Source organism: Hippopotamus amphibius, chromosome 3 (assembly GCF_030028045.1).
Source record: "Hippopotamus amphibius kiboko isolate mHipAmp2 chromosome 3, mHipAmp2.hap2, whole genome shotgun sequence".
Taxonomy (NCBI): Eukaryota; Metazoa; Chordata; class Mammalia; order Artiodactyla; family Hippopotamidae; genus Hippopotamus; species Hippopotamus amphibius.
The window spans coordinates 161,334,381-161,406,222 of record NC_080188.1 but is presented as its reverse complement, the minus strand read 5'-3'; the positions used below and the strand labels follow the sequence as shown (position 1 = coordinate 161,406,222).

The window sequence follows — 71,842 nt, the reverse complement described above, 5'->3', positions numbered from 1 at the left end:
AAGCAGCAACACTGGAAGCTAGAAGTTGAGGTTCTGAAGGCAAAGTCTGAGCAGCTAGCTGCAAAGCCACATGTATAGCAGCACCACTTGTTTGCTGATGTGTTGGGGTCATTTGCACATCAGTGAGACACCATCCTACTTCTCAAAAGGCATCACCTATTATTATATCCTTCCTGAAAATCTATTCAAAACACACATTAGACAATAAATACATTGCAGCATTTACATTCTGTGGAAACAAAGGGGAAGTTCTTTGAGGAGAGTGGTTAGTGTGGAATGAGGCCAGAGTTTTCATTGTTCTAGTTAGTGAAGGAAGATTTCCTGGAAGAGGTGATTTCAGGAAATCTGTGAATAGTGGGAGAAGATAGAGGTGGATTGGAGGATATTCTGGGCAAGTGGTATGGTCTTAAAAAGAATCCAAGACACAAGAGTAAGATGGATGAAAGTTGTGGTGAATAACTGCAAACAATGAAGGGCCAGTTTGGGAAGGAGGTTGATAGAACAGTCCAGGCGCTGCCTGCAAAAGTTGGACAGTGCCTGGAACATTTCTGCAAAGGTTGAGCATTTTCTGAGTCTGAGACGCGCTGTCACTCCACTGCTCAGGCCCCCACCCCGTCTGGTTTCCCAGTCACTTCTAGAGGGGTTCAGATCAAGGCACAGAAGCAAACGTGGCTCTCTGGTTCACAGGTAACAGGGTGCAGCAGTGCACAGCCTCAAAGCCACCATGTTTAAAAGTGGCTTCCCTGGAAAGAAACAAGGAAACCAGGAGCAGGCAACCTGGGAGAGCCCCAGTTACCTAGCGCTCCATGCCATGTTGAGTGAAGCAGTCCCTGTGAATTCAGCCAGAGCTCCTTGAAGAACATAACCCCCAGGGCTCGCCCCCGTCCGGGAACATACTGCGAGGGGGAAAGGAAGGTCCCCCAGACCTGCTCTTTGTGGCCCTTCCTTTTAGGATGAACGTTGGGGGAAGTGACCGGGAAATGGGCAGGAAGCCTGCATTATTTTTCCTGCTTGATCCACTCCCCCCACCAAGTAAACAGCAAATTCCTGGAACTGCCTTTACCGTTTGTGGCTCTTATTAGCAACCACACGCTTGAGTCAGAGAGCCAGTAATGCTTACTAAATAGCTGCTGTGTGTAGAATCTGAAGCCAGGCTCCATGAGAAGGTACCCGAAGTCAGAAGTGAGAGGAAGGCCCCAAAGGCATCTGTTCTAGCCCCCTGCTATCAGGAAGGGGAATAACCACGTCAACTAGTTGTTAGGAGAATAGTGCCTTGCTCACAGCCTCTTAGGAGTTTGCAGGGATACCTCAACACGTTGAGGAAAATGAGACTCAAATGCCAAAGAGAAAGACCCTTGATTGATTTACCCCAGAAAAGAGCAGGTTTAAGGTGCAGCAGTTCGGTTCGTTCTGTGGAAGATTCTCAGGCAGAGGAGAGAGGCCAACGCTTCTCTGCCTCCGATGGGGAGAGAACAAGAGGAAATGAGTTTGAAGAACAGCATGTGGAACCGAAAATAAACACGAAAAACTGCTGACCATCCGTGGTATTAAGTCCTGGAACACTGAGGGTGGGTAGAGACTCTTCATTAAAAAAAAAAAAAAAAAAATCTATCAGGTATAGTTTGCCTAAACAGGAACCAAAAGGGATCTAGAACAATCTTGCCAAAGTCTTTCTATGTTATCAGCAGTGGTCGTTGAGTAAGGGGATTACAGATGGTAACAATAAATTATTTTAACCAGTTATTAATGAAACATACAATAGTTTATTATTAGTTATCAATAAGTATTGCTATTGTTATTTCCTAATTTTCTATTGTAATTGTTTCATTTTTATAATAAGGCAAGAATCTTTTAAAAATTTTTTTCTGGTCTTCTGTGACAAACATTTATAGCTCACTTTTTAATAAAAACTGGAATTGCTTGGTGTATGAAATTGCACACACATGAGATATAACAATTACAGCTAATTTTATGTAGGTAAGTATGAAACTAGCCTGGAATTTCCTACCTTAAAAATAACATAGTATAGGAGCTTCCTAGGTAGTGCAGTGGTTAAGAATCTGCCTGCCAATGCAGAGGTCACGGGTTCAATCCCAACTCCAGGAAGATCCCACATGCCGCAGAGCAACTAAGCCTGTGTGCAAAAAAAAAAAAAAAACAAACATAGTGTATTATCTAGATTTGTATTTTTTTAATTTTTAAAAAATTTTTTAGTTCTTTTATATGATACATTCTACTGAAACTTCTACCTTGCCTGAAGAAATGAAAGTCTTTTTTTCTTCCAGTTTTATTGAGGTATAATTGACATACAGCACTGTATAAGTTTAAGGTGTAAGAAATAAATGTGTGAAACTCAGTGGAGTGTTGTCCACCTCCATGCGCAATAAAACAAGTCAGAATTTACAAATATACTTTCAACTGTCTTGCTATTGTAAGAATAGTTCATCTGGCATGTAAGTATTAATCACTTCATACCAGTAGTGTGAATAATTCATTCTTCCAATCTGTTGCATAGGTGATATTTCTGCTCAACAAATTGGAAGTTTGCCTTAATGTACCACTTTTGGTGAACTTGGTCATTGAGATGGAATTTTAACAATGTTCACTACATGAGCTAGCATAATAATAAAGGAGAAGCACTTTGCCTACAAGCCAAGACATAGATGTAAAGAACAGCAAGACAGTCCAGGTCTGAATCACTGATGCAAGGCTACCCCCTGGTTTCCCAGATGTGTGCATTTTGATACCAAGTTACCCACCATATGACAGATGTTACAGCACAACGGAAGAGGGCAATCACTTCCAGTTGGAATGATCAAGAAAGTCTCCAAAGAGGAGGCATTTGAGCCATACTTTAAACGTAAGTAGTATTTGGTTGAAAAAGAGCACTGCGGGCAGAGGGAATGGCATGGGCAAGGGTGTGCAGGCAGGGACCATCTTAGCTGGGGCATGCTGAGGCATCGACACGGCTGGATTTGTTAAATCCGAAGTATGCTATGAGCTTTAAATGTTAGGGTAAGGTTTGGGATAGTATTTGTCAGAAAGTGGGGAGTCATTGGAGGTTTTTGGTCTAAGTATGTGTGTAATTGCTTGTGCACTGTGCCAGGTGGAGATATACAAGGAGACTTACCCAGAGACATAGTCCTGGCTTCTCTGTTCAGATACATCAGCAGGGTTCACTACATATGTAAAAAAAAAAAACACACACACACACACACACAAGACAGAAATAAGAGGAAAAAGCAATAGGTCTTCATAATTGGTAAAGTCTCAACTACATGTTTTAAAAAGTGCAATTTAACAGAGGCACAGGTGTATGAGAGATCAAACATATGGATACCAAGGGGGAAGGAGGGGTGGGATGAACTGGGAGACTGGGATCGACACATAAACACTATCGCTGCTATGTACAAAATAGATAACTAATGAAAATCTACTGTGTAGCACAGGGAATTCCACTCACTGATCTGTGGTGACCTGCATGGAAAGGAAATCCAAAAAAGAGGGGATATATGTATACATATAGCTGATTCACTTTGTTGTACAGTAGAAACTAACACAACATTCTAAAGCCACTATACTCCAGTAAAAATTCATTTTTAAAAAAGTGCAATTTGGGAGAAAGGAAAATATTTAATGCAATCCCCAATCTTACTAGAACTGCAGATCAAGACCACAATGCAACAGCATTTTCCACCTTCTAGACAGGCAAAGATTTAGATTTCTCATGACTGATAGAACAACCAGACAAAAATCAACAAGGATATAGAACTCAACAACACCATCAACCAACATGGTCAAAGCAATATTTACAGAACACTCCACCCAACAACAGCAGAATTCACATTCATTTCAAGTGCCCATGAAACATATACCAAGTTAGACTATATTCTGGGTCTTAAAACAAACCTCAACAAATTAAAGAGAATTCGAACTATATACAGGGTATATTCTCTGACTATATTGGAATCAAACTAGAAAGCAATAGCAGAAAGATAACAGGAAAATCTTCAAACACTTGGACTAAACACTATTCTAAATAATTCACGAGTCCAATAGGAAATTGCAGGGGAAATTTTAAAAATACCTTGAACTAAATGGAAATGAAAATACAATTTATCAAAATTTGCTTGACGTAGTTAAAGTAGTGCCAAGAGGGAATTTTACAGCACTAAATGTCTCAAGCTTTCAGTTCAAGAACCTAGAAAAGAGCAAAATAAGTCCAAAGCAGGCAGAAAGAAGGAAATAATAGATAGCAATGAAATTAAAAACAGAAAAACAATAGAGAAAACCATAAAAACAAAAACAAAAAAATCTTTGAAAAGATCAACAAAGTTGACAAACCTCTAGTAAGACTGACAAAGAGAAAGAAAAAAAGAGAAAGCACAGGTGACCAATATCAGGAATGAAACAGGGGATATCACCTGAGAACCTCCAGACTCAAAAGAATAATAAAGGAATGTTATGAACAATTACATACACAAAGATTGACAACTTGGATGAAATGGATTCATTGCTTGAAAAATATAAACTACCACAACTCATCTAATATGCAATAGATAATTTTAATAGCCTTATAACTATTAAAGGAATTGGCTTCATAATTTAAAAACTTATAAAAAAGAAACCTCCAGATCCAGATGGTTTCACCACAGAATTCTGCTAAATGTTTAAGGCAGAATGTTTTTAAATTTCTTAAAAAATTTTTTTAATTTATTTTTTATTGAAGTATAGTTCATTTACAATGTGTTACTTTCAGCAAAGTGATTCAGTTAAATACATACATATATATTCATTTTACATATATGATAGTCTTTATACACACATATGATGTGTGTGTGTGTATATATATTCTTTTTAAGATTCTTTTCTCATATAGGTTATTACAAGATATTGAGCACAGTTCCCTGTGCTATAAACTAGGTCCTTGTTGGTTATCTATTTTACATGTAGTGGTGTGTATATGTTACTCCCAAATTCCTAATTTATCCCTCCCCCACCTTTCCCCTTTGGTAACCATAAGTTTATTTCCCATGTCTGTGAGTTTGTTTCTGTTTTGTAAATAAGTTCACTTGTATAATTTTTTTAGATTCCACATATAAGTGATATCATATGATATTTGTCTTTCTCTGTCTGACTTACTTCACTTAGTATGATAATCTCTAGGTCTATCCATGTTACTACAAATTGTATTAGTTCATTCTTTTTTATGGCTGAGTAGTATTCCATTGTATATATATGTATCACATCTTTTTTTTTTTTTTGCCATGCCATGCGGCTTGCAGGATCTTAGTTCCCCGACCAGGTACTGAAATGGGCCCTCAGCAGTGAAAGCTTGGAGTCCTAACCACTGGACCACCAGGGAATTCCATGTCTTTATCCATTCCTCTGTTCATGGACATTTAGCTTGCTTCCATGTCTTGGCTATTGTAAACAGTGTTGCAATGAACACTGGGGTGTGTATATCTTTTTGAACTAAGATTTTCTCTGGATGTATGTCCAGGATTAAGGCAGAATTACTACCAATTCTGTGTAATCTCTTCCATAAAATGGAAGAGGGGACATTTTCCATTTTATTTTATGAAGCTAGTATTACCCTGATACCAAAACCAGATAAAGTCTGTACAAAATAAAGAAAAATGCAGACCAATAGCCTTTATGAATATAGAAAAAAACAACAAAATAAGCAATACATAAAAATGAATTACACACCATGACAAAATAGAGTTTACTCCAGGGACACAAGGAACGTTCAATACTTGAAAATCAATCAGTGCAATCCACCATACTAACACACTGAAAAAGAAAAATCATGCAATTATCAGTTGATGCAGAAAAAGTGTTTGACAAAATTCAACAACAATTCATGATAAAAATCCCAGAAGAATTAGGAATAAAGGGGGACTTCCTCGATTTGATAAAGAGTGTCTACAAAAAAACTGCAGCTAACATTACAGTGAACATGGTGAAAGACCGAAAGCTTTCCCCTCTAGGATCTGGAATAAGACAAGAAGTTTTGCTCTCACAGCTCTTATTGACATAGTGCTGGAAATTCTAGTCAGTGCAGTAACGCAAGAAAAAAAAGCATACAGATCAGAAAGGAAGAAATGAAACTGCCCTTATTTGCAGATGACATGATTGTTTACATAGAAAATCCCAAGGAATCTACAAAAAATTCCTAAACTAATAGGTGAGTTCAGCAAGTTCATAGGACAGAAGATAAATTAGCAAAAATCAAATAAACACATGGACACTGAAATTAAAAATACTGTTTACAACCACTCAAGAAAAAAGAGAGAAACAGGTGTTAATCTAACAAAACACGGAAAGGACTTGTATGCTAAAAGCTATAACATGATGATGAAAGAAATAAAAGGTCTAAATAAATGGAGAGACATACTATGCTCAAGGATTGGAAGACTCAGGCTAGTAAAGACATCAGTTATCCCCAAATTTACATATAGGTTTAATGCAATTCCTGTCAAAATCCCAGCAAGATTTTTTTTTGTAGATATACACAAGGTTATTCTACAATTTGTATGGAAAGACAAAGAAACTAGAATAGCTAAAATAACCTTGAAAAAGGAGAAGAAAGTGAGAGGAATCAATCTATCAAAGTTCAAGATTTATTATATAGCTATAGTAATCAAGACTGTGGTATTGGCGGAGAGATACATGCATGCGTAAGTAGAACAGAATAGAGAACCCATAAATAGACTCATAGAAATATGTGCAGCTGAGTTTTAATAGTGATGCAAAAGCAGTTTGGTGGAAGACAGATAGCTTTTCCAACAAATGATGCTGGAGCAGCTGGACAGCCACAGATTTAAAACAAACAAACCCCCAAAAAACATCAACCTAAGACTCACACCTTACAGAAAAATTAACTTAACATGGATCACACACTTAAATATAAAATGTAAAACTATGCAACATTTAGGAAAAAATAAGAGAAAATCCTTAGGATCTAGGGGTAAAGAGTTCTTAGACTTGATACCAAAAGCATGATCCACAAAAAGAAAAATTGGTAAATTTGACTTCATAAAAATTAACAATTTTGTCCCGCAAAAGAACTTGTTAAAAAATGAAAAGACAAGCTTCAGAGCGAGAGAACACATTTGCAAATCACATATCTGACAAAGGACTAGTATCTGGTATATAAGTAGGGCTCTCAAAACTAACAGCAAAGTAACAAACAACCCAATTATAAAGTGCATAAAAGACATAAAGAGACAGTTCACCTAAGAATATACACAGATGGCAAATAAACACACGAAAAGATATACAACATCATTAGCCATTAGGGAAATGCAAATTAAAACCACAGTGAGATGTCACTACCGATCTACAAGAACAAATGAAAAACAGTGACAACAGCATGTGCTGGAGAACATGTCAAGAAATGGTATCACTCATACATTGCTAGTGGGAATTTAAAATGATTCAGCCACTCTGGAAAACATGTTGTCAGTTTCTTCAAAAACTAAACCTTCAACTGCTATATGACCCAGCAATCGCACTCCTGGGCATGTTCCCTGAGAAGTTAAGACATGTTCACACAAAACCCCGTATACAAATGTTTACAGCAGCTCTATTTGTAATAGCCACGAACTGGAAACAACCCAGGTGCCCGTCAATCTGTGAATGTTAAATAAACTGTGGTGCATCCATACCAGGGAATACTACTCAGCCACAACAGCAGCAAAAACGAACTATTATTGATCCAGGCAAGAACCTGGATGAATCCCCAGAGAATTATGCTGAGGGAAAAAAAGTGACTCTCAAAAGATTGTATACTGTCTGACTATGTTTATATAACACTTTTGAAATGAAAAAATTATAGACATGGAGATTTCTATACCAAAAGGTATCGGCAACACGGGTGACCCCTGTGGTGATGGAAATGTTCTGTATCAGTGTCAATATCTGGTTGCGTTATTGTACTGAAGTTTTGCAAGACTTTACCCCTGGGAGAAACTGGGTAAAGGGCACATGGGATTTTATCACAAGCAAATCTGCAAATATCTCAAAATTAAAAGTTTAAGAAAAAAAGCCACAAAATGATAAAATTTAGGATACTTAGGGTAGGGAGGGGGATGGAACAGGGATGAGCATAAAAGTAAGTGAAAGGAGGGTTTCCTAGGTGGCGCAGTGGTTGGGAATCCGCCTGCCAAAGCAGAGGACATGAGTTCAATCCCTGCTCCAGGAAGATCCTACATGCTGCAGAGCAACTAAACCCATGTGCCAAAAAAAAAAAAAAAAAAAAAAAGTAAATGAAAGGGATTAGAGATGTTTGCTATGTTATTAATAAATAAGTAATAAACAATTAAAAGAAATCTATTCATGAACCAATGATGACAGAGTGGAAGGAATCCAGAGTAAAGGTTATTCCAATTTTGTGTACCTGAGGCTCTACTAGAGGGAAATTATTAATAAACTAGCTCAGTTCCTTTTGAGAAGCAGTTGCTGGGCAGCTTTCTTACACACACCTAAGGCTCTTTCTGCCCTAAACAAGCCAAGTGCACAGGCAGTTGTTAAGAGAGAAAAGAGATTTCATGAAATAGCCCCAGGCACCCATCTAGAGTGTTTGGGGGAATACCAAAGGTGTTATCCTCTTTCTAATGAAGGCTACTGCCATGCTAGTGGAAAGTCATTCATAGTTTTTCATTCAGTGGCTATGTGAACAGTGTGTGCTGGACACAACAACAAGTTGGAAATGTCTCCAAGGAAATGACAAATGAGTTGCAGAAAGTGGTTGGTCCTATAGGAAAGGAGTGAAAGAAAATTTTTGAGTCACAAATGTCTTATTCATTGTTTTTAAGGGAACAGTGAACAATGTCTTCAGATACTAGGCTATTAGAATCCCCATGGTATGTCATAGTTTAGGGTTGCCCGAGTTACTAGCAGCACACAACTAGTTAAAACCCCATGTTACTATCAGTAGGTGCCTTTCTATATGAAACAAAAGTGGAGAAAAAAAGGAAAATTTGTTAATTTTTCTGTGAAGTATGCTAACATGATACTTCTGTAAGTCATTAAGCACATTCACATTTGCCTTGAGCGAGTGCTGGACCTTCTTTGATTCCTAATGCTACTTGCCCCAGTGGGAATGTTCATTATGTATTAATCAATTGAATGTTTAGTGAGTGCATGCTCTGCTGAGTTTGAATGCTAATTGCCATTTTTCTTGGTAAGCTGGGCAAGTTTCTTAAGCTCTCTGTGCTTCAATGCCTTCATTTCTAGTGCTGGTTATTCCTACAACTAGGCACTAGGCTGGGAAGTGGGGACAGAGGGATACTTTGCCCTCACGGCGTTTCTAATCTAGTAGAGGAAGACATTAGGCAACTAATATATGAATAAGAACTGGAAAGACCCACCAAATGGACGCTGGAATTGGAGATGATGATAATATTCAATTTATCTATAACGGTTGAGTCCCTTCTTTATAAAATGACAGTCCATTCATGTATTTATTATGTAAATAAATATTTTTTAAAAACTTCCAGACTTCCCTGGTGGTTCAGTGGTTAAGAATCTTCCTGCTAATGCAGGGAACACGGGATCCCTGTTCTGGGAAGATCCCATATGCTGAGAAGCAACTAAGCCCTTGTGCCACAACTACTGAACCCACGTGCCTAGAGCCCATGCTCTGCAACAAGGGAAGCCACTGCACTGAGAAGCCTGCACACCACAATGAAGAGTAGCCCCCGCTCGGCATAGCTAAAGAAAGCCTGTGTGCAGCAATGAAGACCCAACGCAGTCAAAAAAACATAAAACACCACTGTTATATATGAAGAGGCGATCAGAGTATGAAGCCAAAAAAAATATGAGATAAAAGCATTTGGAGTATTTAGGCATTAACAAAAAAATAAAAGGTATGCCATTTTCTGAATTTTTGTGACATTTGGGTTATTTTGTTAAGATTTATTTTCTCACTATAATTACATCTTGAGTTTAATATCCAAATTTGAATTATTTTTCTTAAAGAGAGTACCCCAAGTGGTGTCAGTTTCAGGCCTCACAAAACCTGGATCAGCCCTGATGTAGGGACTAAAGCCTTAGAGAGTGGGTGTGGGGCCCATGGAAAATGCCCCCATGCTCTCTGCTAGGCGACTGGCAGCTGTTGGCACCAGACTGTGGGCCAGGGCACACAGAGGAGCATGTTTGGGTGGATGATAAAGTATGGATCATGTGAGGCTGAGGTGTCTGTGGGGTATCCCAGCAGAAAGGCCCAGGAGGGAGGTCTTGGTGCAGAAGACAAATTGGAAAGACCCAGAATGAGAGGAGCCAGGCCAAGGATGGAGGGTGGAGCTCAGGGCAGCCGTGATTAGGAAGCAGGCAGAGCCACAGAGATGAGAGAGACAGAGAGACAGAGAAAGATAGATACACAGACAGACAGAGCAAGGATATAAAACCCAGTCCCTTAAATTTCCCAGCCTCTATTCCAGAACCTTCTTTGCCATCTGGGCCAAAGTCACTCACTGGCATCCCACCACAGTAACTTCTTTTCTTTTTCTGTCTCCATTTCCCCCCTTTTATCCTTTGGCTGTTTTCTTTTTTCCTCCCTCCTTTGTCAGGGCCAATTCTACATGTAGGAACAGGAGGATAATAAGCTAACAGAATGAGATTAAGGATTCTTTCCAAATCTCTTCCCCACTCTTAGGGCCATAGAGCCTAAAATTCCACCATTTGATATTTGTCCTTTGTGTAAAGGCATCTTCTGTACTTTTTCTTTTGAAAATGCAGGTACCTTTAATAGAGGTAATATGAACACCCAGGTTTGACTTGCGGACTTTGTCTTTTCCTGTCTGAGAGCTGGGAGAGAGAAAAGCCTAAGGGGTGGGAAGCTTGGATGGAGAAAACGTGGTGATAGGTTTTGGATCAGGCTGCAGAGCCCAGAGTGTTGGCCTGCAGCCTGCACTGGCTGCTCCTTGAGGAGTCCTGAGCACCAGGGAGGCAGCTTTGAGGAATGGATACAGAAGGAAAGTTGCTAAAAAACCACCCTGAACAGGTCCTCATCTTAAATTTATGTGTTCCTGTTTTTTAATTTTTTTCTCTTTCTTTTTTTATTTTTTTATTGGCACACAGGCTTAGTTGCTCCGCGGCATGTGGGATCTTCCTGGAGCTGGGATCAAACCCATGACCTCTGCATTGGCAGGCGAATTCTTAACCACTGCACCACCTAGGAAGCCCTCTCTTTCTTTTTTAATAGGAGTCCTAACAAGTGACCTGAGAAACCAGTTCAATTTGTGTGACCCTGAACTGCAGTCCATCTAAAAATGTTACCTAATTAACTAGTAGGATTTTCACACACCGCTGGCAGGACTGTTAATTGCAAGGCCATTTTGCAACATGTGTCAAATACCTTGAAAATAAGTGTATTCTTTTCGATTAGCAATTCTATTCCTAGGAATTAAACCTAAGGCGATAATCAGACAAGCCCAGAAATATGCAGATACCATGATTGCTATGGACTGAATTCTCTGTCCCCTCCCCAAATTCATATGTGAACCCCAGTGTGACTATAACAGGAGACAATATCTTTATGAGGTGGCTAGGTTAAATGAGGTCATAAGGATGGGGCCCTAGGTCCAGTGAGACAGTGGCCTTATAAGAAGAGGAAGACAGAGACATGTCTTTTCCTCTCCCTCTTCCTGCCATGTGAGGGCACAGTGAAAAGGCAACCGTCTATAAGCCAGGAAGAGTCTTTACCAGAAACCTATCTGGCTAGCACCTTGATCTTGGACTTTCCAGCCTCTAGAACTGTGGGAAATAAAATATGGTTGTTTAAGCCACTCAGGCTGTGGTATTTTGTTAGGGCAGCCAGTGCTGACTAATACAGCGATATTTATAGCAACGTTATTTACACAAATGGAAAAATTGAAAACAATAGAGTAATAGGCACATGCTTAGATCAGCTATGGAATACCTCTACAGTGGTATACTATGCATGTTTTAAATGATGAGGTAATGCACATTTGTTATCATGGAAAGAGGTTTATGATGTCCTTAAGTGAAAAAAGCAGGTTACAGTATGATTTCATGCATATACATACATATATGTGTATATACTTGCATTCAAAAATGTGGAAAAGCAATATATGTGTATTAGTCAGTGTTCTCCAGAGAAACAGAACCGGTAGGATCTATAGAGTAATGTATATATATGTGAGAGATTTATTATAGGAATTGGTTATCTGCCATCTGCAAGCTGGAGAACCAGGACAGCTAGTGGTGCAATTCAGTCATGGTCCCAAGGTCTGAGAACTGAAGGGTTGTTAGTGTAAGTCCTGGAGTCTGAAGGCCCCAAACCAGCAGCTCCAGTGCAAAAGAGTAGGAGAGGATAGATGTCTCAGCTCAAGAAGACAGAGGGAATTTGCCCTTCCTTTGCTGTTTTGTTCCATTGGACCTTCAACAGATTGGAAGATGCCGTCCCACATTGGTGAGGGTGGATTTTCTTTTACTCAGTCTACTGAATAAAATATAAACCTCTTCCAGAAGCATCCTCACAAACACACCCAGAAATAATTACCAGCTATTTGGGTGTCCTTTCCCCTAATCAAGTTGACACATAAAATTAACCACCACAATATGCCAAAATGTTAACAGAGTTATCTCTGGTGGGTGATCGGATAATGAGAAGTCTTTTTCTTCTATATGCTTTCCAATCGATTCTAGATTTTACTATCATGTATGACCAGAATCAAAAATATTAAAGATGATAAAGTTAGGTAGCTGCCTATTAGGCTCCAACTACCTGCCCACCTCTTCTACAATGTCACTGACTGTTGAACAACAAAGCTGGAATTAGGAAAGTAATTCTCTTATTCTAAAACAAAAATAAAAACAAGAATAGCCCCACAACAAATCACAAATTTAAAAAACTGACGAACACCAAAGATATCAGAAAAACTAACAAAAAATACCACATTTTTATTAATTACCTTCCTGATATACCTTTACAATACTTTTTTCTTACCTTTTAAGCTGCCCATTTTTTGTTCTCCTTTTTATAAGACAATGCTTCTGTAATATCATTTTCTATAGAGAGACCAGAAAGATTATTCAGTCTTTCCATGTGATGGATAAAAATTTGATAAAAAAATATTCAGATAATTTCTTTCAGCCTCACAACAAATTACTGGCAATGTCACGTAAGTTTTTAGAATTGTTGTCAGATTTGGAAAAACTTCTAAATTTTTCAATGTGTGAGTTGTAATATTTCAGGACATTTCATGTTTTCTTTTCCAATGATTCATCTTAAATATTCTTAGAACTGATGACATTCATTAACCAATTTGTTACCGATATCCTCATTGTACTGGTATATTTTCCTTATCAATGTCAACATTTCAGATGAAAGCAGCAAGAATTGTAGACATTTTTATTGTGTTTATATTATGTAATATACTCTACCTCACTGTTGGATTATTAGACAATCCAAGAGCCTGTTCATTGATTCCATTTGACATTATCTTTTCCTCTGAATGAATAACTGCTTCCAGTATAATCTGAAATGTGTTGTTATAATCTGCTTATTGATGTCAGAAAAATTTCTATTGATTTTAATTGCTTATCTTTTTTACATTTCACTAATTTCATGTATCTTTTTCTCTCAGTTCTTTAATACATAAATGAATTGATTTTTTAAAATTATTTATTTTTATTGATACACAGTTGATGGACAATATTATGTGAGTTTTGGTGTACAACATACTGATTCACCATTTAAATACATTAAAAAATGATCCTCATGATAAGTCCAGTAACCATCTGACACCACACAAAGTTATTATGGTATTATTGAATATATTCCTTATGCTGTAAGTTACCTCCCCGTGACTTATTCATTTTATAATTGGAAGTCTGTAATTCTTATTCCCTTCACTTAGTTCATCTAACTCCCCACCCTATACTTAAATGAATTTAAAGATAAGAAAGGTGTCCTTCCTATATGAAAAGATCAGAAGTCTATACTCTCTTTTATTGACAATATTCCAGGACACATTTCCAAATAGCAGTTAAAATGTCATATTCAAGCTTTATCAAATATATCACTCCCATTAACAAAGCAAAAAATCTCTTATGGTACATTTATTACTGTATAAGCCGTGTGGTTGATTTCATCCCTGGTAGCAGAGAATGCTATTTTGATTAGAATAAACAAGAGCTGAATCTTCTGCTTATCATTTTACATGTGTGATGATCTGAAGAATTTTCAGAGATTAGCTTCTGGACATTTCAGACCTTGGTTTTCTTCCACCACTGACATAAATTTGGTGCCTGGCAGTGCAGGAATGTTCATGTCGCAGCACAACATACCTTGTCAGGTGAGCTAGCACAGAGGGCAGTAGGAATATTCCCGGAAGCCTTACCCTTAGCAGTAATAAGACTTGACAGAAGTGACTGCAAACCACATCCCTGTGTCCCAATATATAAATATATCTCTGATTAAACCTTCTCCCAAACGCCCACCGCCACTTCAATACCACCAGACCTAAGGGGACGGAGGGGAAGTTGGGGTGGAAAAGAGACAGTGGCCTTAACCATTTGTGGTTGAAATATCCCAGTTTTGCAAATTTTATTACAACCTATCACCATGTGAACACGTTGCCAGGGCCCCTTCTGGGCCTTGAAAAGGGCCTGTCCATGTGAGGGCCCTTGAGTCTTATGCTCATTGACTTCCTGGTAAATTGGCTTCAGCCTCCCCTGCTCTCAACATCTTCTAAGCCCTCATCCCTGCTCTCCTGGATTGTGGCCATCACCTTTTCTTTCTTCCTTGCCCCTTTCAGTCTGTTCTTAACACAGTGCCCAAAGGGATCCTGTAAAAACTTAAGTCAGGCTATGTCACACCTCTGCTCAAAAGCTTCCAACATTTTCCCATCTCACTTTCAGTAAAAGCCAGTAGTCCAGGTGGCCCTTTGCCTTTCTGACCTCACCCCGCGGTATTCAGCCCTTCCTCACTCCACTCTGGTCTCCTACAGTTTCTGGAATGGCCACACATGGTCCCGTGGGGCTACTGAATTTGCTGTTCACGCAGCCCGGACAACTCTTCCCATCTCCTTCAGAAAAACCTTGCTTGATCTCCCCTTACTAGTCCCTGTTTCTTGCCCCTGCTTTCTATTTCTCCATAGACTGTATCACCATCCAAATACTGTGTTTTGCTTATTGTCTGTCTCCCTCCTCTAGAATGTGAGCTCCTTGAGATGCAGATCTTTGTTTTATCCACTGTTGTACCCACTGCCTGGAACAGTGCCTGACATGACTGACTTCTGGTAAACACAAGGGTGTCTGCCTTAAATGTCCCTTTCTCTAGCCCCACCAGTGGCCTGCAAGACCACCTTCTGAGAAAGAGCAGTGAAAGTAGTTACTGGAAGTCCTATTTCCCTAAAAGAGAAGAGCAAAAGTGACAGTGACAGCATTTTCTAGCATTTAAGCAAATTGTTTTTTATAAAGAACTGTTTCTTGTGAAGTGAATCACCAGAGAATTTGATCACTGACCTATAAACCTCCTGTACCTCCTCCCCTTGTTCCCAAAAATGTAATCCAAAGTCACTGAGGTAATAAAAGGAAATTGCCAAATCATATAATTTCTCTTCCCAGTTCAAAGGAAAAAATAGAAATAAAAGTAAAAGGAAGAAGAAGAAAAGGAGATACTTGAAATGTTTGTTCTTGTTTACCTTTTCTTCCTTTTTATTTTTCTTTCTCCTTCTGACTTCAAATAAAACGAACCAGAAAATGTCACAGAAAAGCAAGAAAACAGGCTGTTATTGGATCAACCTACTTGATCGGAGAGGTGTTGGCATTCTCATGTGACAAATGAGCTTAGGACCAGGGGAGATAATATCGCCTCTGTAAATATAAAATATATTTTAAGTTGTTAACATAATAAAACATTTTCCAAAAAGTAAAAAAAGACAAGTAAAAGTATTTATAACCCCACCACAACAACAGAAAAGCTAGAACTTTGGTATATTCCCTTCCAATTTTTTCTCATATGTATACACTTTTTCATTGTAGTAAAAAACATACAATATAAAATTTACCATCTTAGCCATTTTTTCTGTGTGTTATGCATGTATTTTTATATATATGTTATACTTGTACCTTTTGCATCCTGATTTTTTCCCTTACTTTACCTCATATCAAATAAATCTCCTATGTAGCAAATTTGTCTACATGCTTGTAATTTTAAAGATGCATAATATTCTATCCCATGGCTATGCCATAACTCTATTCAGCTGTTCACCTATAACTGGACATTTATGTTGCTTATAATTTTTCACTCATAAAATATTATTATGAACTTTCATAATAGTATTTTTCTCTTTAACATGTTCAATGATCTTCTTGTATGATTTTCTAGAAGTTTTCCAGGGAAAGCTGTCAAGTGTTGTCTTGCATGGTCCTTGAAAATTACAATAAAATTGCTTTCCAATGGTTTGTACCAATTTACAATGATCCCAGTTAAATATGAGAGTACCAATTTCACCACACTTTTACAACTTTTTTCTTTTGCTAATTTAATGGTTTAAAAGGTTTCTTATTTTGATATGTATTTTTTCCTATTTTTCTTCTCCTTGATTGTTTTCTCTGTTGGGAAATGCCAGTATCACTTGCTCAGTTTACCTCTGGGAGGTTGTCTCAATGTTTTTCTTACTCCTTTTTCATGGGATGTATATATAATAGAGATTTTAACCCTTGTCATATTTACTGTGAATATTTCCCCCCATCTGTTGGTTTAAAATTTCTGGTTATATTGTCATCTGAAGTAATTTAACATTGTTATACAGCTCAGATCTTTTAAATGTGGTTTCTCCTATCATCTGTCATCTTAGAAAATTCTCTCCACTTTGTCTTATCCCCAGGGCTTTGGTAAGGGATTTAATTCTGCTTTATCTTCCTGACTTTATTTTCTGTAACTAATTATTTCACTCATTCATTTTGATGTATGATATGTAGGTCAAATCTGCTCCTTAAATTCTTACTAGTTAACCAAGAGTCTTCTTTTAAACAGACTTGAAGAAACCCTTGAATAACTGAGACAGTAGGTCTATGCCTGTATGAAGAGTTCTTGTGCATGGGGCCAGTGTTCCAGGCTCCCTGGGAAAAGAGGAGGAAGGTACAGCCCTAAAGGACTTAGAATGTGGTGTGGTTGGGTGAGAACAGAAAAGGAGCATGAACCAGAATGAACTGTGGGAGTGCACCTGAATATCCTTGCATTTTCACCTTGCTCTTCCCTTCAAAACCAACATTGAGGAATGAATGCATTTCTAAAAATTAAAGACCTCTTGACCCAGGGGTTTTCCTATTTAGTTAGAATCCTGCTAAGTTTCCAAGAATAAGGGCTCTCAGTTGACCCACAGCAATACATTTACTGATCACTCGTGTACGGAGCTGTTCTTAGGCACATTGTGTGTGCCTGTGTGAGAGGCAGAATAATAGCCCCAGGGCAACCACGAGTTATGCTGAGTGAAGAAAAGGATAAAAGGGAGATAAGAAATCTAGGTAGATGTAGAGATTAGCTCAGCCATGCAGCGTTAATGGTATGGGGCGTGGCACTGTCACTATAAAGGACTATGCCCACCCTCTGTCCTCCCGCCGCCGCCGTGCACCTCCAGCCTCCTTTCAGTTGGTCGAAGCCCCTGCGCATAGACAAGAATCTCCACTTGCTTCCCTGCCCTCGGCCAGGCTGCATCTCAAAGCTTTTGCAAGGGTCTTAATCCTGCCGGAGAGCCACGTGCACTAGACTGGGGCTCAGAAGTGCCCGCCCCCGTCCCCCCCCTCCCCCAACTGCTGCCCACTAGCCTGGAGCCCGAAAGCTTAAGCGACCACACTCGGAAGGCACGTCTGACCTCCTGGTTCTGGTTCCCACCCGCCCACCCAGGTTCGCGGTTATTTTTCCTTCCCGGTGCTCACAGTGTGCAGACCACAAACCCATAACCACTTGTTTTTTCTTTTCTGGAACCATGTACAACACCGCTTGACTTTGCATCTTTTAACTGGCAGGCAGGCGGAGGGAGCGCGCCGTATCTCTGCCTCGTCCTGTTTGGCATGAAGAAGTCACGCATCTGAACCTGCTGGCAGAGCATCTGCCACTTTAATCTTGAGAAAGGAAAGGGATCTGGTTCATTTAACGACAGCACGGAGATTCCAGATCCCCGAACCTGTCGACAGTGACGTCCACCGTGCCAGCTTGGCTTTCGGGGAAGCCCAGCCACTGTTAATCTCCAGGACAACCTCTTCCTCGCCACCCCCCACTGAGGGAGTTCACCCTCGGGGCTGCCCCGCCTGGCTCCCTCCCGCAGCCCCGCGGCACTGGCGAAAAAAGAGAGTAGGTGCTCCCCTCAGAAAGGCCCTGGAGTGCCCGTGGCTCTCAGGGTGCGCAGTGGGACTCGGTAAAGCCGCTGTCCCCTTCCCTGGCCTGCGCCTCCCGGGCAGGGCGGCCGGGGGCCACGGAAGGAGTGAGAGTGGCGCCCGCGTGACTGATCGCCGCGGAGAAAGTCCCCCGAGACTGTGACCCCTGCGCTGGGGGAAGGCGGGGCCGATGCGCAGGAGGATGCCGCGATGGGACCGGGAAAAAACCACCAACCCCAAACCACCCACTTGTGTTTCTCAACCAGAGTCCTCCGAGAGCCGCCGACAGACCCCAAAAGTGGCGCCGCGCCTCCTCGACCCCCCACCTGCCCCAGCCTGGCTTCTTGTGGGTGGGCTTCGCGCTCCCTCCCGGGTTTCGGAGCCACCACGTGACTTCCACGAAGCGTGGGGCCCCAGCGGAAAGCCGCGACAGGGGTGGGATTTGGGACCCCGAGGTGCGGCGAGAGGGCGGGGAGAGGAGGAAACGAGGCGGGGGTGGGAGAACGCGGGGCGGGGCGGACTTGGGGACGGGAAGGACGGCGGGCTGGGACTGAGGGGTGGGGAAACCCGGGCTACGTGCAGCCGGCGCGGGAGCCGGGAGAGCGGGAAGCCCGAGGGGGCGGGGCAGAGGCGGCGGCCGGCAGGTGCGGGGGCGCGAGGATGCAGGTGGCGGGAGAGAGCCGGTAGGCAGCTCCCCGCGTGCAGGGCGCGCCGGGCCGCGCGGCCGCTCCTCCGCGAGGCTGCGCGGCGGGGCGGGCCGGGCCAGAGGAGCGCCCGGCATGTCGCAAGGGCTCCCCGCCGCCAGCAGCGTCCTGCAGAGGAGCGTCGCGGCGCCCGGGAACCAGGCGCAGCCGCAGGTAGTGGACGAGAGACTCCGGGAGGACCGCGGGGGAAGCGGGGGTGGGCGCGCCACGGGGCGCGAGGAGATGGGTGCTGGGGCTCCCGGGTGGTGACCGCTGAGTGCAGGGGTGAAGGACCTTGCGGGAGCCAGAAGCGAGCCGTGTGGGGGGCGCGGGGGCGGGCCAGGGACCCAGGCTTGCGCCCGTGCCCGGCCGCCCCCGCGCACGCAGGGTGCCCAGGGCGTCCGGGATGGTGACCGCGCTCCTGAGCCTGGGAGGAGGAGAGGCCAGAGGGCGCCGACGCCTGGTAGGGCTGGGCACTGTCCACGCTCCCCCGCACGTGGGGTCCGCGCTGCCCTGGGTGTCGCCATCCATGCGCTGCCGCCGCCGGCGGAGCGCGTGGTCCTTCCCCGCCGCTCCGAGCAGGGACCAAGGTGCGGAGAGGGGAAATTCCGCTCCAAGGGGCAGCTCGTGCTCAGGCACTCCCAACATCTGCCCTCCTCCGGCTGCCTCCCGAATGCCCTAGGCGTGCGAGGTGGGGGCCTGAAGTGGGGGGACACCAGCCTCAGAGCTGGTGGAAAGGCCTTGGCCGGCGCTGGGTCGTCTGCGCTGTCCACCACCATGTTTACAACCTCGTACTCTGAAAACTGACACAAAGTTGCCCGCAGGGACGGCAGTATGAGAACTTCCCACTCAGCTGCTTTAGGACTGAGTCTTTTCATGGTTATGTCCTTCTCAATTCGGTGCCTGGCACAGAATGTCGTCGGGTGACGCTAGAGAGTCACACATGTGAGTTTCGGCCTGCGCTTTGCCACACACGGGCTGAGTAGCCTTGGACAGTTTGCTTAACCTCTCTGAGCCTCAGTTTCCCCACGTGTAAAATCAATATAATAATATCAAATTCTCATGATTTTTATGAGGACTACTTAAGATGTGGTTAATAATACATGAATATCTTAACACTTTGCTCGCTTGTTTCCATCTTGATTAAATGTTTCTGCTGGTTGTCAGGTATGGCCATATGATAGGTGATAAATCCTGTTTGGAGTGTCCACTCCTACAGGGCAGGATGCAGACAGCTCCCTTGTGCCCTGTGAATTTCAGATGATGAACGGAGAGGCATGATTTGGTGACAAGCACTATGGGGGACTCAATAAAAAATAGCAACAGCCTTAACGGAGGTTATTGAGGGCATACCATGCACTGGGAGCTTTGGGATAAAAATCTCACTTTATCCTACGCAGCCGCAAGCATTGGGCTGTTAGGATGATCATTGCAGAGATTACTGACCACTTGTTCAGGGCATATGTCTGTAGTTCCCAAGAGTGTGCCTGGCACATGGCAGGTACTCAGTTAATACTTATTGAAAAAAATGAATGAATCGCACGATGAATGAGAAAATGGAAAAGTCAGAGAGTTTAAGCCATTTACCCAAGGCCGTATTGATAGTAAGAGACAAAACCAGGAGCTATGTATTTCTAAAGCTAACGTTCTGTCCGCTACGCTCCTTGTGTTCTGGTTATGTCTACCAAGATGTCTTTGCCTTTGAAAGACTACGTCTTGTGGCTGGTCCTTTAAGCACTGCCTCCAGACCACTTCTATTTGTTATGTTCTTCCTTCTTTTCCTTTCATAGCTTTATATTCTTGCATATGCTGAAAATTCTTTACCTGCTGTAACTTGGGGAGATGAGATGTGTCTTTCTTATTTGGAATATTAGACCAGATAAAATGACAACAGAAAACATCCATTATTTCCTGTTATCAATATTTGCTTTCCATTAATAGTAATACATGAGTAGCTTTCCAGTGTTTGTATCCCACTGATCTTTTGGTCTTTAAACTCTTTAAAGGTGGTATTTCCGTGATATCTTTTCACAGGGTTCTGGAAAGCAAGTACTGCCTCACTTCTCCATGTTTTCTATAACTGGATGAAGTGTTTTTACCATGGTAGGTACATTTTTCTGCCTGCCTGTTTCAGGATAACCCTTGAAGGATTTGACTAGGTTTGGTTACATCTCATGTATAGCTAAGAGCTTTCAAGACACATCATAAATTTGCTTTCTGATTCGCCCTGACCTGTGAAACGAGACGTCAGTCAAGCATTGTTCATAGGAGCTATTTGTCTGTGGCATTTGGTGTGTTCGGAGAGTTAGGTGGTTGCAATTAGTTATTAGCATAATCGTGACTTGCGCACAGTGTCAAAAGTACCTGTTTCTATGTGGTGGTGGAAGGTCTGGCCCACGGCAAGTCCCAGATAGCAGCCGCCTTCTGCCTTTCCCGTCCTCAGATGAACACCAGTGCCACACCTCTTCCAGGCACACACCCTGCGGGGGAGAGGTTTGAGAACGTTGGTTTGGCGTCCAGTAGACCTGAGTTCCACTTCCCGTTCACCCCCCTACTAGCTGTGATACCTGGAGCAAGTTCCTCAACCCCTCTGAGTTTCTTATTCCTCATCTTTTAGACGGTGGTCCCACCACACATTTCTCGGGGTGGTTTACACAGCCATAGCGCATGGTGAGTGCTCTTTGACACAGGGCCACCGTTACCCCACTGATGCAGCAGCCAAGCACTGCTGTGGCTGCAAATGAAACAGTGGCACTCCATGAGCAATGCCGGCTAAAGAGAGAGGGCAGAGAAGGTGAGGCAAGGGGCCTCAGCATCACACCTGACCAAACCTTTCCCCCCAGAGCCCTGAGGATGACGACAGGAAGGTCCGAAGGAGGGAAAAAAACCGAGTTGCTGCTCAGAGAAGTCGGAAGAAGCAGACCCAGAAGGCTGACAAACTTCACGAGGTGAGAGTGTGGTTGGGGCAGAGCCACGTGAGGGCCACGGCGAGGAGCCATCCTCCGCCCTTGCACTGTGGTGGCCCTGAGGTCACACCCTGGTCATCACCAGTTCGGCCACGTGCACATCTAATTCCGATGCGTCCCTCCAGCCCAGTTTTCTGAGTCTTCGCTCACTGGTGTCTTCATTTCTCCCTCATTGGTTGCATCTCACACTCAAGTTTCCTTCATTATAAAACAAAGAAACCTCCTTTTGATCCTGACTCCCTTTCAAGCTAGTGCCCCGTTTCTTTTCTTTCCCTCCTTTATTTGCCTGCTTATTAAAAAGCGACCTGCTGTCTCCATGTCCTCAGCTCCCATCTCTTCCCCAGTCCTCTGTGATATCGTTTCTGCTCTCCCAACACGCGCATGCGCGCACACGCACACACTCATGCACACTTCCTACAGAAGGTGCTCCGCTGAGGCCACTAGTGTCCTGGCACTGCCCGGTCCAGGAGCCTCTTTCTAGTCCCTTCATCCTTGACCTTGCTGGAGCCTCTGACACCACTGACCCTCGCCGTCTTGAAACCTTCTTTCAAGGTCTTTAGCTTCTAAAAGACCACATTTCCTATTTCTCCTGACCCTCTTAACTGCTTTTTTCTCAGTTGCTTTGTTCACTTTTCTACCTCTGTCTGTTTTCTTAAATGTTGGTGTTGACAAGACTTTCAGACTCTGCCCTTTTTTCTTCTCGCCCTGGAAGTTTTAATCTATTAATCTGCTCTGCCAGTGTCAGCTCCCGACGTCGCTTACGCTCAGGCAAGCGTTGGTTACTCCAGGACCTCTGTCCTGGCCCTATCCCTATATCTCCAGTGTCTGCTTAGATGCTTCCAAATGGGCCACTGCAGACTCCTCGGCTGCAGCATGGCCATAATAGCGTGTCTGTTGACCCTGAGACTTTCTCTTCTCACTGTCTTCAAATTGTAGTTAATGGAGCTAAGTAACCATCTGTCTCATCAGCCAAATCAGGAACCTGAGGTTTATCCTGAACGCTTCCATTTCCCTTGGTCCCTGTACATAATCCCACATAATCTCACAGCCAGGACACGGGAACCTCTTCACGTCAGGAACTGACATCGAAGGCATCCCAGGATCTGTCCAAGGAATTGATGGCAGTTCCGTGCTCTTGTCTTTGCACAGGGCTGGTGTGAATACTAAGAGTTTTAGTTCAGCTCTTTCCTGCCACGCTTTCTGGCCATAGACTGTCTCAGCAAGGCCCGTCTGGGGGTGTTGACAGCATAGGAGATGCTGAGGTGTTATGAGGGGGAAATGACAGCCTCTACAACCCCTTCACAATGAGCAGAGAACAGATGTAGGAGCACAGGATCCAGGGAGAGGTGACCCACTGATACAAATTCACAGAGGGCCATACATTGTAAATGTCAGAACGTCCCAGCCGGGATTAGTTCTGTAACATTTCCACAGAAGAACTAGGATGCCCTTTGCCTCCTTTCTTCCCTCCCCCTTGCTCCTGAAGCAAGCCTGGTTCAAGCTCCATGTAACCAAACAACCCCCAGAGGGGACTTGCAGCTGGGTCAGTGCAAGCCTCTGTGTTCAGAGCGCATGTGCCAGCCTGGTCCCAGGGCCCTTCCTCCCGAGCAGCTTCTAGTCGGAGCCAGTGCATCAATATCAGAACACACTAGAGGACACTTGGTTTTAAGTCCTGAGTGTAGAGGTGACTCAGTGACTTGGACAAGGTCTTTCATGGAGCAAGGTCAAGTAGAGTCATGCAACCAATATTTATCAAGAACCACGGCAGGCAAGGCATTGCCACTGGGTCACAAGGTGGGAAGTGAGATCTCATTCCTGTCCTTGGAAGACACAGGAGTCTCAAGGAAGGTATATTGGTTTCCTACGGCTGCTGTAACAAACTATGACACATTTGGCGGCTTAAAACAGCACAAATTTATTTTGTCTCACGGTTTTGGAGGCCAGGCATATGAAATGCATCTCACTGGGCTAAAATCAAGGTGACAGCAGGGCTGCAATCCTTCTGGAGGCTCTGCAGAGGAATCCATTTCTTGCCTTTTCCAGCTTCTAGAAGCTTCTGTATTCCTTGGCTCGTTGGTCTCCTTCCATTTTCAAAGCTGGCACTGGCCAGTGGAGTCTTTCTCATCCTGCATTACTCTGACACCGTTTCCATTGTTACATCTCCTTCTCTGGCTCCTCTTTCCCTTATTCTCTCGTGATTACTTTGGGCTCGCCTGCGTAATCCCAGATAATCTCCCTATTTTAAGATTCTTAACTTAATCACATCTGCAGAGTCCCTTTTTTCATGTAAGGTAACATTCACAGGTTCCAGAGATTGGATGTAAACATCTTTGTTGGGGCAGCAGGGTTGGGGGCGCGGGCATTATTTTGCCTACCACAGACAGTAACATACGTACTTTACTATGGTGTCAAAGAAAAGATGGGTCTCTCTCAATCGCTGTCATTGTTGGATTTGATAACCAAATGAACTAGGTGTCTGGGAAACTTAGGGGTAGTTTGCCACATTTACCCCTACCTGACCCCTCTTAGAACACTGGGTGGAGGACCTTTCATAGGGCTCTTAGCTGGTTCTGCTCTCTGTAAACATAACTTTGCCAGTTGCCCTTTCCAGAAATGGGGCCAATTAATCTGAAACCCGATCCCTCCACAGAAGAACACTCCCTTCTCCTCCTTCTCTGTGGAGCTACGAGGATGCATCAGGGTCAGGCAGCACGGGCAGTTCACTTCCGCAAGGCCAGCTTTGTTGGGAAACACCATGTCAAGGAGGCCAGGACAGCGGGTCCCATCCGCACACAAGCCCCCAAGCGGAAGTCCACACTTTTACCATCACTAGCCACGCACGTGTGTCATTGGTCACTGGTGCCAGTAGTCACCTTAATGACTAGTTTTTAAACTTTGAAAAACATCTACATATTGAGAGTGGAATGTCTGTTTAAAAAATGTGATGAATAATTTTACTGTGCTCCAATGAGTCACGGGCAGAGGACCTAGCACGCTGCTATGGGTCACAGCTGAAAGCCCCTCAGGCTCCTTGACTCCCAGGCCACATCTAGGTTGGAAAAAGTGAGAGCCAGACATAGTGCATGGAAACCATCTCCTCAGACTTGGAATGAGGCCAGCTCATTGGGAGACACCAAGGGGCATAGAAAACCGCCACCTGATAGCCACAATGGCATCCTACTCCCTCTGGAGATGAGCCCATCATAAGGGCTTTGAGTAAAGCCTTTATCCCATAAATTCCTCTATCCTATACTGTGGGCTAGCATTGCTAAATATCTCCAAGTAACTCGAGCTCTTGATTTGCCTTTCCTGAACACCATGAAGGGGAATATTTAGAGCTAGATGTGTTTAAAATTCCCACCTTCCTCTCCTGCCCACTCAATTCTTGAGCCTCTTTCACCTCCAACATCCAGAAAAACCTTCTCCAGTCCCGGCTGTTACAAGTCTCTCAGCTGCCTTCCTCCTTCCCAAGCTCTCCATCCCCTAAGCCGGGGGACTGTCCATCAGGGCAGGACCCTCTTGGAGGGCAGGGAGGGAGGTGAGCCCCAGCAGGTCAAGCCAGAGAGAGGCTGGGGTCACTCTTCAGAGTTGTCTGAGTTTCCCCCTGAGGGTGGTGGTTGCTGGAAGTCACTCTGCAGTGATGAGAAGCAGTTCCTCGTGCGTATCTGAACACCTCACTGTTCACTGTGACTTTTCAAGTCATCCCTTCAAGGCACTTACCCCTCTCATGGGGATTTTGACCCGTATTCATCTCTGAACATTAGGTACATGGCCTGGGCCCAGATTCACAAATGTGAACCCAAGAAAACAGTCCAGGTCTCTAAGCCCGGTTGAATGTGTTGCAAAAGTGGGTCAGCACTGGTTCAAGCCAGCCACCCAAAGGTGTAAGACTGAGAAAGAATTTTGAGTCAGAAAAGGAAGGCAGCGATGCCATCCTCAGGAGCCTTGAATGTCACAAACTGACAACTTTCTTGGGCAATACGGTTGTGGTATGCGTTGCCGTGGTGTTTTCAGATATTGCATATTCTAAGAGAATGCTTCATGTCAGTCCTCACTGGGTTTAGAAACTGATGATGACACTAATTTGTACAGCCCTTGCTGGTGACACAATTTTTCTGCTGGGAAGCTTAAGGCTTGGGAATAGACTTATTGTAAAATCCTGAGCTCTCATTGCTGCTGGTAAACACCATGGGGGAAATTTGGGCCCAGACACTGCCAAGCAAAAGCAGACTTGCTGTCATTGCCTGAGAGTTGCAGTTGACATTGAAGTCAGGGATCAGGTCCCAGGTCTGCATGACCTTGGAAGAGTCACCATACTTCTGAGTTTCAGCTGTCTCACTTGTGAAATGGGGTCTCTGTCCTCCTGATGGCCTTTTCCTTCCCCTCATTTCCTTCCCGCCTTAGTTATCATCTCTGGTCCCTGGTACCCACATTAGCTTCTTTACCAGTCTTTGCCTCAAAGGCATCCTAGACCCTGAATCGCCCCCCAGACAGCACCTCATTCCTCAATCAACCTCTGTTAGATACTCAGAGCAGAGTTTCTCAGTCTCAGCACTATTGGCATTTGGGGTCAGCTATTTCCTCCTTTGGTGGGGGGGTGTCCTGTGCCCCTTAGGACATTGAGCGGCATCCAAGGCCTTGACCCACTAGAGGCAGTTGTGCCCCCTTCCCATCTGTGATAACCCAGACTGTCTCCACCCGCTCCAGATGTCCCCTGGGGACTGCCAGAATTGCCCCAGTTGAGAACCGCTACCCTAGACAGCTTAATTTCTGAGGCAGAACTGGGATTTGCAGTGATTTCACCACCTCGCATTTCTAGTCTCCACTTTGTGACTGTGTCCTGCAGATACCCAGAGAAGGCAGTGCAGTGACCTCAAATCCTCCTGGGGCAGGAGATTCAAAAGTCACCAAGATTTGGGCTAAACTGATCATCTCTTTGGAGATAGCAAAGGGTCTGATGTTCTTGGCTTATTTGCCACATATATTAAATCTAGGTAACTTCTCCTCAGGTTGAAGTGGGTCTTACTCGTTCCCATTTGTACCCACTCAGTGTTCTCACCTCCTCTCCTTCCCCTCTCAGCTCCCCCTTTTATTTTTGTGGAACTGGTCTCACCTGAAGAAGATTTTGACTTCTTCTCTTTTTATTCCCTCAGCTCAATAAAAGCCCCCTGCAGATTTATGAGTAAAACGTAAATCCCAGAAGAGAAAGTCCCCGTGGAGAAGGCAGCCTAGAGGCCTGCTGGGTGCCCCCACGGTGGGCAGCTCTGTGGCCTTTCTGAGCTGGGGTTTGGGAAGAGCAGTGGACTTAGGCAGCATGGCCCCTGTGGCTTCCAGAGGGAAAGCTCGGAAGCTCAGAAGCATCTTGCCACAACAGTCAGCAGCTATACAAAGGCATTTGGAATATTCTGCCTTAGGAAGAATTCTGTTCTTTGGAATCTAGTTCAAATCTTAGGTTGTTGGAACCATTCAAATGTGTTTTCCATTTTACTTGGAGGTGAAGAGAATTTCCAGATTCAGGGTAGAGTGTGTGCGTGTGTGCGTGTGTGTGTGTGCATGTGCACATGTGTGCATGTGTGAACTGCCCAGAGCTATGGCCTCTCTCAGCCCTCTGCTGCAGGCAGGCTCCCCTGCCTAGGTCTCCATCCCCTCCTGCCATCCAGACCCTTCCTGCCCACAGAGGGCCTCTTGCTGCATTGGGAGACTGAATTCTGACTCTAGGACTAGAGCTGGTCAGAGGCCTATGGAGAGCATGGGGAGTTGGGGGTGATAGGCCTGAAGGAGAGCTGAAGGCAGAATGCAACTGGTGTACTAGGGGAGCCAGAGTGACCCAGGTCAGCCTGCAGGGAGGTGGGTGGGGCCTGCTGCCATGGAGAGTATTCCAGGCCATCCTGAGAGCCTGCCTGGGAAAGACAGGAGGCAGAGAGATAGCTCCAGTGGCCTCTACATGGAACCCCTCTGGGGCCATTGCTCTGAGAGGGAGGAAGGTGCCTAAAGGAGGAGGGAGGAAAGGAAGGGGTAAGAGGATACCAAGGGCGAGGGTTGAGGAGTCACTGAGCTCGTAGATGTCGGCACTGGGGCCCATCAGGCAGGGGGACAGGAGAAGGTAGCAGAGGCCCCTAGTTGCTATACATTTCTGATCTTTGGGGAGAGACCTTATTTAATATAAATAAGATTGACTATGATACGGACTGAGGAGAACACATAATGAGAGATGTGGTTCCATTAGGTGCTATAATCTGGGAAGCCTTCCTGGAGGTGGTGGGCTTGAGCTGGGCCCACACGCAAAAGGAATAAGGCAACCCAGTTGAGGAGAACAGCTTTAGCAAAGAGCTGAGAATTTGCATGTATCTTAATGGCCTCTAAGATCAGACTTTTAAAGTAATATTTCTTAAATATTACTGGTAAGATAATAAGGTTAGGTCCCCAGCTCAGAAATGCATGGTGTGCATGACAACAAAGCCTAACCATATGTATCAATCTAGAAATGATTGAGAACAACATTTCAACGAGATGCAAATAAGATTGTCAGCCTTGAGAACGTCTCTCTCTATTGGTATGCCGTAGGGCTCTGAAAGTGGCCGAGTGTTGTAGGACTTATTAATGAGTTGGATGAAGAAAAGAAGACCCGTTTCATCAAATAAGTGGACAGCTTAGAGCTGTGTGGTATCACTAATCCAGGAGCTGACACAATCAATATTCAAAAAGATTTTGCTAGGCTGGCAGATGCGCAAGCAAGCAGGGTGAAATTCAGTAGAAGCAGATGTAAAGCCCACCCTTAAGCCAAAAGATCAATTGTCATTCAAGTACGAACAGAGAAGCAGCAGATGTAAACAAAGCTTGCACTTCTCTGTAAGCTCAGAGAGAATCCCCAGAGCAAGGTGGCTGTGCACTCAGGTCCCACTCAGAGCAGACTGCCTCCACGCATTTGCCCTCTGTGTGGCCAGACCACCCCCAGAATCATGCACTGTGTTTTGGGGACATTTTCTCAGAGCTCCTGGCAAATTGGAACGTGTGTCAGGAATGGCCTCCAGGAGGGCAGAGGAACCAGAAGTCCTAAAACCCAAGGAACTCAGGGGACCTGAGGCAGTTGGGCTCAGAGAATACCTAAGGGGAAGTGGTATGGGGCCGTCTCCTAACATTTCAAGAACCGTGATGTTGAAAAAGCATTGCATTTACCCTATGTGGTTCCATAGGTGGAACCAAGCCCAGTGGGTGGGTGTGAAGGAGAGAATGATTTTGGGTAGCACACAGGGGAGCTTTCTAATAGAGCAGCTCAGAAATAGCAGGAACTGCCCTTTGAAGGAGAGAGTGCCCAGCACAAACTGGATGTCAGAGCTAGAGTTACATAGAGAAGGTTTCTACACTGTGTGGGTTGGGGTAAGGGCTCTCTGATCTCTCCCCGTTCTAAGCCTCTGTAAACTCTGATATGGTGGAAACTTAACAAGTGAGTGTTGGAGCAAAGCCAAGGCAAGGGGTACTTGCATTCATTTACTCAGCATTCAACAAACGTTTGTTATGTTGCAGGCATTGTTCCAGGTGCTGAGGCTGTAACAGTGGACCCAACAGAGACTATCAGAAAGCAGATCAGCAGCTGGGGGGAGGGGCCGCCGACTGCAGAGGGAGATCAGGGAACTTTTCAGAGTGATGGGAGTGTTCTGCGTCTTGGTCGATGTAGTTGTTTACATTTGTCAAAACTCATCCAATTTTACACTTCAGGTGGTGCGTTTTATTTTATGTAAATTACACCTCAATAAAGATGATTCCAAAAAACAAAGCCCATCCCTCATGAACCTTTCATCCTGGTGGCAGGGGAAAGACATGAAGCAAATGAACAAGCAAATCCGAGTGGTGAAGGTGGGCATGGTTCATGAGAATGCTTTCGTTAGCTTTCTGATGGAAGGAGGTGAGCATCCTGGCTGCGGTTAGATCTGCCTGAAGAACAGACGAAGGGCACGTGGTTTCAGAACCGATTTTGCACCTTTTCTGTCTTCCCAGGAATATGAGTGCCTCGAACAAGAAAACACAGTGCTGCGGAGAGAGATCGGGAAGCTGACGGAGGAGCTGAAGCACCTGAGCGAGGCGCTGAAGGAACACGAGAAGATGTGCCCACTGCTGCTGTGCCCCATGAACTTTGTGCCCGTGCCTCGGCCGGACCCCGTGGCTGGCTGCCTGCCCCGGTGAAGCCCAAAGGTGGTCCTCCTCTGCCCAGAGAGGATCGTTGGTCTTTTTCACATCTAGGAGGAGGCTTCCCTCCACATCTGTGTTCCAGGGGACCTGTGTCTAGGTCGCCTCTTTGGAGCTCCAGGCTGTGTCTCCAGCGGCGGATCCAAGCAGGGAGGCCACTGTCAGGAGTCACCGGGCATCCACTTTGGCAGCTAGTGGATTGATTCTGCTGTTGTGCAGAATCATTTCCTCTAGCATATGGATAATAAAGATGTTATCTTCTTTCTTTTCGCCAAGTTCTTGGAATTTAAAGACACAGTACCTTTCCTCTTCCTGAAGAGGTCATCTCCTGTCTCCTCAGGTGATTTTGCAGCTCCCAGGTCTAGGTTCCCCTCCTGGTCATCTTCCCCATGGTCACATCCATGCTAGATGGGGAGGTATCTTTGGGGTGGGACTCCCCTGCCACCCAAGCTGGATGGTGCAGGGGCGTGCTGGGTGTGACTTGTGCTTGTCTTGTGCTCTGCGTGGCCCTCCGTCCCTGTCAACTTTCCCACCCAGGCTGGACCATTAGGGAAGATTTTCTGCTCCAGGCTGGTTTTCCCATGTGCTCTGTACACTCTCAGGTCACCTCCCATTCCTAGTAGCCATAGGACCAGGGGACATATTTACTTTATAGAAGTCTGAATCACACTCAAATGGAGAAGATCTGTCCCCTAATTAAACAAACAAATATTTGGGTAGATGAGGAGAGCTATTTCCTTTCAAAGGTCTCATTCAACTCTATTCTTTCAGGAAAATCAGAACCAGGCCAAGTTGAAGGTGGCCCCAGCGAGAAAAGCAAAATGGGAGAGCACATCCCATCCCCTACCAATTTTCTTTCTTCCTGGAAAGAGTTGTGGAAGGTGAAACCAGCTGATCATAAAGGGAACAAGAAATGGGAATAGAAGGGAAAGTGCTTTGTTGTAAATCTAAATGGTTAAAAAAGAAAAAAGAAAGAAAAGAAATAGAAAGCAGCCCTTCCCAGGGGTGAAGAACTTGCTGACCTCATGCCAGGATTCATATGGGCTACTCCCCACCAGCCTCCTCTTTTTTTTCATCTTTTCTCTCTTTCTTCCCCTGCTTCCCAGAGGCTGGCCTGGTGTCGTCTAACTCACACAGGCTGATGGTGGGAAGATTTCCCTGGTTGGAGACACTGGAAGGCTGCTGTTGGATACCAGGGCCTGTGCCTGCTGGCAGGACCAGGCCAAAGCTTCCTGAAGACAGCTGGTTCAGGGGGATGGTGGAATTATTCAGCCCCGCAGCTTGTGGGATCTTAGTTCTGTGACCAGGGATTGACTCCAGGCCCTTGGCAGTGAAAGCGCAGGGTCCTAACCACTGGGCAGCCAGGGAATTCCCAGCACAAGAGACTTTAAAATCAACCAGCCTCATCCCTTCACTTTGTAGATGAGGGGTGTGGCCAGAGGGCTTGCTCACGGTCCCCCATGGGTGCGAAGCAGAAGCAGGTTGTGACCGCAGGGGGTCTGACCGCTGATCCGCTGGGGCTGGCAGAGGCAGGCTGCCGCCGTGCCACGAGGCAGTGAGCACAGCCAGGGTCCTGCTCAACCAGTGGCCCAGTGTGGCATGACCTTCTGTCGGCACCTCACCAGGCTGCCAGGGCTGCATGGTCCAGGCAAGTGGCCCATCCATGAAGCATGGCCTCAGAGCCAGGGTCCCAGGGCCTATGTAGCGGAGAGCGTGGGCTTGTGAAGTGTGCGACTTGTACCCACAGGCATTTTGCTGCTGCTGTCTGTCAACTCCAGCGCTTTCCTGCAGGGAGCATTTCACACTCTGGCTGGGCTCACCTGGCCCCTCCCAAGCTCCGGCTTTGGACTCCCCTAGCGTCCTGACTGCTGATCTGCTCTGACCCCTGTAGTCACTGCTGTCCAGCAGGCTGCTCACCCACTCCATGCTGACCCCAGGGGGTCCATGCCTGCCAGCCCCACTGGCCAGCGGGCCCCGGCTCCGCGTAACAATCCAGGGACCAGTCTCTTTCCATGTACTTGCTCTGGGCCCCCAGTGCATTGGAGTACGCCTAGATCCTCTACCCCAACTGAGAGGCTTGAGGAAGAGTCCATGGAGAACGATGGGGCAGGACCGTATCTTGGAGGTGCGAGTGCATCCTTTCCCACCCACAGTCCATGACCTCAAATGCACGGCCTCACCCAGCCACCAGGGAGGTCAGGAAATGAAATTCAGCCCAGGAACTGGAGGAATGGGCTTAGATGAATATCTGTCAGTCTCTGCCACAAGATAGCCTAGCTTTTCGTCCCACCACCTCACTGAAACTGCCTCCCTGGGAGGTCCTCAGCAGACTCTTTTTTGCTATATTTAGTGGGCGTGTCTCAGGCTTTATCGTCCTTTACTTCCTAACAACCTGTGACGCTGGCTTCTGTGTTGCTCCCACCCTCTCCACTTGCTTCTCAGTGTGAAAGGGGCTCCTCTTCTTGGGGCCTCAGTTACCACCTGTCCCTATGATGACGACTCCCACATTGGTACTCAGAGCCCGGCTCTCTCTCCGGAGGGCAGACCTGTGTATTCAGCTGTCCATCGTGTGTCTCTGAAAGGACATCTCATGAACGTTTCCTACTCAACAAGTTCAAAGTTGTACTCATGATTTCATCATCTTCCCTTCAAACCTGCTTCTCAATCTGTTTTTACCTGTTTTTTGTTTTTTTTTTTTAAATAAATGTATTTATTTATTTATTGGCTGTGCTGTGTCTTCGTTGCTGCACACGGGCTTTCTCTAGTTGTGACAAGCAGGGGCTACTCTTCATTTCAGTGCACGGTTCCTCATTGCAGTGTCTTCTCTTGTTGTGGAGCACGGGCTCTAGGTGTGTGGGCTTCAGTAGTTGCGGCACATGGGCTCAATAGTTGTGGCTCACGGGCTCTAGAGCACAGGCTCAATATTTGCGGTGCACAGGCTTAGTTGCTCCGTGGCATGTGGGATGTTCCTGGAGCGGGGATTGAACCCATGTCCCCTGCACTGGCAGGCGGATTCTTAACCACTGCACCACCTAGGAAGTCCCTGTTTTTACCTGTTTAAAAAAGAGCTCCATCATCCATTTGGTCAGAAACCTATACATCATATTTGATTCCTCCAAATGCTTCAGTTGTGTCTCCTAGATATCGCCCCATCCAGCCACTTGGCTCCCATGTGCGAGCTGCCTTATCCACTATCAAGATCTTTATTCAAATTATCTGCTGCACACAGGGTTTGCTCCCTAAGCTGCGTGTTCATTGAAGCTGAGCTCACATTTAGGGAGGGTTAGGCCCCCACTTTTGATGTCAACAGTAAATTTGGAGTTAGGAAACCTAAGCTAGGGTAGCCCAGGGCAGTGAGTCATGGTGATGGGGCCAAGTCCCCTTCAAGATAACTGGAGATGTGACGAGAGTTCTGAAAACCAAATGTTCATGAACCTTTTTGCTAAGGACATCTTTATCAAGATCCCAGTAACAACACTGAGGGCTGTCTCAGCTCCCTAACTCCTACCCTGAAAAAGTATAAATTCTGTATAAATCGGAGAAATGATCATTTTATTTCAGGAGGGACAAGGAAAGTAGACCAGTTCTGGAGACTAGATTTGATTGGGTGTGTTCACACTGCTGTTGTGTGCCAGATGTTGGGCCCGGCATCTGAGTTAAGCCTGAGAGTGGTTGTTTGTTGGGCTGGGAGGAAGGGAGGCAGGCTGAGAAAGGCTCCTTCAGAATAGAAAGTGACAGAGAGGGAGGAAGTCCTTCCTTCACACCCATCCACCACACCACTTCCTGTCCGCAATCTTGCCTCGTATTGCACCACCTCAGCCTTGAAGCCTGGGGTTTCCATCACTACATTAGGCCCCAGTTTTGGCCTCAGACCTTGGTTGAGGATGACGACTGTAACGGACAGGAAAGTTAGAGACCCAAAAGCCCCTCTCTTCTTTCCCATCAATGCTAGGGTTCCCACAGTCTGGGCCTGCTCATAGGGCTGTGGGTTCTGCCGTAGCAGAAGCTAAAAGCAAAGGGGCAGCCCCAAATCTCACTGACGTGTCTTCCTTCTTGGATGTCCAGGAAGTTCTGGCAGAGTCAGCGGTGCCACAGCAGGAAGGCTTGTAACCGAAAGCCAGGGAAGCTGAAAGAAGGAAGAATGGAGAGGAGGAAGGAGAGAGGAAGGAAGGGAAGCAGAAGGAGAGAAGGAAGTGGGAGGGAGAAAGGGAAGAGGGTGATGGGGATCCTTGAGCTCTGAACCCAAACCATCCCTGCTCCCGGGGAAGTTATGCTGAAGCCCCAGGAGCGTTTGCTATTGGAAGCTCTCCTAACAATGTCACACGTCTCAAGGTGTGAGAGTGGAGCTAGCCAAGGCCAGTCTCTGGAAACCCCTGTGTGCTTGGAGTCAAGGGAAATTTCCAGGATTGCCCATTTGGCAACTGACCACCTTGATGAAATTGTTCCTCCCCAAATATTTGGGGCAAAGGAGATCCATGCGGTTACTACTGTCGCCGTGGACATCATCCCCATCAGCATGACACACACTGAAAGTCTGCAGTTAGCAGATGCAGGTGTGCTTGGCGTGGCGTGCTTGGCGTGGTGTGCTTGAACTTGTGCCCCAATCTGGGGCTGTGTTCAGGGCAGACTCTGTCCCTGGAGACAACTCACCTGCTGTTTTGGGTGTTCTAGCATGACCTTTTCTGGTATGGTATTCTTAAGAAGATCAGAAATGTCATTGCAGATCAGATCAAAGGCCACTAGCCCAGAATTCCAACCACAACACTGAGGGAAAGCATGAGGGAGAGTCCAGTGTTTGCATGCTAAGACACCATCCTGAAAGGCCCGAGGTGTACTTGGAACTTCCCTGATTTCCCTTAATAACCCGCTGCTTATCTATCCATTCATTCATCAAGGGTCTTGAACTGGTTTGAGTTCTCCGTCACCTTGTACGGGGTGGCACTTCTGCTCTGCTCTGAATCCACCCCCTGCACTTCCAAATTCCAGAGGAACTCATTCTTGGATGGCGCTGGGGCCTGGAAAGCAAGACTGTTTCCTAAGCTTCCCGGGTTTACCAAGCTTCCTTACAATCTTTCCTCTAGGCTGGCAGCAAGGCCCAAAACTACCTTCCAAAATGTCCCAAACCCACGGAAGGCTCAATTTATCAGGCAGTACTTTTTGAAATTGAGAAAGTAGAAGAGTTCAAGAACCACAAGTGGTGGCCAGCATCCTGAGGCTAGAGAGTGGAAAGAACCAATGAATGTTCTCCGCAGCAGTTCTTAAGCTGTTGCAGCACATTTGCAAATTATTAATTAATCATTATGAAATGTTATTAGTAATTACTTACTTATTTTAATTCATCTTAATTAATTATTGCAGTAAACCTGTACATTTACTAATAAAAATAAATTATATCGATAACATAATTTATTATTGTACTACATTAATACATTTATTTATGAAGTAACAATAAAATACTTACTTTAAAGTAATAAGATAATGAATTATTAATAATTAGTTATTATTACAAATTTACTGATTAGCTATTGGTCAAACACTCTGTAGCTAAGTACCCACTGTGTGTGTGGGGAGGGGAGCAGGACCAGCAAGGGAAAGACTCCCCCCACCCCACAACACCTTAAAGGGAGCCTTGTACAGTTTCTGAAATCTTACCACCATATCTGTCTCATGTTGAGCAGAGGAAATCTAATGATTTTTACCATCTTGTCGGAACAGGGAATACTCCTCCTTAGAATGTAAGCAATTATAGGACATAAATTGTGTTTGTTCTATTTTTATTGATTTACAATGTTGTGTTAGTCTCAGGTGTACAGCAAAGTGAATCAGTTATACATATACATATAACCACTCTTTTTTTAAAGATTATTTTCCCATATAGGTCATTACAGAGTATTGAGTATAGATCTCTGTGCTATATAGCAGGTTCTTAGGGAATTGTGTTTTATCTATCCATATACCCTAACATGCTGATAGCCTAATATCCATAGAGCTTAACCGTGCTAACAAGGTACCTAGCACATGTGCTTAGCACTAAAAATTCCTGTTTGGGGGAATGGTGGATGAACGGCTACTCCTTTCCTAGTCTTCACCCCAATTAAGGCCTCACCCTCATTGCAACCCAAAATAGAACTTACTATTACTCTATGTGTGATATGATTTTCTCATTGTTATTTCCCCATTTAAGAGTGTGGACCTAAGCTACTTTTCTTGTTCCTGTAATTCAACATCTGGGTCAGCTTGCTTGCTGTAATTAGGGATTCCCATAAATCAGCAGTGAAGTTGCTTTGTAAAGGCCTTGTAACAGTATGGTTGAAAGGTACAGTACGCTAGTTGACAAGGATGGGGGTGGGGCAGAAACACACACAGGGAACAAATCTCTTTAGGTGTCATCTTCAATTTTATTCAAATGTTGTAAATACAGTTGCTATATTTTATTTGTCCTACAATCATTACTATCTAAACCTTTCATATTGATTTAGGATGACTTAACTTCTCACCTGTGCACAGAGGAGTTGGATAGATAAATTACCAGTGGCCCTCAACTAGAGAGAAAAAAGAAAGAAATTTAACAGGTTGCAGGGAAAAAATTCGGGAGAAAAATATACAGGCATACCTGGGAGATAGTCTGGGTTCAGTTCCAGACCACTGCACTAGAATGATTATAGCAATAATGCAAGTCACACGAATTATTTGGTTTCCCAGCACATATAGAAGTTATGTTTACACTATACTGTAGTCTATTAAGTATGTAGCATTATGTCTAAAACACAATGTACATACCTTAATTAAAAAATACTTTATTGCTAAAAAGTGCTAACTATCATCTGAGTCTTCAATGAGTCCTCATCTTTTTGCCAGTGGAGTGCTTTGCTGCTGGTGGATGGTGCTGGCTGCTGACTGATCTGATCAGGGTGGCAGTTGCTGAAGGTTGGGGTGGCTGTGGCAGTTTCTTAAAAGAAGAGAGCAAGGAAGTTTGTCGCATCAAGTGACTCTTCCTTGCACAAGCAATTTCTTTGGGGCGTTCAGTGACGTTCAATAGTATCTCTGCATACAGTAGAGCTTCTTTCAGACTTGGAGTCAATCCTCTCAAACCTTGCTACTACCACTGAAGCAAACTTGGGTCTGCTCACCCGATGTGCAGTAAAGCCAATCTACTGACACCAGGCTGTGGTGAAGGAAAGTACAGAGCTTATTGTAGGGCTAAGCAAGGAGAATGAGCCCCTCGTGCTCAAAAGACTCAAACTCCTCAAAGGCTTCCAGGGAAGGGATTTTAAGGGCAAGATGAGGGAGAGGGTCACGGGGTATATGACCGCCTGTGTACATCCTTCTCATTGGTTGGTGGTGAGGTAACAGGGTGATGTTTCTGGAATCTCGACTATCAACCTTCTGGTTCTAAGTCGCCTTGGGTCTACGTCCTGGTGGTCAGCATGCAGTTAACTTTTTTTTTTAAACAAATATTTATTTATTTATTTATTTATTTGCGTTGGGTCTTGGTTGTGGCTCATAGGCTCCTTGGTTGCAGCATGTGGCCTCCTTAGCTGTGGTATGTGAACTCTTAGTTGTGGCATGCATGTGGGATCTAGTTTCCTGACCAGGGATCGAACCCGGGCCCCCTGCATTGGGAGTGCAGAGCCTTAACCACCGCGCTTCCAGGGAAGTCCCTGCAGTTAATTTTTTCCACCTGGTGGGGGTTTTAGTACCTGCAAAACAACTTAAGGACATGGCTCAGAATCTTATCTATAGACCTTGAGGAGGAACTAAAGGTCCTTCACTTTGTTTTATGGCTAAACTATTATTATTTTGTCTCGCTCGACTGCTTCCTTTGTTTCTGCATTTTCTCACTTCTCTGATTAAATTTGTTCTTTGGAAGTCGGGGAAGGCCTACAAGATATGGGTGACACAGGGGAGGGGTGGGGTCTGTCCCTGGGAAGGCCCCGCAAGGTCCTGATCAGTTTTATCACTGCTTTATCAACTAAGTTTATGTAATATCACAAATCCTATGTTGTTATTTCAACAATCTTCACACTATCTTCACCAAGAGTAGATTCCATCTCAAGAAACCACTTTCTTTGCTCACCCATAAGAAGCAACTCCTCATCTGTTAAAATTTTATCATAAGATTGCAGCAATTCAGTCACATCTTCAGGCTCCACTTCTAATTCTATTTCTTTTGCTATTTCTACCATATCTGCAATTACTTCTTCCAGTGAAGTCTTGAACACCTCAAAGTCATCCATGAGGGTTGGAATCAACCTCTTCCATACTACTGTTAACATTCATATTTTTACCTCATTCCATGAATCATGAATGTTAATGGCATCTAGAATGGTGAATGGTGAAACCTTTCCAGAAGGTTTTCAATTTACTTTGCCCAGATCCATCAGAGGACTCCCTATTTACGGCAGCTATGGCCTCATGAAATATATTTCTTAAATACTGATAAGACTTGAAAGTTGAAATTACTCCTTGGTCCACGGGCTAAAGAATGAATGTTGTGTTAGCAGTCATGAAAACAATATTAATCTCATTGTACATCTCCATCAGAACTCTTGGGAGACTAGGTGCATTGTCTATGAGCAGTAATATTTCTGAGGTCTTTTTTTTTCCTGAGCAGTAGGTCTCCGTATTCAGTAAGTCGTATTGTAAACAGATGTGTTATCATCTGGGCTTTGTTGGTTCATTTATAGAGTGTAGGTAGAGTAGATTTAGCATGATTCTTAAGGGCTCTAGGATTTTCAGAATCGTTAATGAACTTTAGCATCCACATCATGTCACTAGTTGCATCAGCCCCTAACAGGAGAGTCAGCCTGTCCTTCGAGGATTTGAAGGCAGGCATTGACTTCTCCTCTCCAGCTATGAAAGTCCTAGATGGCATCGTCTTCCAACAGAAGGCTGTTTCGTCTACACTGAAAATCTGTCATTTAGTGTGTAGCCGCCTTCACTGATTACCTTAGCTAGACTTCTGGATAACTTGCTGCAGCTTCTACATCAGCACTTGCTGCATCACCTTGCACTTTTATGTCATGGAGACAACTTAATTCCTGAAACCTCATGAACCAGTCTCTACTAGCTTCAAACTTTTCTTCTGCAGCTTCCTCACTTCTCTTGACCTTCATAGGATTGAAGAGAGTTAGGGCCTTGCTCTGGATTTGTCTTTGTCTGCAGGGAATGTTGTGGCTGGTTTGATCTTCTACCCAGACCACTGAAACTTTCTCCATATCAGCATAAAGCTGTTTCGCTTTCTTGTCATTTGTGTGTTCACTGAAGTAGCACTTTTAATTTCCTTCAAGAATGTTTCCTTCACATCCACAACTTGGCTGTTTGATGCATGGTATATAGTTTTTGGCCCATCTTGGCTTTTGACATGCCTTCCTCACTAAGCTTAATCACATCTAGCTTTTGATTTAAAGTGAGAGATGTGTGATCTGTGACTCTACTTTTCACTTGATCACTTAGAGGCCATTGTAGGGTTACTAATTGACCTAATTTCAATATTGTTGTGTGAGGAATGGTTTGTCAGTGGAGCAGAACACATATGACATTTATTGATGAAGTTTGCCATTTGATATGGGCACTTTCCATGGAACTCCAAAACAATTACAATAGCAACATCAAAGATCAAAGATCACTAATCACAGATCATCATAACAAATATAATAACAATGAAATTTTGAAATATTGCAAGAATTACTACCAAAATGTGGCAGAGATATGGAGCGAGCAAATCTTTTGGAAAAATGGCACCCACAGACTTGCCCAATGCAAGATTGCCACAAACCTTCAATTTGTAAGAAATATCTGTGAAGCTCAATAAAGCAAAGAGCAGTAAAATGAAGTACGCCTGTACATTATCGAGAAGACACCCTTCAGGTTATCTAATTACAGTATTTCAGTGTCTTTGAGATATTTTACAACTCTATAAATTGCAGTTAATTGATAGCAGTGCAAAATAATTCCTACCTATAGACATGCAAATTATGTCAAAAGACTATCAATTCACTTTCCTCCCTTCCTCTCCCTCCAAAAATCAGTTTGTCTCCATTTGTGCAATCATTTCAATATTCCAAATCTATACATATGACTGTCTTTTGGATTCTCTTCTGAACTGGTTATAACTGCTCAGCTTCCCCATTGATTAATGATCTTTAATCTTTAATAAGTAAAAATTTTAACACATATCCATTTCATATCTGAATAAGAGCCATGATTTTGCCTTTTTTCTTTTTTTAGATTTATTTTTAAACAAGGTCAAATGATCCTAGTATTGTTGTTTGGAAGATGTTCGCCCCACGTAAATAAAGACAGTATATTTACATTGAGAGTCATCTCCAAGGAGCAAAGTCTCTGGGGCCATTTCTCCTGTTCTGCTGTCTTGGGCTGCGTTATCGTGAATCAAGCCCTCATATTTGCTGTTCCTCCTCTTTGTTTTTTCTCCAGTTCCTAAGCATCTTTTACACCACAGGCTAAAGGTCATTTTTCCCAGAAGCCTTCTGCATCCCCAATACATTTGATTAGATGCTCTTACTCTGTGCTTTCCTTGACAGTTTGGTGACTCATAGCATAATCCCATTCTTTATTATAGCTCATTTAAATACATAAACATGCAAATGAACGGATCCTGATGTGAAAGATTCTGCAGCATCGTATAGCCTCTTGTTCTGGTGCCTGACTTCAGTGAGAAAACTTCTTGAGTATAAACAGAATCTTTGTGGAAATATTTCTCTTTTTTCATTTTCAACAGACACATTGCCCTTTAAAATTTATTTTGTATTGAAATACCTTTGTGCTTCAAAATTCTTACTCACACCTGTTTCAGTTTTTCCTTTTCATATTTACCTCTTTGTCTTTCTTTTTTCCTCCTCTAGCCTCTTTCTTGAACTACAGAGCCCACAAAACTAATAGCATAGGATCAAACCTGTATTTGCAAATAAACGCTTTGAAGGCAACGAGATCCTGACACATTGCACCTCGGGCTGTTTTCCAGGGACACTCATGGGCACAACCAAGGAGTGGGCATCTCCCTGAGGCCACCCTTGGAGTGACCCTGAGGTCAGAATGCACAGTCTTCACACCTCCATAAGAAAACGATGCCAAGCGCTTGTCTGAGTCATCTGACTCCTGTAGAAAGCTAGGAAAGTAAAAGCATGAGAGGCACTCTGGGTCCCAGAGCAGACTGAGCAAATCTGTGTGCTTATCCAGACTACTTCTTTACATTAATAAGGAGAAAGATGATGATGCATTTCAGAAATACCTGGACCCCCTTTCAAACCAGGATTTCAGAAAAGCTCTGCGGTGTACTTCCATGTCACCCCAGGGCCGTGCAATGTGGTTGGTGGTCACTGAAGTTTCTTTGCCTTCCAGCTTATTGGTGAGAAAATATGGAATCCTGTGTCTTTAAGAACTGAAACTGTCTAGAAACAGGATTTGATACCCAGTAGGAGAGAGAAGACTTCCCTTTTGCTGTTCAAGTTTCATCTTCAGTTATCAGGAACTGAGCGGGGGGCACCAGGACCGGAGCTGCAGCAGCATAGGCCTATGAAGCTGCTGCTCTCTGGAAATGAATACACTCTTCTTTCTTTTTGAATGTACCTCATTACAGTGAAAGAAAGTCCCTCGTTGACTCTGCATGTCCCAGGGTTTCACTGGAAGAGAGGAGCACCAAGCGCCGTCCCAGATGCTGGCCAGTCCCAGGATTCCCTGGGGCTGCCCTTTGTGAGCCTGGCACACTATCTGCACGGGTGGAGCCCTGGAGGCAGGGACTGTGGGGTGGAGCCCAGTCTGTGCTGGTGAGAGAGCCAGCGACCCTATGTCGGAAGGCTACGAGGGTCCCGTGGTCCAACCTATGCATTTTACAGCCGAAGCCGCTGAAGTCCCAGATGCCAGCCATGTGCCCTTCAGGATGGTTGGTGTGCAGCACGGCCAGGACTGTCAGGAATCCATGTATCTTGATATCCTGGGGTGTGATTTTTCCTACCATTCCACAGAATTACCAATGCCCACTGTCTCGCATGGGCTGTGTTGGAGGATGTTGTTGTGCTGGTGTATCTCGCCTCCTGATACACACAGCCATTTTTCACCCTACTCTGCTTCACTATGTGTCCACAATGCTGACTCCTATATACTCCAGCCCCTGATCCCCTGTTGGCTGGTTTCTAATTGAATTAGCCAATGGGAGGCACCAGTAGGAGATTGGAGGGTAAAAAGTGGAAGAGGTCGGCTGGGATGTTTCTTGGCTGTCCCTTCCTGATTTGGAACCTCAGATCTGTCACATTCCTCTGTGACAGTTGCTATTCCTGGCTCAACAGCCCCCTCCTCCACTGGGTCCCATCCTTTCCTTCTGCCCTTTCAGGCCTAGATGTGGTAACAGTTCTCCACTGTTGATATCCCTTGGGTGCCTCAACATCTTAAGGTTCCCTTAATCCTGCCCACATCCCTCTAAATCATCCCTTCATTAAAAGCTCTTCCATAGAGTGGACTCCTGGAACCTGATTGATATGTTGGTCAAATTTGTTCCAGCATTCTAAACCAGGGGCCAGTTGGCTAGCAACTAACAAATCCACACTAAAGAACACCATTATCACCACCAAAAACGTGGAGAAAATTGCTTTGTAGTTCCTCAGAGCCCTAAGTCTCAGCATCTGTCTGACTAATTAATGCCCAGAGAACACCATTTTTGCCAGCAGGGTCTGCCCTGTGGAGGAAAAACTAAAGGGCTGGCTGGAGTGACTCCATCTCTAGCTCTCAGCCTGCTGGACACACTTAGTGAGACTGAATTCCTGAGCTTTTGCGGTACATGTAGATATAATTCTTCTCTCAAACTCTCTCATCCTCCACTCCTGTATATAAACATACTCTGCTTTTCATTTCCCAAGTCCTGGAAAATGAAACCATCATCCTCTCAGCTTCCTGAGCTGGAGAATGCAAAGTTAACTGGACTTCTTCCACCAAGTCTAGTTGGTCTCCAAATCTATCTTCCATCTGTTCTTGCTTCTCTATCCCCATGGGTGTCACTTTGTTTGGACCAGTAGTTCTCAAGCAGGATCAACTGGAGAGCTTTTTTCAAAATGCAAATGCTTTAACCCCCCTTCCCCCTGTCTCCTAAGGGGATGTGAAATTGTTGACCAGGATAGGATGTATTTCGCTACTACCCAGTCCCTGGGTTCACTGAGTTCCATTGGTTTTGACCTTCATATATCTTCTGCCTTGGTCTGCCTGTCTCTAGCCTTTCCACACCAACAGAACTATCTGCCTAAAAGCCAAGTCCGACCACTTTTTCCTTTTGTTTGAAAATCTTCAGAGGCTACAATGATAAAAATGAACCTGTGGATCCAAAGAAAGCCTTTCACCACCTGGTTCTAACCTATCCTTCTAGTTTCATATCTGAAAGTACAGAGAATAAAGGAAATGGTAGGAGGAGGCAAGAAAAGATAGACACAGAAGACCACATTAAATATTTAGGGGTTCTGGCTGCTAAGGTCAGGAAAAGAACCTCAGATCCAGAGCTGTCTTCCAAGCCTAGAATCCGTGAGGTCTCACCAAAGATCTCCATGAGATTTCTCTCCCGGACATTCCATATGCAACCCCCTTACCTGACTAAATGGGATGAGCTTTAGTTCTTTAAGCTCAGCAAAGCCTAAGTAAATCAATGCCCTCATGATTGTCTCCACCTGGTAAGTCCTCAGCCATCTTCTGACTCCCAGTTCAAATGGTACCTTCTTTGAGGAGTCTCCCTTGAGTTACCTAATCAGAGCTATACTTCCTTCCTCTATGCTGTAGTAGAACCTCGTATGTGTCTCTGTTATAGCATTGATCTTGTTTTGTTCAATTTCAGCTTCATTGTATTATTTTAAAATTTTCATATAAATTTGGAATTATCTTGTCAATGTCTAGAAATTACAGTTGTTTTCAAGTAGGGTTGCATTAAATTTATAAATCAATTTGATAAACTTGAATCTTCCAAACCATGCAGGTGATATTATCTAGTCTTTTATTTAAATATTTTAAATTTCTCTCAGCTTATACAATGTATTGTAAAGATTCACTGTAGATGTCTTGCACATCTTTCATTAAATTTATCCCCAAATATTTGATGCTTTCTGATGTTATTGTTAATTGGATTTGTAAGATTATAATTTTCCAGTTGTTTGTTCTGATTTATTGTTTTTTTGTGTGCTGATCTTGTATCCTTTCACCTTGCTAAATTCACTTACTAATTCTACTTGAGGTGTTTTTTTGTTTGTTTTTGTTTTTTAAGATTTCTTGGAATTTTCGATGCAGACAATTATGCTGCTTGTAAAGAAACTTTTACTTTTTCCTTTCCAAACTGCGTGCCTGTTATTTCATTTTCTTGCTTTACGCATTAGCTAAGGGCTCCAGCCTAGTATTTAATAGATGTGTTAAGAGCAGTTATCTTTTCATTGTTCCCTCTCTTAGGGGAAATCATTTAGTCTTTCACCATTAAGTATGGTGTTAGCTGTAGTTTTATTTCAGAATTGCCCCATGTCAAGTTTAAGAAGTTCACTTCTATTCTTAGTTTTCTGGGTGTTTTTATTGTGAAGGATTATTGAATTTTTTCAAATGCTTTTTCTGCATCTATTGAGCTGATTACTTGATTTTTAATCCTTCATTCTGTTAGTGTGGTCAAGTACTACACCATTTTTGTTTTTGTTTGTTTATTTGGTTGCACCAGGTCTTAGTTGTGGCAGGAAGTCTCCTTAGTTGCAGCTTTTAGGCTTCTTAGTTGCAGCTTGCCAGCTCCTTAGTTGCAGCATACATGTAGGATCTAGTTCCCTGACCAGGGATTGAACCCAGGCTCCCTGCTTTGGGAGCTGAGAGTCTTATCCACTGTGCCACCAGGGAAGTCCTCTGATTGTTTTTTGAATGCTGAGTTGACTGCTCATTCCTAGGAAAACCCCATTTGGTCATGGTACATTATTTTTATGTATTGCTGGATTCAACTGGCCAACATTTTGTCAAGAATTTTTGTATCTATGTTTATGAGAGATATTGGTCTATGATGTTTTTCTTGAACTGTTTTTGCCAGATTTTGGTATAAAAGCTTATTTTTTAATTAAAATTTATTTTTTAATCAAACATATATGTAATTTAAAAACATCTGATAGTGCTAGAAGGCTTATGGGGTAAGTAGCACTAGTTTCAACTACAAATAACAGAAAACGCCCAAATATTTGTGCTTAAACAAGATATACATATGTTTTTTCATTTAAAAGCAGTCTGAGAGGAAGGGAGTCAAGCTGATATGGCAGCTCCACTGTGTCATCAGAGATCCAGGCTCATTTTCTTTTCCTGGTTATCCTTAGGGTTACTTCATATTCCAAGATGGCTGCTGGAGCCCCATGTATCACGTCCATATGCCAGGCCATCAGCAAGAGAAAGGGGAAGAAAAGAAAAGGTTGTCTGCCTCTCACTTTTACAGGGCCTTCCAGAAGTCCCACATGACCCTTCTAATTATGTTTCTTTGGCCATCATTTTATCTTATGACCACATCTAGCTGCAAGGAAGGCAGGGAGATGTAATATTTTAGCTAGGCACATTGCCCAGAATTTAACAAGGAAGAAGAAGAGGATGGATACAAATATTAAGCTGAGCCAAAAAGGCCAGGATACAAAAAAAGTACACATTGTATGATTCCATTTATACGAAACTCTGGAAAAGCCAAATCTAGTTTCTAGTGACATTACTGATTGCAGGCCAGGATTGAATGGGATGGGGTAAAATGAAAATCTGAGGAATGATGGAAATGTTCTATAACTTGATTACATGGGTATATAAATTTGTCAAAATTCATCCAAATGTACACTTAAAATGAGAGCGTTTTTGTAGGTAAACTATACCTCAATAAAGTTAATTTTTGTAAGTATGGAAAGTCCCAGCAACCACAACAAAACTGCTCTTAAACTTTGTTCATGTCTGTCAAGTCTTCATTCATTTGCTTACCTTTACATGATTGAAATCAGAATGTGCATAATGACTTTGAATCTTGCTTTTTTAAAATAATATTCTTTTTATTTTATCTTTATTTGGTTGTGCTAGGTCTTAGTTGCGGCAGATGGGCTCCTTAGCTGTGGCTTGTGGGCTCGTTAGTTGTGGCATGAGAACTTTTAGTTGCAGCATGTATGTGGGATCTAGTTCTCTGACCAGGGATTGAACCTGGGCCCCCTGCATTGGGAGCATGGAGTCTTAACCACTTCACCACCAGGGAAGTCCCTGAATCTTGCTTTTTTCACTTAACATTACATCATAAAATTTTCCATATTGCTTCATTAATTTTCATAATCACCATTTTAAATGACTCTATAACCCTTTGGGAATTGAAAATGTAATATATACTTACAGTAAAAAAAAAAAATTCAGAAACACTCTACATAGTAAAAGATAAGTCTTCCCCCCAACTCTGACCTTTAAGTCCCCTTACTTAGAAGCAGTGGACAGGGACTTCCCTGGTGGTGCAGTGGTTAAGAATCCAGCTGCCAGTACAGGGGGCACAGGTTCGAGTCCTAGTCCAGGAAGATACCACATGCTGCAGAGCAACTAAGCTCGTGCACCACAACTACAGAGCCTTTGCTCTAGAGCCTTCAAGCCACAACTATTGAGCCCACGTGCCACAACTACTGAAACCCAAATGCCTAGAGCCCATGCTCTGCAACAAAAGAAGCCACCGCACTGAGAAGCCTGTGCACCACAACTAAAAGTAGCCTCCACTCACCACAACTAGAGAAAGCCCGTGTACAGCAATGAAGACACAACACAGCCCCAATAAATTAATTAATCAATTAATTAATTAATTGTAAAAAAAGAAAAAAAAAAGCAATGGACAATCCAGTTTCCAGTATGTACATCCAGAAATATTCCATGCACATAAAAACACTGATGTGAATATCCTTCCCTCTCCTTTTAGACATAAATAAGAGAATTTGAGATACTTGCCTTTTCCCATAACACAGCTTGGATATCATCTCACGTTCACACATTGAAACAGGCCTCGTTCTTTTTAACCACTGCATGTGTTCTATAAGGTACTGAGCCAATATTGATAAATATTTAGGGTTTTCCCAGTTGTTGTTTTTTTTTCTATTTCACATAGCACAAGATATAATGTTGAAGTGTTGACTCAGCTACCAAGTTACAGTGGATGCTACATTCCAAAGGAAGTGCTAGCCTGTATGCAAAATTTACCACAAAAGTAGCTGAAAGCTGGTTACATGATCATTGAAACCTCTCAGCTACACTGAGGATATAAAAGCATGGAGAGGGAAGAGCTTGTGAAGGGATTTGGGGGGGCTTCCTCCACCTCCTAAGGTCAAGAATACTTTATTCAACAGGTAACTTAAAGGGCTCAGTATATGTCCCCGCAGAATGAGGTCTGATTTCAGCTTGGGAAACGCTGAGGAGAAGAGAAATACTGGAATGCTGGCTTAAGTATATAAAGTGGTGTGGCTCCTGCCTGTGCTAATCCTGTGGGCTCAGGATTTCTCCAGAGAAAATTACACGTTTTCCCGTTCAGCAGTTAGCACTGTCAGTGTCAGTCCCCATTCTCCACTTTCCATCTTTTTCTGGTCTGTCAACTGGAGGCTCAAAAGGCCAGCTTTTATCTCCTTGACCAAAGATCACAGCTTGTTTCTCTCATATTCTCAGCACAAGTCAGGAGCAGACAGATCAGGACCTCCGGAGCAGGTCTGGGTCCAGTTCTCGGCCTGGCTCCTTGCCTTTTACCCTTCTTTGGCCCCCAGCCCACTTAGCCTGTGGGCTGGGCTGAAATAGAGACCCCATGGGTCACTGTGCTGAGCCTGAAGGGCTTCTCTCTTCCTTCCTACCACCTGCATCAAGACAGGTGCTTCCTCTCACCCCACTGCTGCCCTCCCAGGAGAGCCTGCTTTCTGGGCTTCTTCCCCCTCATTGCTCCTCCTGATCTAGAGGCCAGCTGCCGAGGTCATGACATGCACACACTCCCTACATGATCTGTCCTTGCAGTCCCTGGGTTGTTCTCTCTGCTCCTCCCACCCTCAACTAAGCCCAGGGCTGGCTGTCCCCAGAACAAGGCACAAGCTCAGAGAGTATCAGCCCCTGTTAGCATCCTTGGGAGCAAAGCACAATTCTGCAAGGAAAGTCACTGCCTGTGAAAATAATGTCCAGTAAGGTGCTTTGCAAACTTTAATGTGCATTGGAAGCACCTGAGGATCTTGCTGAACCACAGACCCCGACCCAGGAGACCTGGATGCTGGAAATCTGTATTTCTAGCAAGCTCCTACGTGTTACCAGTGCTGCTGGTCTGTGGTGTCAACTGTGGCAAAGACTTAGTACATTCCAAAGCCAAAGTGATTTTTAGAAAATCATTCTTTGGGGTCATCTCATTAGGTAAGGAGAGCAGTCAGAATTAAAAATAAATTATTTAAATATTGTAAAACATGAGTGCTTTTATTTCTTTCACGGATATGTATTGATATTGATATTATCACAGAGTGGCGTGACAGAGGGCTAAAAAAGAGGGTCCTGGGAATCTGCTGCAACAAAGAGGGAAGCATTGAGATTCGTAAGTCTGTTTTCCTGCTACATGTGACCGCGACTTTGAAAATCAGCTTGAAAATGCCTGATTCTCACCCATAGGCCAGGGTGCAACAACTGATTCTTTATCCATTTTTTTTCTTGGCCATTTTTAGGGAGTTTTCTAGCCTTCCTTGAGTGTGTTCATATATATGCATTGAATAAACGAAAAAAATAATTGGATTAGTTTGCTAAGAAGTTAGTTTCTTCATTGTATGAAAGTAAACTCTGGTCCCTGTCACTGTATTGTCACAAAGTCTGTGCACTGTTCAGGTTAACGATGCTTTCCCAAACCTAAGCCAGGCTCACACCCGTTTCCTCCCATTGCCCCTGCCCGCCCAGGGATTACTCAGGATTACATGAATGTGCTTTCCTGAGCAAGGCTGGGCAATCGCTGTTGCTGCCCTGCGATGACAGCCAGAAACAGCTCTTCTGTTGTCACCTCTCCCCACCTACGCTGGGTAGGGGTGGGGGTACAGGAGGATTGGCAGGGAAGCTAAGAGGCTGCTTTGAGAGGCTGCAGAGTAAACTGCTGCATGGTTTCTCTCTGAGTCATCAAGGCAGGGATGAGCTTGGAGGAGTGGAGTTTTCCTGCCAGAATTTGGATATCTCTGGGTATAAGCTGATGCAATTGGCTCTGCGGACTGGCAACCATCCCCGTGGCTACTGCCTCATTTGCATTGTGATTTACATGGCTGGGTCTTAGACACTCATGGGAAGGCATTTTTCTGAAAGGGTTAGGCAGATACAGGCTTTATGCATATTTATGCAAGTGAAGAGTTCTTTGGAGCGATGAAGGCTCAGGGAACCAGATTTTTGGCTGTTTCTGCATTTGTGCATTTCTATCAGCGGTGCCAGCTGCTCATACTGTCATAGCCATGAAGCTGGAGCATCTCACTAGGGTCCACCTTATGAAGAGCTTCATGTGGGGCCCTTGGCGTTGGAGAGGAGAAGACATAAAGAGAACTGGTAAACACAGCTCCAGTTTTGAGGAACTGACAGTCTGAGGCAGGAAGAGAAGCAAAGAAATATCCTGAGAAGTCATGAAGGAACTTCTATGCAAACGGGTTTAGGAAGCGCAAGGGCACAGGGTGGTGACCACGGAGAGAGTGGAGATGCTGCAGCCCCAGGGGGCGGGAGGAAGCAGAGGGGAATTAGCTGTGTTCTCTAGGGAGTTACTTAACCTCTCTAGGCTTTAATTCCCACCCCTCCTCTCCCTCACAGTGAAACAGTAATACCTACCCGCTCAGTTGCTTTGAAGATTAAATAACATAATGACTATGAAATGCCCAGAGCAGCATCTGCTCTCCATGGCATGTCACAATAATTATTATTGTCAATAGGATGGAACTGTGGACCAACCATGATGCTGTCATGCATATTTAGTCTTCCACTGTGAGGAAGACCTGCCCTGAGCTCCCTCATTCCCTCAAACCACGGATTTTCCTTGGAATCTACAGCACCAATGAATGGCTGGACAGAGTGGCAAGGTGCCATCTGTGGCCACCAGACAGGACAGACGAGAATGAGGCTGAGAGGTCCACTTGTGTGTAAACCTCAGAAATGCAACCTCAGGGACAGAGAGCATAATTTGCTTCCCGCCCCCAGCCAGCTGGCTGGAACAGGCTGGCCGACTGATGGGCTGCATGATGAGTAGTTAGGAGCATAGGGCCAAACTGGGTTCAAAACTCAGCACCGTTGCCACTCATATGCCCTTGGGAAAGTGACCTTAACCTTGCTGCACCTCTGTTTCTTGATCTGTCAAATGGAGATAATAATAGTACCTACCTCGAAGTGTTGTCATGAGAATTAGAGGGGTTAACATATACAAAGGGGTTGAAACAGTGTCTGGCATGGAGTCAACATGATATGTTCGTTATTCTCACTTAGCAGAGATCCTTGGGTATAAAATTCTGGGTTTTGTCCCTCTCTGATAGTATTTTGGGAGGTGGCTGGCGTGTGTCGGGTAGTGTGAGGGGGGATTGTGGCCGGAGGACTGAGGACACCCAGGTGGGCAGGCAGAGCCCTCCCCTCGCCCTGATCTGTGGGTCTTCAGGGAAGGGGAGGATAAGGATGGTTGCCAGGAGAGAGGAGGATGTTCTTGTCCAAGGTCATAAAGGTCCTCTAAAGGACTCTCATGAATTTTCCAGCAATATCCGTGAGGAGCTTGGGGCCCTGCCCAAGGCATCATCTTCTGCTTTTGCAGGTGGAGAATGGCTGTGTCTATGTGACCCTTCTGCAGTACCATGCCCACCAGCTGCAGCCTGTGCTTCCCAACCTGCCAGCAGCCCCTCAGCCCGGGCACAGGTGCCTAAACCTTACCATGGTGACATCTGACTTTTCTGACCATTATTTTTCCTTCTTTCCTTTTCTTTATTAACTTAAACAAACAAACAAAACCCTTGCTGTGTCATAGCTAGTTTTGTAAGTCACTTTAGGTTGCTCTCAGAATAGGCAGAGAATAAATAAATAAATTAGTTCCTGGAGTTCTCGTTTACCTTTCTTGAAGTTTTTACAGCAGTGATTTTCAAACATTTTTTTCAGATAAATCTTTTTTTTTTTTTTTTAATGTGGACCGTTTTTAAAGTCTTCACTGAATTTTTTACAATATTCCTTCTGTTTCATGTTTTGGATTTTTGGCCGCCAGGCATGTGGAACCTTAGCTTCCCGACCAGGGATAAAACCCGCACCCCCTGCATTGAGAGGCAAAGCCTCAACCACTGGACCTCCAGGGAAGTCTCAAGAAATCCTTTTTTAAAAATGAAATGTGTCATAGAGGCTCTACATACATATATTATATATACCTCGGGTATTGCAGGTTTGGTTCCAGATCACCACAATAAAGTGAATACTGTAATGAACCGAGTCTCACGATTTTTTGGGTTTCCCAGTGTATATAAAAGTTATGTTTACACTATACTGCAGTCTATTAAGCCAAAGCATTATGTTTAAAAAATTGTATTAAAAATTTATTGAAAATAAAAATTTATTAAAAATATTGTTAAAAAGTGCCAAAGTAATTACGATAGTAACATCAAAGATCACTGATCACAGATCACTATAACAAATATAATAATGACAAAAAAAGTCTGAAATATTGAGAATTAGCAAAATGTGACACGGAGACATGAAGTGCAAATGCTATTGGAGAAATGGCACCAATAGACTTGCTCGATGCAGGGTTTGCCACAAACCTTCAATTTGTAAGAAACACAATATCTGCAAAGCACAATAAAGTGAAGTGCAATTAAAAAGTAAAATGACATAGGGGCTTCCTAGGTGGCGCAATGGTTGGGAATCTGCCTGTCAATGTCCAGGATATGGGTGCGAGCCCTGCTCCAGGAAGATCGCACATGCCACGGAGCAACTAAGCCTGTGCGCCACAACTACTGAGCCTGTGCTCTAGAGCCTGTGGGCCACAACTATTGAGCCTGTGTGCTGCAACTACTGAAGCCCACGTGCCTGAGCCCATGCTCTGCAACAAGAGAAGCCACCACGAGCCCAAGCATCTCAATGAAGAGTAGCCCCTGCTCGCCGCAACTAGAGAAAGCCTGTGAGCAGCAACGAAGACCCAATGCAGCCAATAAATAAATAAATAAATTTATTTTTAAAAAATGATATATACATATATATATCTTGCTTAGGTTAAAGCAGGAGAAGGATCCCGAGCCCCTGGGCCCTCGGCCATCCCCTTTTTCCTGAGGCATCCTTAACCAAGCCTTAGCTCTGGGGAGCCCTGTTTGTAAACCACCAGTCTGCTCCATGGAAACCACGTTGCAATGTTTAGTATGAAATTGTGATGCAAAAAATAAGGAAGTGAGATGGTTTCTAATGACCTTTTGGACAATTTGCTAACTATCAGTGGAATGCTAAAGAACGAATATTCACTAGTATCTAACAGAAAAGAACTATGGACAAAAACAAAAGTCTTATTTACTCTTCTATTATAAAAGACAATCATTGTTGAGTTTAAGCAACAATTCGGTCTTAACTATTACTGATGGAATGTCACAGTTAAATGTAGGTTCTTGATGTGAAATGTATAAGAAACAAAATCAGAATTACATTGGAACAGAGTTTTAACCGATAATTGACATGACCTCTGTATCAGCTGCCCCTGTCTCGCCCATACCAGTGAATTCCCCCTTCCTAAAATGCCTCCACTTTCCCATCTCCCTCCTTTCATGTTTAACCCTCTTCCTCCTCAATTCACAGCTCCATGAAGCCTCTTGTGAGCTAGTTCGTCCAAACCCTGCAGCACTGTGCCAAGCACAGGCTGCTCTGAGCTAGGATATGGGCCTGGCTCCCCTAGGGAGGGGATAACATGGTGTCTGGGTCACTTTGCACTTAGTGGTCAGCCTACACCGGGGCAGTGGCACCAAAAAACTGCCACTGTTACACTCTAATTCTACCTGGTACCTAACACAGTGCCTGCTTCTAAAATAATTAAAACTTTTATGGCCTTGTTGGTGTCAGTCAAATATATTAATATCATATATTAAAACATCTTCTTTAGACCTAAAATTCATTTTTTTCTTCTGATTAAAAAAAAATTAAAATATTTTTGTAAGCCTTCCAAAGTTCTGTGGGCCCTTGGCACTCTGCAGATATATAAGGCTACTGCTTGCTATCTATGCCGACTGGGCAATCTGCTTAACTTCTCTGGATTTAGTTTTCTCATTTGTAAAATGAGGATAATAATAGGACCCGATTTGCAAAATTAAATGATATATATTACTTGTTTTGCACAGTTAAAAATTGGGAAACACAAGGGATAAAATCTCAGTTTCTTCTTGTGCTCTGATCCAACCTCAGATCTAGTGTTTCATTATATTCTTGGCAAAAACAGACTTCCTATTTCAAAGGAAAAGCACCACAAAAAAACAAATGAAACCAAACCCAAAGCCCTTTCCGAGACATCCAAGGACTCTTGCCAAACACCAACTTGATGAGTTCACAGTAAGTGAATCAGAGACACACGGTTTAGATTTCCCTCTCAAAGTCCCAAGAAGGAAACAGGAAGGCGAGGACTTCAGAGAGCGGCTGGCTGTCCCAGTCCCACTTTGCCAGCTGAGCAAGAGATCAGAATGTCCAAGAGCCCCTCAGACATCCTTCCCCTGGGCTCAGCTCACATTTCTTATATTTGAACGTGTCCTGCCCCAGAGAGGAGATGTCATCGAGGGGCCCAGACAAGAAACCAGATGGTAACCAGGGCACCCCAAACCCACCACTGGGTTGTTGCTTAATCCTCCACCTCTATTCCATTCATTTCTAGCTGCAGACAGGTAGGATTTCTAAGAAAGATCTGGGGGGTGAAAGTGGTGGATTGGCTCTCTGTGGATGATGTCTTCCAGGAAACTCAGCTAGCTTCCTGAGAGATGTCGTACACCGGAACGTTCCCAGGGGCTGGCAGGGGAACTCTGGAATGACTCAAGTGAGGACCTGAACCAGGAAAGGGTGCGTTATGGCCGAAAACCACACCCTCCTCTCGCTTTGTCAAACTGTATCTGTTTTACTTACAGCTTCACCCGCCCCCCGCCCCCTCTTGCCCAACTCCAATAAGGAGGAAGCCTTCCTAGATGAACTAGAAGCCCTTTCCACCCCAAGTCACCCTGACACCTCCAACACCCTCATTTGCATGTGTGGTTAGATTTTATTGACATCTGCCTGATCTGTGAATAGCTTCAGCAGGGTCCGCTAATGCAATCTGATGAGGTGGATCGCAGCTTTTTAAAAAAGATCTGCTCCAGATCCAGCGTGGTGGAGCCCCCCAGAGCCAATCTGTCAGACAGTCAGTCAATACACGTGGAATGATCATGCACTGCTAGCAAGGCCTTTCTGGTTAGTGGAAGACAGAGAGAGACGTTAAAGAAAGACCTGACCCTGACTCCTAGAGATGGAGAAGTCAGGAAAAATATAAATAGAAACCTCCAGACACAAACATCTACCATCTGACTTGTTAACCCATGTGGTCATGCCCGGCAGAGGCAGGCGTTCCACACTGTCTTAATCTGGCTAAAGTTCTAGAAGCCAAGGTTCTAGAGCCAGCTTCTTCCTCTCTGCCCAAGCAAGCCTTTATATAGAGCACATAGTCTCTCTAAGTGGAAATAAAAGAAGTTTGGCACCACTGCTCACCCACTCTAGACATCCCCCCAGCCCCCCGGGGAGCAGGAGGGGCTTCCTGGCCTTGGGGACAATAAAAGACTCTCATCACTTAAAACTGGGCACCACGCACCCCACAGCAGAGAAGGGGAGCACTCAGCAATTGCATCAGCAGCTCTGTGTAGGAACTCACCACCTGGAGAAGATGAGATGGATGCAGAATTGTAGTGGGAGGCTGTGGTTTGTGGTGGCCACTATGACCCACTCTAATTATCATGCATCAGGTGAGGGCCTGTGCTGGACTCTTTGGAGCACAGAGATATATAAGACAGCCCTCTGGCCTTGGGACATTCTATATGAAAAGTCAACCAAAAGCATGAGGCTCTCTGTATTCAATGCCAAATGACTGATGTGCACACTGTGTCAGAGGAAAAGAAATAATAATGGTAACAGTAATTATTTCCTATGTATCAGGGCACTATTCTAAATGTTTATATATATTTAGTTTTTCTAAGAACCATGAGGTGGGTACTAGTATTATTGCCATTTTATTGATGAGAAAAGTGAGGCTCAAGGAGATTAAAGAACTTGCTTGGTGTCACACAATTTTTAATGGTAGATCCAGGATTTGAACTCGATTCCACCTCTCAAGCATGTTTTTCTTAAGAGATGAGAAAGTACTTGGGAATGCAAGGTGACAGAAGGCACAAGACTCTGACCTCTATTTTTGTTACTTACTTTTGATGTAAAGAGGGAAATTCGATGGATGAGTTTTAAAGTAGGAGCGTGCCTTATCTTGAAGAGATCATTTTTGAAGTTTAGTCTTGCAATATTTAAAATCCTCAAATTGTGAGCATGCTTTTAAATTAGAATGTGCGACATGGAACTACATTCAGTATCTTGTAATAACCTATAATGGAAATAATCTGAAAAAATATATGAATTACTTTGCTGTACACCTGAAACTAACACGATCTTGTAAATCAACTATATTTCAATTACAAAAAAATTATATAATGTGCGAGAGCAGTGGGCTGGTACTGGCTGGCTGGACAGGGGAGGAGCTGCGGGGGAAAGAGGAAGGGAGGGCCGGGAGTGAGAAGCAGCTCTCCTGGGCCCAGCCTGCGAGTCGATGCGGAGTTCCAGGCTTGCCGCTGGGTCCTGCGCTCCCTGATGCGGCCTCCGCGCCAGAGCCGGGAGGGAGGCGGGAGGGGAGAGGGATTCCGGCGAGGTGGGCGTGGGAGAGCGTCCTCAACAACCTCCTTCTGCCCGCCCGGGGTCGAGTCCTTCACGGGGCAGCTCTGTCCTCGTGGGTCCGGTCCCGCAAGGGTCCTGATCTCGGTCCTCGGAGACGGTGATAGGCACGGCCCAGAGTCTCCTGAACCGCAGCGCCATCGTGTGGCCGCTGACAGGTCCCTCTGGGGCTCCTCCGGCTCAGGTATCCCGTGCTCTAACCCACCTGTGCTGATGGGTTTCAGTTGGCCGTCTTCTGCGGCAGGGAGCCAAGAGGGAAAGTGGGCCTGCCAACTGGGGCCGGGACCAGATTTGCCTGGCTCTGAGAACTGGTTTCTCAGAGGGTAGCGTATTGGAAGGAATGATCCTTAGAGCTGGGCAGGCCAGAATCCTGCCCCCTTGCTTGTTAGCTTTTGTCCCTGAGCCTCTTGGGGCCCCAGTTTTCTCATCTGTTAAAGGGCCATAATAATACCTGGTGGAAGATAAATTGCAAAGCCTCCAGAACAATTCCTTCAAGCAGTAGGAGTTCAATGTGTCACTGATGGTGTCATTATCCTCAGTCACCCCAACAGGTCTCAATGCTGCTGAGACTCGTGCTTGGCCGATGGCAGGTGTTCTGGGTGCATTGCAAACTGCTAGGGATGCCTTCTTGGTGCGAGGTTAATAGTGGGATGGCCCTAGGGCTAAATATTTGCCTATTTTCATAAAAGATAACAGTCCAGTTGGTCTTGCAAACACATAAGGAGAGCTGGCTAATCTATTCATCAGCCCAGGGGAATGCTCCACCTTCACCGGTTACTTCTGCCTCCCCTCTGTGCCTGAGGGAAGACCTCTGGAAACAAATGCATCCCACTTCTGGGAGGCATTGCAATAGTGAGGGTAAGGCAATAGTGCAGGGGATCCCACAGACCCTCAGTTCACTTGCCAGGTGAGGACCCGGGGCAAGTCACTGACTTCCCCAAACCCCTGTTTCTCATCTGTGAATCAGAGACCTTAATTCCCACTTCCTTAGGCTTTTGTGGAATTAAATGAGGTATTCATGTAAAACACTTAGCACACTGGATTTAGCATACGTTAGCATCACCGGGGAACATATTAAAATACTAGTCACTGGGCCCCACCTGGAGTTTCTGAATCAGTATGTCTGGGGTGAGGCTCAAGAATTTGCATTTCTAATTTGCATTTCATGAGATGTTGCTACAATCTGTCCCGAGACCAAATGCTGAGAAGGACTAATCTAGCATACACTAGACCTACAATTAGTGTTCACTGTGACTCTCTGACCACCCAAGTACAAATCAAAAGGGAGAATGACGAGATACGGGGGAATATGAACCCAAACCCAATCAAGCAAAAGTTGTAAACCTAGCAAGTAGTAAGAACCGTTCCATTTAACAAATGAGAATTGAATGTCTTCTCTCCATTTCCTCCATATGCTCCGCGGGGCAGTGCTTTGCTCACATGCACCATCTCGTGTGATGCTCATCGTAGCCTTCTTAAGTGTGTGATGATCAGGAGGAAGGGGTCTCAGAGAGGTCCAGCGATTGCTAAGGGTACAGAGCTCTGGAAGGCAGAGCACAGGCAGTTGGAGTCGGCTGACTGTGATGGGGGTCCTTTCAAGCTGCCTCTCAGACACCCGAGTGTGCTTGCCGAGGCTGGGTGGGCCCTTGTGAACGTGCCTCCAGCCCTGCCCTCTGAGGGCTTCCGTCCTGTCTGAATTTCCGTCGTGGGCACACTCTCACAACCAGCTCAGCCTGCTTTGGGATCAAGTGCCGAAATCACCTCTCCCTTGCCAGGCTCATTGGCTCTGCCTCTCTTCTCACCCCCAGGACACTTGGTCCTTCCAGAGTGTGGCTTTTATCCTGACCTCTGGCTGTCTACTCTGGGCCCCAAGGCTCGCAGCAAAAGGAGGAGGTCCTCAGGGTTTGGGGTAAAACCAGGAGGCCCACTTTTGGCAACCAGACCCTATCCAGGCCCTGTGGGTCTCAGAAGGAGTCCTCCCTTCCCCATCCTGGGCATCTGAGAGACTGCAGAGACCCAGCCAGAGCCACACATCAGTAGTGAGCCACACATCAGTAGTGAGCCACCTCAAGGCCCAGAGAGAGCTGCTGCCCTCCCTGACTCAGCCTGGATGGGGGCGGGGTGAGGCACTAACTGCACAGACTCCGGGCTGCCAGGGTTCCCCCTCCCAGGCCCCAGACCCGTTTGAGTTTTTGTGGTTGGTGGAAGGAACACGGCCTTGAGAGCAAAAGGACATGATCTGAACCAACCCTGGGTCTCTGTTACCAAAATAGCTGTGCAGTCTTAAGGAAGTCGCAACATCTTCGCCTGCACTTGTTTCCTCATCTGCAAAGGGCTGAGGAGGACCTGCCTCCTAGAACCGCTGTGCAGCCTGAATGACATCTCTGTGTTCAGGCTGCTGGCCCCTAACGAGCAGTTAATAACCCCATTTTCCATCCTCTGGTGAACCTGTTCCTGGGGGTACACAGGCTGTGGGACAAAGTCCCTGCCTGCCAGGAGCTTCCACCTCATAGCCTTGCCCAAACAGGGCAATGGCAGGAGGTCTGAGACTGGATCTGGCTGAGGGCACTGGGTTCAGGAGGCGATGCTGCTGGTCCAAGGGATGGGCACCCAGCGTGTGAACTTGGCGGCTGGGTGACTAAAGCCTGCTCCACGCCAGCTGGGCTTGAGTCAGACCTAAAGGCCTGTTAATGGTTTTCAGAGCTTTGCCTTGGAGGTGCGGAGAGCTGCGTGACTCACGGCCATGCCAGCCAGGGAGACTGGAGGCTCTTCCATCGAGCAGTCTCTGCTCTCAGCACCTTTTTTTTCATGTTCCTTCATTTATCTATTCATTCTGCAAACATCTGTCAGGAACCCAGGGTGTGCTGACCCCTGGGAACACAGGGCCAGGTGAGGAAGACAGGCTTGAAGGGGGAAGGACTGAAAGTGGGTGACTTCCCTCCTGTCCTCCCCTCTCCTCACAGGCCCTGAGTGAGGGTGGGAGTAGATGAGTCAGAGCTTTCCTCCAGGCTCTCAAGGCTCATCCCCTTTCTCATGGGATCACAGGAAAGGCCTGATGAAGGAGCAGTTTTTGAGATTAATTGGGCTGGATTCGGCTCCTGCGGGGATGCGGGACAAGAAAGGAGGAAGCATGGAAGATAGTGCCTGGGGGAGCAAGAGAAAGGTACCACTGACAGATGCAGCCATAGAATTGGCTTGGAGAGGGAGGAGATCAATTTGGTTTCAGTTTAAGTGTTTTCTTGAGTTTCTTTTCTTTTAGAAGATGAAAAGGGAGTCAATAAGCCCAGTGTGGGGATGCTGGGGGATAAAAGCGAGGATGGAGAAAGGGCAAATGCTTCCTTGGCTCCAGCTCCCTCAAGCCTTCCTTCCCTGTTTCTCTGTCCCCAGCATCTCTCCTCCTCCTCCTGCCATCCTGTCTACCCTCTTGTCTCTTCAATACCTCTCCATCCCAGATTATCTCTGAAGCTCCCAAGAATAATTGAAAAGTACAGTGACCCCCTCCCACTGCTCCCCTAACCCTAGCCCCATTTCTGCATCTGTTGTCCAGATTTTGCTTCAAAGTTCTGCCCGTGACTCACAACCAGAAAAGAAGTATTAATTAGAAAAGAAAAAGAAGTTGGAAATTTGAGTTGGAAAGTGGAAGGAGAAAGGGATCTCCTTCACATTCATGTAACAGTGACCCTGCACGGTGGCTAGTGAGCTTTAGTGGGACATCAATACCAACTCCAAACCCCACTCAAATCCTCCTGAATAGAGGTCTGATTAAAGGCTAACTGATGGATGGCGGTAGTGAAGTGACTTGTCTAAGGGTATTTGATAAAGATTAGTTTTCCTCTCCCTTTCCTCCTCCAAATTCCCTGGAGATCCCAGACATTCCTAAGACCCACTCCCTTGGTCATCTCTGTGGCTGTGGACCGGCTTCTGACCTCTTGTTCAATTGCCAGAGCCTAGAGGTGGTTAGGAGCTTTGGAGTCGGGAGCCTGGGTTCTTACTGTGGGAACTTGGAAAGTACTTAACTTCTCAGAATCTCAGTCTCCTCATCTGTAAAAGGAGGCTAATATCTACCCAGTGGGATGCTGTGAGGATTAAATGAGATAATGAATGTGAAGGGTTTAACATGGTACCCAGAAGAGAGTGTGTTCTCAATAAGTGTCAGACAATAATAATTGCAATATCATCTCCACTTGGATAACCTATACTCAGTATTTATTGCCCCAAAATCAGCTCCCTGGCCTCACTTTCTAGTTCCCTTAATGGAGTCAGAATTCCTCCTACCTGTCCTTGGTGGCCTGTCACCTGGATTCTATTCTGTTCCTTTCTTGTGACTCTTCTACCATCTCCTCATGCCCATGTTCAGCCCTTTGTTATGTCTTCCCTGGGCTCCCTGACATCAGCGCCCACATTCAGTCCCTCTCTATACAGCCACCAGATTTAACTTTTGGATTAGGTCCCTCTCTTCCTCAGGAACCTGCAGTGACTCCCAGGTGGCCACTACGGATGTAACTACATACTCCTCACCCTGACGGTTCAGGTCCTCCACCCTATGGCCTGACTCGCCCCACCACCCTCCTCCCTGCCCTTTCCCTCCCCCAACTGCTCCCTTTGGAAGGGACATAGCTGTCCCCACCACCCTCTTGCTCCCCAGTGTGAGCTCTGCCTGCAGAACAGATTGTAGAGACTATCCTGGGTTAAAAAAAGAAAAACAAAGGAATCTTTTGATGCTACCCTCAACCCACCTCTATACTGGTCCACTCAGTCAAGGTTCTCCAGAGGAACAGATTTATATATAGAATGTATGTATATATACATGAATTGGCTCATGCAGTTTTGGAGGCTGGCAACTCCAAAACCTGCAGGATGAGCTGACAGGCTGAAAACCCAGGAGTGCCAAGGCTAGAGATCCAGTCTGAGGGCCATCTGCTGTAGAATCAGGATAAGCAATGTTGCACATGAAGTCCCAAGGTAATCAGTTGGAGAACTCTCTCTTACTTGAGAGAGGCTGGTCTTCTGCTCTATTCAGGCCTTCAACTGATTGGACGAGCCCCACCCACATTATGAAGGGCAATCTGCTTTGCTCAAAGCCTACCAATTTAAATGTTCAACTCATTCAAAAACACCCACACACAAACACCCAGAATAATGTTTGATCGGATATCTGGGCATCCTGTGGCTGGGCCGAGTTGACTCATAAAATTAACCATCACACCACTCATATTCCTCTCAATGCCTGCCCTCTTGAAAGGATCATAAAAACTCATCCACCTTGAGGAGTACTATGGGGCATTTTTGCTTCCCATAAATATTTACGTTGTATCTCTAATGGTGAAATTTCAGCACTGGTTTCCCACGCAAAGGAAGTATGATTTCGGGTGGGGTGGAGGGGTCTTTCTGAAGCCTGTGAAGAAATCACAGCACACTGGCATTTTGGCCAGCTAGCTGCTGTCCATGACTGACATTCCCACTAGGTTTGGTTCATTCTTTAGCAGCTTTGAAGAAAGTATGTACAAAAGTTAATTTCTAGCCTTTCCTCAAGCTCTTTTTGGTCTAAGCACAGCTGCAAGAAAAATTGTGAAGTAGAGGGCATGAAACCAACCAGAAACCACAAAGAGTACTCATCCATGAGAGGAAGAGGACCTCACTGCCAGGCCAGTGGGGAAACAAGAGATCCCTGGGCTCCAGGAGCTGGGAAGTGGAGCCCAGGGTGAGAGAGAGAGAGAGAGAGAGTGTGTGTGTGCGCGCGCCCTGACAGAAAGGACTGGACACATATGTTGCCCTTCCTCAGGCTCTGATGTTTCAGGTGTCCCAGGCTGCAGCCCTGCCCAAGCTCAGTCCACTCCGCCCTTCTTTTTCACCCCTTTGCCTACGACTCTCAGATGCCAGGATCCAGGCTCTGTCCCCTGGCTCATCACCACTGCCCTGCCCTGGATGCTCAGTCTCCTCAGGGTGTTGGGGAATCTGCTATGGGGTAAGACCCAGGAAGGCAAGCTTCTCCTTCTGGTTCTGTCTCTATCTCTGCCACAGGTTCTTCTATCACAAAGTGACTCAGAGCTAGTCGATCTCCCAGCTTCTGTTCCAGCTCCAACAATGTGTGGATTAATTATTTTGGGAAACAGTGAAAATCAATGAATCTGTATATCAGGATGGTTCAGCTGCAAATAACAAAACATTTGGAATAAAGAACTAAACGATCGGGGCTGATTCATCATGACAAACCTGCAGATCAGAGGGAGGTGATTCTGGGATTGGTGTGGAATCTCTGAGAGATCATTGAGGACTCAGGCTCTTCCACCTTCTCTCCCTGCTTTCTTCATGGCTGCCGCTGTCTTCCCTCATGGTGGCAAGATGGCTGCAGTGGCTCCAAGCTTCCCTTCTCATGTAGCAGCTTCTCAAGTAGGAAGAAAAGGGATAAGGGTGCTATCAGTGAAGAAAATCTTTCTCAGAAGTTCCTAGTAGTATCCTTTTGGGTCTCTGGTCAGAACGCTGTCAGGGGTCAAACCTTAAACCAATCACTGGACAAAGGGATTGGACTGACCAATCATGATGCATCCACTTGAGCCTGATGGATGTATGAACAAATGAAAACTTGGGATTCTATTAGCAAGAAAGGATTGGAGCAGCTGTTTGGTGGGTTACTGATATTGCCTGTCACAACCAGGGGGGATGCTTTCAGGAGAAAGAAACAGTGTCTGGTTGTCCTAACCAAAAAGGGAAATTTGGAGGAGGAAAGTACAGGGTGGGGCCTGGAGGAAATAGGCAGAAAATAGCAGGGAGCTTTTGAAATAAATGCTTTTCAGCTAGAATGGACTGCTACGGACCCCTCATCACTGGGAAAGCATTCTAGTGCCTCTTGTGGTTTGCATCCCTTGTTCAAGACTTAAGTCTTGGCAGAAGTATCGGATTGAATCAGGCTGGGACTCTGGCCTATGATCTGGACAAGTGGGTGCAGCAACAAGGAGCAGCTGGCCTGTTTTGTCTACAGCGTAGCCACTTACCAAGAACTTATACAATGGGAGATTCGCATCCAATAGGAAAGAGGAGTTGGAGGCTGCACAGCCAACACAAAGCCAGACAGCCCTGCTAATATCCAGGAATTAGAAAAGCCTCTATGAAGCCCCTGGCTTGGGAGATGCAGTTCTCGGGAAGCAGTGGTTGGGCTTATTTATTTCCACCATGATTAATTACAAGGAAGCAAAGTAATGACTATATGCTTCATATCATGTTGCAAGTCTTATTAACGGTTGGGTAAGTTTAATTACAACACTAACATCTGTTTATGTTGGCCACATTGGCAGTGTGGTTAGCTGGTCGCAACTTCAAGGGATTAGAAGAATACAGTTAAAAACAACAAACATTAGAAGGAACATCGTCTCTGAGGAAGCTGGACTGGGGAGGAGTTTGATCTCAAACGGTAACTGCTTCTCCCTTGGGTCTTTTCTGCCGGGCCCTCCCAGGGAAGACGTTGATAGGAGCGGAGGCTCCTGAGAGGCCCGGGTTACTTCTCCTGTGACTTGGTGATGGGTTGAGTTGGTTAGGCAGAGAGAAGCAGGTGGTCTTGCATTTTGCAAGTTCTAATGAATTGAGAGAAAACTTCTGGTCATCCTCAGGACCTTCAATTAAAATGAGCTGAATACAAGTTCACACGGCCCTGTTTCACCAGCCCTGTTTCACCAGCCCTGAATGCAGGAACCCGGATCTGGGATGGAAAAAAAGGATAGGGCCAGACCGTTCACGGCCAGTGATGCGCATGCGCATGCTCGTACATGCGCACACAGCACGAAGCCTGTGCGTGGAGGGTCTCTCTAGCCAGGGCGGACCTCCTGCGATGTGTGTCGAAGCGAAGCTTGGTCCTGGTGCCACTCCAATTAGCCTTGAGAATCCTGGGCCGGCTCTTTCTGCTTCTGGAGAGGACCAAGCCATGGGCTCTGCTGAGGTAATGGCCTGGCTTTTTATTGGTGCTGTGATCCCTTTGCTGGAGGCTTCAGGGTAGGATTCGCGCGTATACTTAGGGACAGATGAGGTCCCCCCTTCTCGGGGGCCCACGAGGTGGGGGGTGGTCAGCTTACGGCCTGTCAAACGTCCTTTCCTACATCCATTACAACTTAGACGTTTCAGATACTTAGTATCTATCCTTCCAGTGCACGCTCAACATTGGCGGAGAAACTCAACCACAGTGGTTGTCACATCTTCTAAAAAGAAATGTTCTCTTATCAGTAAAACTCCTGATTAGAGTATTAGAGTGTTCAAATCCAATCACTATGTAATTTTAATCATCTTTAAACACCCCCCCCCCCCCCGCCCCCATCCGCCGCAGCTTTTCAGGCCCACTAAAGAGCCTCCTGGGGGAGCATCGCAAAATCTCTTACCAGGAGCTCCAGGGGAGGGATTGACCCCCTCGGTCACAGGCATCCCTGGACACTCTGAGAACGACCAAAGAGGAGTGAGAGAGGGGAGAAGGGGAGCCCACCCTCCTTCTGTCACCTGGATTCCTCTGTGACTCAGGAACCCAGCTAAAGTTCTCCCTCTGCCCTCGCACACCCCTCGCACACTCAGGTTTCCCCCACAGAGCCTCTCCTTTGCCCAGGTGAAGCCGTGGGTGACCGCTCAGTTTCCATCTGCCCACCAAAGCCAACCTTCTCAATGACCCCGTGAAGGCCTGCTCTCTTCAAAGACTCCTATCCCGACTGTCCTGTCCTCACTAGGCCTCACACCCCAAATTCATCCTCTCCCCACCATCATTAAGGCAAGGCGTTTATTTCTCTCCAGTCAGACACCATGCTTCCTCCCTTGGCAGTCTCTTTTTCCTGGTGTAATGGCCACCTCTGGTGTTTATTCAGTGTGATTTCCCTGGACTACAGATGTGGTGTGTGTGGCAAACAGAGGGGATGGGAAGCTAAAGGTGGCCTTTACCACCCACGTATGACATTTCTTCCAGCTTTTTTCTTTCCCAGTTCATTCATTCATTCGTGCATTCATTCATCAAACAGATTGTCCATGTGTCATGTGTCAGGCGCTATGAAAGATAAAGGGCGTGAAAGAAAAATCTAGAAGCTCAAGAAGCTCAAAGTCCCTGCCCTCAAGAATCTCAAAGTCTAGTAGGGCAGGGTAGTTACACAAGCAGATACTTACAATACGATGTAGTGAGTACAGTGATGAAACATCACAGGAGCAGCGTGGAGGAGCACTGAACCTGGGTGGGGGTGAAGCTGCGCTGCAGAGGATGAGGAGGCGTTAGCAGGGGAGGGTGAGGTGGGGGAGGGGAGAGCAAGAGACAGTGGTATCACAAGGAGAGGGGACCGCACAAGGAAGAGCCTGGAGGCCAAACGTCACCACGTGTGTGCTGGGAACTGAAGGTGGTTTAGAGTTGCGGGGCCTTAGGGCAGGGAGTAGTGAGCAGTGAGGCCAGAGCTGCTACAACACCCGGGGTGTCCTCACACCCTCGTCAGTGCTGTGGAGCCCCCTGCCGGGGACATTTTTTTGTGGCCTTAGACCATGGCCCTGAATGGGGCCCAGAGGCAGGTAAAGGCTGAGTTTGGTGGGCTTTACAATTTGTAAAGGGCCAAAGGACGTGAACTTCAGCCTCATGCTGGACTAGCTAGTCCAGCTCCCTGGGCCTCCCTGTGTGTGTCCTTCTAGGCACCTGCGCTCTGGCCTCTTCTTTCCCATTCCCTCCCCCGTAGGTCACAGCCTGTCAGAACTGGAAGACACCTTAAATGCCATCAAGAATAACCCCCTCTTTTAATAAGGAAAGACATGGAGGTCTGGAAAAGGGATTGCCAGATGTCACACCGTCAGTTAGTGGCAAAATCTGCCCATCTATTCTTCCCTCAAAGCCTGTGCCCCACTGGCCGAGTGGGTAACACCCCAGCATCCACCTGCCACCCCACCCCCCAGCTTCTCTCAGTATTGTCTTTCAGGCTTTGGGTGTGCCTGAGGCCAATTTAGTTAAACCTCTCCTCAAACAGTTAATATTTGGCGGGGGTGGGACCTGGAGTTGGACAGTGAGGCCTGAGGAGAGGTTTGATGGGGAACTGTGGGACATGCACTTCCTTACTCTTCTGAGAACGTTTCCAGAAGTGCCCTCGCCCTCCCTGTTTGTGGGCTGGGGGCTTGCACAACACAGGGTGGAAACTCTCGAAGGAGGTTTGGAAGAAGGAGGCCCTTGGGAGACAGACACATATGTGAGGTAGGAGGGCCCCTAATGGAACCTCTCCCTCAGAGGCACTGGGACAGCCTGGTGTGTGGTCTGGGGAGAGCACAGAGACGGGACACCAGGGAGTCTTATCCTGTGGCCGTCCCTCTGGGGGTTGGGGGCCGGGAGGGCAGCGTACTAGGAATTTCGGGCAGTGGTCAGGAGGAGAGGCTGGCTCCCGGTGAGGCTGGGGGTGATGCCTGGAAGCCCCTGGTGCCTGTGCGGCAGTAGGACTGGGTCACACGTGTATCAGTTCTGTGTACGATCACCTGCAGGTGTTCACTTTATCCTCTTCCCCTCCCCTTGATGTCTGGCTGTCCTGTGACTTGCTTTGGCTAAAGGAATGGGAGCGTTAACACTGGCAGAAGCTTTAAATATGCTCGTGTGGTTGAGCTTCACCTCGACACACAGAGCATGTCCCGAATGTCTGCTAGTCCCAGAATTCAGAGACGCGTGGAGCAGATGTGAACACAGCCTGCAGTCTGAAGCAGAGCCAGCCCAGCCTACCTGCAGGCCTTTGAATAAGAAATAAATGTGATCACCATCTGAGATTTTGAGGCATGGCCAAAAGCAAATCCTAGCATACAGGTTCATTTGTGAGTAACAGACAATACAAATGAATTGTGACTTAAATCAAAAAGGTTTTATTCTCTCACATAGAAAGTCCAGAGGTAAGCCATCCAGGGAGTTATCCAGACCCAGGATCCTTCCAACTTTCTGGTTCATCCTTTCCAGGATGTGGCCATCAGCTTCGTGGTCAAAAGTGATGTGGATGCGCAAGGTCTAACCATCATGTCCACACTCCAGCCAGGAGGAGGGAGGAGGGAGGGGGGAGAAGAGCATACCCATCTCTTTAAGGAGACTTCCAAGAAGTTTCACACCGGAAGAAAGTATTTACAGTATGGATTTCAATTAATCAGAATGGATGCCCTCTGTCAACAACATCTGGACCTGTACTTGTGGGTTGTCCTGAGCATATCTTTCCACTTACAGTTCTCATTGGCCAGATCTCAGTCACATGAGCACACCTAGCTGCAGGGAATGCTGGGAAATGTAGTCTTTATTCCAGACAGCCATGGGCCCACTTATGTACTATCGAAGAAGGGGAGGACCTTTACAGTGGCACAGCTAGCATCTCTGCCACACTATGGAAAGTGCTTACAGCTCTTGGTACAGGTCCACAAGCTATTTCTACAATTTGAAAAAGAATTTTACAGATTTTTTGGAAAACAAGTATTTTCATAAAACATTAGATGGCAAAATTTGACTTCAAGTGTCTATTTATCCCACTTGTGAATATTCGTATATTTGCTGCAAAAAATATAATGTTTGATCCTGAGGTGCTGCCCTAGATCCCAGTAGGGTATTTGTTTGTTTGTTTGTTTTATTAATTAATTATTTATTTATTTTTATTTATTGGCTGCGTTGGGTCTTCATTGCTTGCACTCAGGCTTTCTCTAGTTGTGGCGAGCCGGGACTACTCTTCATTGTGGTGCATGGGCTTCTCATTACAGTGGCTTCTCTTATTGCAGAGCACAGGCACTAGGCTCATGGGCTTCAATAGTTGCAGAGCATGGGCTCATTAGTTGTGGCTCGCGGCCTCAAGAGCACAGGCTCAGTAGTTGTGGCACATAGGCTTCGTTGCTCCGCGGCATGTGGGATCTTCCTGGACCAGGAATCGAACCCGTGTCCCCTGCATTGGCAGGTGGATTCTTAACCACTGTGTGACCATGGAAGCCCCCCACTAGGGTATTTGTATGTGTGTGTGACAGACACAAACAGACACACAAATGTATAATATTACCTATAAAATCTTTATAAAGTCTGAATTTGAAATCCATTTGGTCTTGAGGTTTTGGATAGAGTGATCCTACATCCCAGTTTGCTTGGGACATTCTGGTTTACCCTTGTTCTGGTGAAATTATTAATAGTTGTCCCAGATTTCACTTTCACAGTTGCCCAGTTTGGGGGTCAACCTGTGGATAAGGGATTGGGAACCTGTACAAACTAAGCTCTCAGTTACTGGCAGCAGGTATTCCTGTCCCCAGCAGAGCTCCTGTAGAGCCTGTTGATGTATACAAATATGCGCACATGTTTCTTCAGGTGACCATTCAGTTGCTCACGGCTAAACAGTACCCTCCTGCAGGTTTTAGCTCCATTCTTCATGAATTGGCTTCCAAGATAGTGTGGCAGCCTGTGTCACCCCAGCCGCCTCTCAGAGCACAGGCTTGGAAGCCGTGAGCACTAAATCAAGGCAGTTTTACTGAATAGGAAGATGACTAGCATATTCTGAACCTTGACAGACTTTTCTTTCTTCATCCCTGGCGAATTTAAAAAATAGGTCTGGAGATAACTGTGTGATACCCTCTTCTCACTGTGGGGATGTAGGAAAACAGCTGAGTCAAAAGGCCTTTCCTTGCCTTTGTTAATTGTCCCCTGGGTCTCACAGCCAGGATCTCACGTGTGAGCAGGGCCAGCCCTGGACGAGGCCATCGTAGGCATGCCTCTATTCTTTTCCCCTCCACTCCCTTGGCATCCATGTACCCTCTTAGCTCTCCCTCTGCGAGGCATGAAGAAGTGGATCCCAAGCTTGGCTGGTCTTCGCTCAGGCCTGGGATGTGTGTGAAGAGAGATTGCTGAGGCCTGCCCCAGGTCGGTGATTTGGGAGTCTGGCGCCAAGCCCAGGAATCTGTGCTTTAACTATTCCCCTGGTGATCCTGAAGAGCAGCTCAGTTTAAGAAACATTGGCATAGTGCAATGAGCAAGGACTTTGGAATCAGACAAAGCTGAATTCAAATTTAACTTCTGCCGCTATAGCCTGGGGCTGTTACTAAGCTTCTCTGAGTCTAAATCTGCCCATCAGTAAAATGTGAAACTTCAGGAAAATAATGTATTTTATTTTATTTTAAAAAAATGTTTAAATCTGGGACTTCCCTGGTGGCGCAGTGGTTGAGAATCTGCCTGCCAATGCAGGGGACACAGGTTGGATTCCTGGTCCGGGAAGATCCCACGTGCTGCGGAGAAACTAAGCCTGTGTGCCACAGCTCCTGAGCCTGCACTCTAGAGCCTGTGAGCCACAACTGTTGAGCCCATGAGCCAGAGCTACTGAAGCCTGTGTGCCTAGAGCCCACGCTCCATGCAGCAAGAGAAGCCCGCTGCACTGAGAAGCCCACGCACCACAATGAAGAGTAGCTGCTGCTCACCACAGCTAGAGAAAGCCTGTGTGCAGCAACGAAGACCCAACACAGCCAATAAAAAATAAAATACATAAACATAAAAAAAGAAACAATTAGTTTAAAAAAATGTTTAAATCTCCTTTGAATATATAGTTACATTCCTTTTTTTAATGCTTAGTATTTTTATTTTGTTCATGCATGTGGAATCTTAGTTCCTCAACCAAGGATGGAACCCATGCCCCCTGCGGTAGAAGTGTGGATTCTTAACCACTGGACCGCCAGGGAAGTCCCAATGTATTTTATTTTATTTTATTTTATTTTATTTTATTTTATTTTATTTTATTTTATTTTATTTTATTTGTTTTTTCTTTAAGAACTTTTATTGAGATACAATTGACATACAATAAGCTGCATATATTTTCATTGTACAATTTGATTTTTTTTTTCTTGTTAGTTATGTATATACGGAAATCCCAGTCTCCCAATTCATTCCCCCCCAACCCCCTCTCTCGCTTTCCCCGCTTGGTGTCCATATGTTTGTTCTCTACATCTGTGTCTCTATTTCTGCCTTACAAACCAGTTGATTTTGTATTTTAAATTTAGAAAATGTTTTCCAGATCAAAAGTCTAATCTTCTTCTCAAATATAAAATCAGACACTCCCCAGACAGCTCATTAATGCAGAGAGAGAATCAAGAATAAGAATCTCATTGCTGAAAAGAAGAGGCTTATGCCTGCCTCCTACCCCATCCTCTGCCCCTCTCCCATCCAGGAGAGCAAAGGGCAGAGTTCATGACTTCAAGGTGACAACAAAAGTAGTTTTATTTGTGCTTGTCAGGTAGTGTGCAGTCAACAAATATTTGTCGATTGCTTGCTTGATTTTATGTTTTTGTTTAGCCAATTTCCTCTAAAATCTTTAGGAATCTAGTTCTTGGTTGTGGGAGAGGCATGGTGGGAGAGAGGTAAACTGTGGGATTAGATGATATTTTATAGTTGGACTTTCATATTTCTGCTGTATTTGTGGCAATATGGCTTAATGAGAGAGGAGGGTCTTTAGAGTCTGACAGATTTGGCTTCAGATCTTGCCTTCACCACGCTGTTAGGACAAACCATACTGTCAGTGGATTAACACAGTGAAGGTTTACTTCATCCAAGTTACAGTCCAGTGCAGGTAGCAGAAGGCAGGATGAAGTATGCTCTGCTCCATGTAGTCACTCAGAGAACAAGCGCCTCCCATCTTCACGGCTTCCTAGTGCCCTGGGTCATCCAGATAGTGATGGGAAGGTGCATGATGGACCAAGGTTTTTATGGACTAAGATCGGAAGTGGCAAAATCACTTCTGTCCTTAATTCAGTGATGTGGTCAGCAAGAGGACCAGGAAATATAGTTTAAGACATGCCTAGAAAGAAAAGGAGAAAATGGATACTAATGAGCAGTAGAAGGTTCTGCCAGAACCATTCATCAGCTGTGTGACCTGGGCAAATGCCTTTAACTCTAACCTTTAGTTTTCTCATCTGTACAATGGGAATGATACACATCTATTGGGATAGTTGTAAGACTTAAAAGATATATATAACATGCTTGATACATAGTGTGCCCTTCCCTTTTTAATATATAGAAGAACATATTTTCTTTCCTCTGGGTAACCCCAAATACTGACTAGTTGAAAGTTTTGGCCTTCAGCAAACTTTCTACCTCGTTAGGGGAACACAGATGAGAACACAGCTCCTGTCCACTGGAGTGGAATGTTCAGTTTGGGTTATCTCCTTTCAGGGAAGCAGCGAGGTGGTCCCTGAATCTTGGGGGAGTTTGTCTTAAGGTCTTCTCATGACGTGTTAAGAGCTTGCTGGAATATTACGTAACAACCTGAAGCATCTATACTCTAGTTCCCTGGAGGAAAGAACCAGAGAAAATGACTTCCATGGCAGCACCCAGCAATTATGTTACTATAAGTAAAAACATTCTGATGAAGCTTAGTAGGCTGTTGGAAAGGTTTTGGAAAAAGTCTTTTCTTTTCTTGAAATCCTTAAGAAAAGGTCAGTTTCAACCTTTTGGAGTTACTCAGCACCTCCCAGCTGAGGGGCAGAAGAACGGAAGCTGTTGCGTCTGGGGCCACCTTCTTCTCTCCCGTCCTTTCTTGGAATGGTCCTCCTGCAAATGAGGTGCCTAAGGCTTTGTGTCTGGGTTGACCTACCCCAGAGCTATCCTCGGAGGCCTTCTTTGTAGGAACATCCAAACTGCTGCATAACCCCCCAGGCCAGGTTCCAGAACTTTCTGTTCACTTGACTAGCCATACCCAGTGAGGAGGGTCAATGTAGGAGATGCAGGAAGAGAGGAGAGTAGCAGAGTGTTGTCTTGGGGAGTGGGACACG

At 45.2% G+C, this 71,842-nt stretch overlaps 1 protein-coding gene and 1 pseudogene across 1 annotated transcript; one reads left to right on the top strand and one right to left on the bottom strand.

Moving 5' to 3' along the window:
- The first annotated feature begins 19,136 nt into the window (after positions 1 to 19,136).
- Positions 19,137 to 30,374, top strand: BATF3 (basic leucine zipper ATF-like transcription factor 3). The gene is made up of 3 exons (XM_057729716.1): positions 19,137 to 19,214; positions 21,884 to 21,988; positions 30,002 to 30,374. Exons 1-3 carry the CDS (start codon positions 19,137 to 19,139, stop codon positions 30,185 to 30,187), a joined length of 369 nt encoding a protein of 122 aa, XP_057585699.1. The 3' UTR covers positions 30,188 to 30,374.
- Positions 30,375 to 37,022: 6,648 nt separating this feature from the next.
- LOC130848833 (tigger transposable element-derived protein 1-like) lies at positions 37,023 to 42,167 on the bottom strand (annotated as a pseudogene).
- Positions 42,168 to 71,842: the final 29,675 nt, after the last annotated feature.

Excerpts from the sequence above, each read along its gene's own strand:
- BATF3 (XM_057729716.1), top strand. The coding sequence starts at position 19,137 with ATGTCGCAAGGGCTCCCCGCCGCCAGCAGCGTCCTGCAGAGGAGCGTC. Across the intron at positions 19,215-21,883 it reads GGAACCAGGCGCAGCCGCAG|AGCCCTGAGGATGACGACAG; the intron begins GTAGTGGACGAG and ends CTTTCCCCCCAG. Across the intron at positions 21,989-30,001 it reads AGGCTGACAAACTTCACGAG|GAATATGAGTGCCTCGAACA; the intron begins GTGAGAGTGTGG and ends CTGTCTTCCCAG.